The sequence below is a fragment of the Ochotona curzoniae genome, unplaced genomic scaffold, assembly GCF_017591425.1.
Source record: "Ochotona curzoniae isolate NIBS_2020 unplaced genomic scaffold, NIBS_Ocur_1.0 contig_1014, whole genome shotgun sequence".
NCBI classification, from domain to species: domain Eukaryota; kingdom Metazoa; phylum Chordata; class Mammalia; order Lagomorpha; family Ochotonidae; genus Ochotona; species Ochotona curzoniae.
The window spans coordinates 31,966,879-32,024,596 of NW_024464920.1; the positions used below are offsets into that span (position 1 = coordinate 31,966,879).

At 42.9% G+C, this 57,718-nt stretch overlaps 1 protein-coding gene across 2 annotated transcripts; it reads right to left on the reverse strand.

Annotated features, from left to right (window-relative positions):
• Positions 1 to 566: 566 nt before the first annotated feature.
• Positions 567 to 37,669, reverse strand: TBC1D30 (TBC1 domain family member 30). 2 transcript variants are annotated; one of them, XM_040982402.1, is made up of 12 exons: positions 37,268 to 37,669; positions 34,244 to 34,305; positions 33,738 to 33,803; positions 31,870 to 31,995; positions 28,151 to 28,336; positions 23,763 to 23,931; positions 21,640 to 21,808; positions 18,823 to 18,928; positions 11,703 to 11,815; positions 8,663 to 8,802; positions 7,904 to 8,110; positions 567 to 4,048 (listed from the first exon to the last, which is right to left on the reverse strand). In XM_040982402.1, the coding sequence occupies exons 1-12, from the start codon at positions 37,425 to 37,427 to the stop codon at positions 3,234 to 3,236; spliced, it is 2,319 nt and encodes a 772-aa protein (XP_040838336.1). In that variant the 5' UTR covers positions 37,428 to 37,669; the 3' UTR covers positions 567 to 3,233. The 2 variants fall into 2 exon arrangements, with proteins under 2 accessions (XP_040838336.1, XP_040838345.1); XM_040982411.1 differs by having other exon boundaries at positions 567 to 3,976; positions 37,268 to 37,427.
• Positions 37,670 to 57,718: the final 20,049 nt, after the last annotated feature.

A 57,718-nucleotide genomic window follows, 5' to 3' on the forward strand; every position in this document is an offset into this window, starting at 1 on the left:
ATCCTTTAAGTAGGTTAACAATGCGCGCGCACACACACACACACACATACACACACAGGAAAGAAACACATCAGATTGTCATTGACTCTTTGGGCTCTGTGTTTTCCATTTTCTACAACACGCACCGATTTTCTAGTTAAGGGACATAATGTTAAAATGCTGCCTCAAGTGATGGCTGTAGTTTAGAAACCATGTGAAGAGAGATTTTATGCAGAGATGACAGCAACTGCACGGTTGATCACAGCTCTCAACTCTTCCATAGTTCTCATGATCTGAAAGCTCAGCTGTATTCTACTAAAATGTAGATCCAAAGGTTAATTTGTGTGCCCACACACACACACACATAAACTTTGCTTACTCATCTTCAGGAACCAGTTTTAGGCAGGCCATCAGTCACCTTGCAACTCAGTGATCAGATTGTGGTACATGGAACTTTCGGGCTGTTTTGTTGGTTCATGTGATCAAATAGGGGGTAGAAGAAGGAAGTCAGGAGTGGAGAGGAAAATGAGGCCAATATAACCACAGTGTTTGTGCATACGCTCAAATAGAAAACAGCACCACAGCTATCATGAGAATCTTTATGCATATATCTGTGATCAGAACAACTCTTCAGAACAACAGAGACAAAAAGAGAAAAAGAATACAACATTCCAAACAGTCACAGCCCAGAGGTGGACATTACAAATCAGGGGTAGACTACCTGGAGACCTTTGTGAAAGAGCTGAGGTGCCGGTCCCCTCCCGACAGAAGTGCAGGGAGCGTACCGACATGTCTATGATGAACGGCTACTTGTTAAGTACTTCTGGTGTTTGCATACAGTGTCCAAGACATGGGGAAGAGAGCAAGTCCATTCTGGTCTTGTACATGCTGTCATGGCAGAGGCTACTGTAGATTTCTTTGTTTCCTAAAGTAGGCAAGGCTTGTAAGTTGACCTATTCACATTGTAGTTACTTGCTACAGTGCATGCACATTGTTGGTGGAGTAGTTTCACAGGAATCTGCTGGATATGTAAAATTGTGACCAGGTAATTTGGTCCCTCAAATGACTTTACTCTTTCATCAATAAATATTTTCCCCAAATATGGGTCATTTCATCCATCCCCTCTTCAAGTCCAGGGAGCAGGTGAGATGCTTACAGTGTACAAGGATGCACTTCCAACACTCAATTGCCAGATGGCTCCACCTCATTGCCCATCCCAAACCCAGACTTTCAGAGAGCTAGTGAGCTGACTCAAGGGAGGAAGCAACAATTCTCCAATCAATCAAATATCCTTCCAAGGGAACTGATTACTCTGATGCTTAAGGATGGGGGAGAAGAAAGAAGTATGAGGTGGAAATCGCATCAAGTTTGGGAGGTGTAGGCAGACTATGTCATTTCCTTAATTTTGGAAAACGCAGTGGGTCTCAGCTCTTGCAGGTGGCAAACAAAGTAACCTCAACTGTCCACCTACACCTTTCCCAAGAAACAGGCTGCAGCATGGATGATTTAAAGAAGCTGCAATCTAACTTCATATGACACAAAGCTCAAGGTCAAAACTGCAACAACTTCTTAGACATTATTATCCATCTTCGGTTTCTTTGGGTTTGTAAAAATAACATGAAGGCGACAAAACGGCTTTGCTCACTGTGTATGTGATTCTTGTATTTTCTGTTTTTTAAAAAAAAAAAACTCCTACAACCACATTCTCTATTTTATCATAAAATAAACTCTCACAGTAAATGCTCTCTCTCTAAAGCTGCAGCCTTGGCTTTAGAATGAGCGCCCAGTGACCTCCAATGACATCAACATGCTTCCCGTGAGCATTGCTACAGTCTTCCCAGGACAAAGACATAGATGCTGAGTCCATCCTTCTCATGGTGGTAGTGGAAGGAAACTTTAGTTCAGCCAAATGACAGCAACACACTGTATTTTTAGAAGTAGGTACCTTTCCAAGGTAGGGCAGGAAGAGCTGGCTCTGTGCCATCTGGACAAAAGTGCTTGGAGTCACAAGGGAATGTGGTGAGCAGCTTCCCAGTCTTGGTTTCCATACCCTCTGTAGCAGTGCATCTGTATACAAAGAATGTGGAGCTTGCCTACTGTACTAGAAGAAACGTGGCTAAGTCACATGGAATACCAGGAATATTTACCTTGAGTGACTGAAGTGCTATTTCACCTTTATGTGGCTCAGAGTTCCCAACTGCATAGTGGAGACAAGAGGTGCTATTTCTGACCCTCTGGGACCAGGGGTAGGAGTGAAGAAGGTGAGACAGAGTTAGAAAGCCCTGGGGCCTTCTCTGGAAAAAGGCAGTGTTCAAGTAACAAAATACTCCACAAAGTCCTCCAATCAAAAAAGCACAAAATTCAAGTAACAGAGTCGCAGGTGCTGTGTTCTCGCTTCTGAGCAGAGAGGCCTGGAGTGTCTGCTGTGGCAAGCTGGTGGGTAAATTAGCTACATGGTTGAGGACACAGGACAAGCTCCCTGCTCAATGCATCAGGCTGTCTGCACTAGTGAAGAGCAGTTTTCTTTGCGAGGAGAAAATGAACCCAGGGAAAAGCTTAGTGAATCAGCAAGCAGCCCAGAGTAATTGCTTAATGCACATCCTGTCTGTGTTGTCTGCATATGATCTTTAAATTGATCATCAACCTAAATTTCAACAGATTAAAGACTGTCCTTGTTTCGTAGGTAGAAAGTTAAAGGAAGGCTACGGAGATTTTCCTCCTATGCTTTAGCAGAAGAATGAGAAATAACTTTGACATTCATGATGAGGGAAAACTCAAACATACAAACCCCCAAATACAGCATGAAGAGAAAACTTTTTTTTGCCAACTAACAAATTCAATTTGTTTTGATACTTTCTGTTCTAGAAGCTGGTGTATGCATGCTTAAGGTGTTATAACACCCAGGAAACTGGAAGATTTGGAGCTGCTGTTCCACAGGAACCCCAAGAAGCCCTCAGAGCAGGAGAACAGAAGTGAGGTTAACAGTCTAGAAATAGAGTCTTTCCTAAACAGCTTACAGTGGAAAATTGGGGTACCCCAACTGTTTGTCACAACAATTACTTCACTATCAGTCATCAAGGGGCTGGGGACACATCCTTTTTCTGGCTCCCTTTACAAAACTTGTAGTTCCCATATGGATCAGCTGTGGCCCAGCTCCGAAGTTCTCTGTCTTGGGCAGTAGACAAACAGAACCTTCTGGAGTCATTCAACAGGAACTCTTCCACCAGCAGGCCCAGGTGAGTGTTTTGGAGACATCACCGTTTCTTAGAGCTGCTGCCACTGCCACCACCGCCGCTGCCAATACCACCAGGTCTGCTGAAGCTCCTGCTCATCTGAGGGAAGTGCACAGTTGGGGTTCTTTCCGTGGGGCCATATAACCCCAAATTCCTGGCTGTGGCTGATTTCCGCAGGGGTTTCACACTGGGGAAAGGGCTAAAGATGGGAGTTTTCGAGTTGCTGCCTTGAAGAGGCTTGCTGGTGGCTCTGTTCTCTCCAGGGGTGTCAGACAGCTCTGGGGGCTGCCGCTGACTGGGTGGGAGCACGCGGGGCTCTGCATCGGCCGCAGCATCCCCTGCATCCAGGTTTAAGGATTCCAATTTCACCTGCACTTCAGATGCATCCACCTCAGTGGCATCCCCAAACACGGGCTCTGGAGACTGCCCTTCGATGGTCCTCCCTGGGCCGCCATCGGAGCTGCTGCGTTCTGTGCTGGCAGCTGCTGGGGCATGGCAGGTGGGAAGCTCCTCAGCTGGTCCCAGACTGCTGGGCTTGCAGCCCTCACCCTGCTCTTCAATCAGCCCTATGGTGTCCCCGCAGCTCAGGTGACTCTTGGTCCTAGGCAAGTTCTTTTTGTGGACTCGGATGTGCGTTCGCCACGGGGAGTTGAGCTTCGTCTTAAGGTCTTCATAGGGAACAGGTGATATTTTGCCTCCTGTGTGACCAGGAATGTGAATGACAGCATTCTTGGAGGCCCTGTTGGTCATTTTCATCTTTTTCCCTAAAAGGAGGTGGTTTATAACTGGAGAGTTGTTTACCTGAGATGGGAGAATGCTGGTCACGGGCCCTTTGTCTGAAAGAAATGTTGAAAGGTTGTGTGAAATATACCACAAAGAAACACACCCATCCAGAAGAGAATCACCCAGAGATTCTCCCGGAGCCCTTCCCAAGCACAGACAGAATCATGTGACTGAAGCCAGCAAACTGAATTCCACCCTACAGTCTGCACCACCACTTCCCTCCTCCTCAGAGACAAGACTGTAGGCTGAAGATAAAAGAAAACACAAGAAAACTGCCCCCTCCCCCAACACATACAAACTCAAAAACGGGGGATGGACAAGGTAGGGGGAATTATGTTGCTGCAGATAGCCTACGACAAGCCCAATTTGAATCTCAGCTTCTCCACTTCCAATGCAGCTCCCTGCTAACGGCCTGGGAAATCAATAGGAGATGGCAGAGGTTCTTGGGCTCCTGCCACACAGAGAAGACCTGGATGCAGCTCTGGGCCTCATGGTTTGGGCCTGGCACAGCCATGAGCCAAATAAATAAAACTTTTTAAGCAAGAAAAAAAAAAATCAAAACCCAGAGGCTCTGGCTCCCTATTATTAATTAGAACCTGGAATATATATATAAAATATATATATTTGAAAAGAGAAACCAAGTAAGACAGAGTTTTCATTTGCTATGCATGCCCCGAAATGCCCATAATAGCCAAAATTAAAAATAAGTGGTACCCTTCTCCAGGACACCCTTATCCAGGACACAATGCACAAGATGGCTTCCCATCTAGTACTATGGCCCCCATTTATGATGTAGCATTAAATACAGCATAATTATTAAAGGTACATCAACATACATACATAAAAATACATCATAAGTATTAACAAACCCTGGGATGACAAACACCACCCAGATGTGGGGAGAAGGTTCCCCCATAATTTGATGGATACTTTTCTTTGAAGTCCATGGTACCTAGCTGAACTTCCTCCTGCCCTTCACAGCTATTGTCGCCTTCTCTAGTAATACCTCAGTTTTGACTGAGAACTTGGGCAACTGCCTCTTTTTTGAATCAGGCTGAACAGAAAGTTCCTTTACTGCCTTTATGACTGGCCCACCCAGTACCTATTTTCTTGGCTCTTTAGCCTTCCCAGCTTCATCTTAAACCTTGTTATGCCAATACTGCTTTCTTCAATTCTGAAGCTGTCAGTCTAAAGCAACCTGGTTCTGAGCCATAGAGACTCTGAGTTCCTTGATCTCTCAGTCTCCTTGGGACTTCTCTTTGGCTCACTCACCACCACTCTCCCCCAACCATGTTCCTGCCTCAGCAGTAACTCCACAGTCTAGGCCTACCTATTCCTCTGTCACAGATTCCTTGCAAAACCCAAAGCCTGAATCCACAATTTACAATCTCTTTTCTAAAATCAAGTCCTTCAACCTCATGACTTCTTATCTGGCTGGGCCCTGAAGGTTACAGAACAATCTTATCCAATCCCTCTCCCCTCCCTTTCAATGACTATCCAGCTTGCCATTGCTTTCTATAAGCATGCTTCATTGCTTTTTCTATAAGCTCACATTTACTCTCAAATCCCAACTTATTTCCAACAAAACACATCTCCAATTAAACACTCCACAAAAACAGAAGCTAACAGCTCTGAAGGGCTTCACTTTGTTGTCTTCCCTAACCTGGGAACCTGGTACCACAAACACCATCCTCACCAGCTCCCATTAAGTCTCAGAAGCTGGGGATTTTGCCTCTAGTTCAAGTTCAACATCTCTACTTTTGCTGCTAACCCTATCCTATGCTAAAAACTTTTTCCTTATAATATGATCCAACATCAAAAACTCCTAGAAGCTTGTAAGAAACTCAACACTTCAGTCTGCACGTATACTAAAATCTGACAACTCATGCTCTAGAACAATGCCTTGAAGCAACCACCTCAACAAAATTGAAAAGAACTACATAAGCCATGATCTACTGCAGAGCACAAACCCATTCTGTAAAGGATCGGATTGTAAATAGTTTAATGATTGTAGTGCAAATGTAGCCTTTGATAATACATAAACAAATGAGTGGACTTATATACCAATAAAACTTCATTATTTCTAAAAACAGGTTGTGGGCAGGATTTGACCTGCAAACAAATTTGTTGACTGATGGCTACAGTATAAGTCACCGGACAATTCAGAACCCAAGCAGCAGCTATTCACCACCCCACCAAGACCTGCTCTATGTAGCTGAAAAAGAACTATATGCAATCACAACACCTGGGCTCTAGCCTTGGCCAACCAGTAAATATGGCTGCAGACCAGGCACAATCACTGAGCCATCCTGAACCACCATTTCCATTTAAAGGGAGGTAAGCCCATTTGTGTAAGCCTGCTTCTACTATAGGCCTGCTTCAAGAGCAAAACAAGGAAATGCATGTGAGTATTTGCAACTTAAAAGTGCTGTCATGATCAGTTGCTTTTGTGATACTTCACTTATGATCCAGGTAGAGTAAGAATCTTCAATAAGTCCTAATAAGTGGAAGGTGAGACGGACTGAGTAGAAGGACTGGGCTCCTCCAAACTCATGAAGGCATGTAAGCCCCCAAGTCTTACATTAACAGGTAATGGATTAACGTTAATGGTTGACGGATTTAAGTGGGGGGGGGTCCTTGATCCAGTTACAGCATCTGAACACAGGGCCTTTGGGAAGTGACTGGATTCGTCAAGCTGCTATGGTAGGGCCCACAGAGGGTAGAAGCGTGCTTCCCATGTTTCTCCACTTCCTGGCTCACCACATGATCTTTCAGAACACATTCAGCCATTATCAGCCTCAACCAGATGCCAGGCTAATTAGACTGTCCCAACTTGATATGCGAGCCTCCTAGCTGTCAGACAAAACATCTTTTCCTTCCCAAGAAGTTCCTCTCAAGCATTTTAAAGTAATGAAAATCTAATATAGAATATAAATTCAGTTTTTCTGCAAAATCAGTCACATACTCCAAGCCACTTAATCACACCAAATTTATATTTTGATTTTGAACAGATATCATTTTCATTAGGACATTCACTTTAAACAAGAAAACCCAATTAATTCCCAAATCAGCATATATTAACAATAAGGCAGATTCTTCAGTGAGATAGCTCAACAATCCTTGGAAAAGAGTATTTCCATGTGCATTATCATTGTGTTCTTAGTATAATTCCACCAGTGAAGCACAGCTTATTCAACTTTTGTTTCCATTTTCTCTGGTCACATCTGTTATGTCATCACCTAAATAACTAGTGTTTAGCTTAACTTACTAGAGCACTGATGATGAAACCCTATTTGCAGATGCAAGGAATTTTCAAAATTTCTCAAGTCCAAGGATTGCATGGCTTTGCAACAAAATAATCATTTGCCAAATCCCTCTGCAAGCACACACAGTAAAGACACATTAAATACCACTGAGTGTCTGCTCGTTGAGACCTAAAAAGAAACCATGGTCTTTTTCTTCATTAGAGCCTGACAAAAAAAAAAATTAAGAGTGAGTGAGTTGCTAGGGCCAGCATTGTGGTACAGTTGATGAAGCTTCTTCCTGTGACACCAAAATCTCAAGTGGGTGCCAGTTCAAGTTCTGGCTGCATCCAATTCTGCTACTGTACCTGGAAATGCAATGGAAGACGATCCAAATACTTGGGCCTCTGAATCCATGGGGGAAACCTGGATAGAATTCCTGTTCCTGGCTGTGTCTATGTGTGGGTATGAATGCATGTGTGTGTGTGTCCCTTTCTCTCTGAAATCAATATTTTTTATAAAAAGAGAAAATGAACCACTAAATTATTACTATATCATATCAACTGTGCCTTTGGATGCCGAGTGACCATCTTCCAACATCATCCTCGGGGTTCTTTACTCCACAAGCTGAGACAGAGTTGAAATTGACTCAAAGAAGCACATTACCTGCTCTGATGTACACCTGGTGGACCTGCTGCTGTTGCTTCTTTTTAATTCGAGAATACTGCCGCTTCAATGCATTGATGTCTGTGGTCATGCGTTCCATCATCATACTGTTGAAAGCTGCGTGGTATTCACTGCGACAGGAATTGATTGCACCTGGACTCAGCTCTGCAATGTTATTCGATTTCAGACTTTGCTCCTCATTCGGCTCTAAAGCCACCATAAGAAGAAACCCAAAGACACGGTCAGTGAAAAGGAACAGGATAAAACGGTGATTGATTACATGATAATCCAGTATATCACCCAGCACGACCTATTGCAGCCATCTGGGCTGTGAACCAGTGGATGAAATATTTTTCTGTCTCAGTCTCTTCTCTCCTTGTAACTCTAACTTCCCAATAAAATAAGTAAATCTTAAAAAAAGATTTGAACAGATATCAGATAGAAGAGGACATAGATGTGTTCTTTTGGTTTTTGTTGTTGTTGCTGTTGTCCCAAAGAGAAGAACTACTAGTACAACCGGTAAGTTATCTCTGCAATAAGTCACCGTGATCTAAAGGGAAGAATCCAGCAGAGTGCCTTGTGAAACAAGTTCCTTGTCACTCAAGAAATTTAAGGAGAAGGTATTTTTAACACAGACCTCCATAAGGGTCATTGGTTCACGGAATTACTAAGTTACGCACACACAGAACACAATAATGACACCCTTATTACAAGGAACCAAGACACACTGACCACCTAAATAGAGAACCAACTCTTTACCTTTCATTTGTTTTTGGAACTTCTGTAGTTCAGGGGCAAGGAGCCCACTGAAAGGTCCAAGACACCCCACTGCATTAGCAATAGCATCTTCATCATCTGGGTCATACTCCTCATCACTGTCTCGGGCCTTCCCATGTCGCCTTCACCAACACAAAAGGAAAGAGAAATATTCAAACAGCAGCAGTTTGAAAAAATGAGTACCAGAACCACATGACTTGAATACCATAAATACAACTTATATGCAAGTACTTACGTAACAAAAAGCCTCTCCTTACATCCCTAACAGTTTTTATCCCACCTAATTCCCAGAAATGATCACCACTACCACTTTCACACATTCTTGTTTCTCAAAACATGTTCACATCATCTTCTTCCTCTAAATTTTTTTAGCTTTGATGAACATGTGATGACTGTACACATATCTAAGGGCTCGAGGTGATTATTTTATATCTATCAAGTGTACATTGAACATTTCCATCTTATTACTTTATAGTCAGAAACTTCAATCTGCTTCATTCCAGTTCTTCATAAAATATTTGATTGTGAACTGGTCTCCCCGTTGTAGGATGAAATACCAGAAACTACTCTCTCCAAGTGCATTTTGGTATGCATCCAAACAGTAAAATCATTGCATAAAGAGATATTTGTACTCACGTGTTTACTACAGGACTATTCAAAATAGTCAAGATATAGAATAATTTTGTTCTCTTTCAAAAAACAGAGAGGAAAATCTTCCCACCACTGCCTCATTAGCCAAACGGTTTTAACATCTGTCTGGCCCAGACTGAAGCCAAGAGCCCAGAACTCCATCCAGGTGGGTGACAGGGGCCCAAAGCAACCATTCCCTACTGCTTTCGCAGGGGTAGCATCAGAGAGCTGCATTGGAAGTGGACTGGTCAGGATCCCACTCAGCACTCCTGATGCTGGCAGAGCTAGCAGCAGCTTACATGCAACACACCACCAGCCCAGATTCTCTCCTCCTCTGGTGGAAGAGCAGATGAACTACACTTCCTCTGCGCCTTGCTGCTAGGCTACAAGAAATCATTCTATATCCACACAGAGTTTCTTTTTCCATTATTATAGCCACACTGAATGTACATGTAGCCGATGTTATGCAAACAAGCTATTAACAGTGCTCACTTGAACAGTTTCCAATTACCAACAAGACTGCAATAAATAACCTTGTACAGGTGGTCAGCCCCTCAGGATCAACGGGTTATACGTCTGCTGATTCAGTAACCATAGACTGGAAACATTTTTAATTGTATTTGTATTCAATATTACAGGCTTTTTCCTTGTCATTATTCCCTAAACAATATAACAGACCTTTTCACGACACTTACATTGTATGAGGTACTGTGAGTAGTCTAAAGATGACTTAGAGCATATGGGAGGATATGTGTACGCTCTATGTAAAAACCACAGCACCTATGGATTTGGGTGACTGAGAGAAGTCCTGCAGACAATCCCAACAGTTATTGAAAGATGACTATATGTGCTTTTGCATGTAAATATGTCTGCAGGTCAATTCACAAGCATAGACTTGCTGAATCAAAGGATATAGGTATTAAATTTGTTTTTAATAGAGCTAAATGGTTTACCTCCCATCAGCAAAGTCTAACACCATGTTTCCCTGAACCTTATCAACAGAACACATCACCAAGTTTTGGAACTTCTGCCAATCTGATAGGTTAAAAAAAGAAATCTCAACCTCCAGATCAGAACTGAATGATCTACCATCATTTACTAAAAGTATATCTTTTCATTATTTGATTTGATATGCCAATTGCCCACAAACCAATGAACTGTGTTTGTAATCTGATAGTCTCCTTAGTATATTGAAAATCAGTTCATATGTGCATCTGTGTACCAGCTCTATGATATTTCAATTACTGAGTTTTTCCTCATTTGTTCATTCACTTCCCGAACTCCTGCAACTGCTGCTGGCTGAGGACAAATTTAAGACCAAGAAACTCAATCTAAGTCTCCCACACTGGCAGCAGGAAACCCAATTTGCTAGAACCATCTCCACCTTCTCCAGGGTCTTCATTAGCAGACTATCGTACCATGAGCCAGAGCAGGGACTTGGACAAAGGCAAGCCAAGAGGAACAAAACACCTTAACCAGCATCTTAATCTCCAGCATGAACACATGCTCCTGGTTTTTGACAGTTTCAATATCTGACATCTCTACATAAGTGGTATGGTAGGATTGCTTAAAAAATTCCCTAGTTGGGCCCGGTGGCGTGGCCTAGTGGCTAAAGTCCTCGCCTTGAACGCACCGGGATCCCATTTGGGCACCAGTTCTAATCCCGGCAGCTCCACTTCCCATCCAGCTCCCTGATTGTGGCCTGAGAAAGCAGTCAAGGATGGCCCAAAGCTTTGGGACCCTGCACCCGTGTGGGAGACCCGGAAGAAGTTCCTGGATCCTGGCTTCAGATCGGCATAGCATCGGCCGTTGTGCTCACTTGTGGAGTGAATCATTGGACAGAAGATCTTCCTTTCTGTCTCTCCTCCCCTTTGTATATCTGACTTTCCAATAAATAAATAAATCTTTTTTTAAAAAAATTCCCTACTAGTTTCTTTTCCAAACTTTTTTGGAAAGTATACTTTTAAAAACTTTTATTGGGACAGTGTTGTGATGAGGCACATTAAGCGCCCCCTGAAAATGTCCCATCCTATCAGAGACACCTGATTCAAACCCTAGTTACTCTGCTTCCAAACTCAGCTTTCCGCTGCTGCACACCTTAGAGGCAGCAGGCCATGGCTCAAGCACTTCAGTGCCTTCCACGCAAGTGGGAAATGCAGGTGGAGTACCAGGTTCCTGGCTTAGGCCTGATCCAGCTACCACTGTTTAGGCATTTAGGGAGTAGCCAGAGTACACAAAGATACCTCTCTCATCTTTCTCTCCTTTTCCCTCTTTATTTGCTCTTTCAACTATTTACATACATAAAAGCCTTTGGAAAAGAGACATTCAAATTATAACAACAAATTAAGGTGTTAAGTCCTTCTCCACAGACAACAAAAAGGAAAAACCTTACCCAGAAACTGAGGTGGGCTTGACCGTGGCTGGGAATGGTGTGATGTTGTAGGTGTACTTTTCCCTCAGCTCGGCAAGTTGTGGAAAAGGGAATGGAGCCATAGAATAAACAGTCTGAAAAACAAGAAAGAAATGCATGCCTGAAAGGGTGGCCCTGTCTTGGAAAGACAGTAAAGTTTCATGAAGTGCAGTGGGAAGTGACACAGACTGCTCCTTGCACATCAGGTGGGAGAATCCACCTCAATTTCCACTGAGAAATGAGCATGAGTAACGCTAGTCTGAAAACATGAAATGTAAAATGTGCAAAAACCCACACTTTCGAGCACTTACACAATGTCAAAAGTAGAAAATTCCACACCAATGTAGAGGTCACGGTCAAAAACACAGCAGCACCAAAAATACTGTACAACATTACAGACTACATGGACAACACATACATAAAACAGAAAGGAATTTTATGTTTAAACTGGTGTCTCACCCCTGAGATGTTTCTTTATGTATATACAAATATTCCAAATATGAAATATTTCTGGTCCCAAGCATTAAAAAAAAAAAGGAATACTCAGTCTATACTGACAAACCAAATAGTGATTCTTCAAATCAACCCAGTTGCGGCTGGGCAATCCAACAGGTCAACAATGCTGGGTAAACACAGGGGGCAGCTGACTTCTTTCTGTTGTTTAACTCAAAAATCCACAAGTTCCAGTCACTCTTGCAACAAAATGAAACAAAGAGCCCATAAACAATCTTGATATTTGGTGCTCATTTTTCAAGGCTTCATCTTACAATTACATAGACACTAAATGCCAGTCTTCTGGATAAAATTAAGTGTATGACCTTGTGATCAACTGTTTTCTCCAAAGATAGCACCCTTTCAAATATTTGTGAATAAATTCTACGTGAAAAATTTTAGCTGTTATTCTTAGGGGTTGGAGCAGGGATGAGGGATGGGGTGGAGAGACAAAAAAAAAATGTTAACAGGTGCAAAGCACAAGCTGTTAAAAAGACTATAAACAAAAATGGAGAAAATCATTTGAAATTTACATCAGAATTTCTAAACTATGCCATTCTACCAGCAAGAAAAAAATATCTTGTTGGTTCTCTTATTTCTATTAATAATGTTCCACACATATTTCTTCTATCTTTAATGTTCTTACTCATCAGCAAAAAAAAAAAAAATGTGTATTAATCACACTTTCATGGCTCCAACAATGTCAATCAAATACTCTGATGATGCCTTCTAGGACAACAGCAGGATTTTTTTTATTTCAACAGGACTGCCTTTCTGCCTTTCAGGGTTAGGAGAGGTCTAATATTGTGTGGTGTGGGAAAGGCAGGCTCTGAAAGCAATTAATCCTGCTGCTGTTTCACCCTGTAGTTTGGTAACACTATGTGAGGGTCCTTCACAGTTCTGGCTCTAACCAGCCTGCACACCTCCTGGTAACCCAGGAGGGCTACCTCCAGATTACAGTAAACCACTCACAAATATGGTGGGTTGGATTCATCAGAGATAATCAAGAGTCCTGCTGAGAATAAGATACACTATTTCTCAGGGTCTACGCTCAAAAGCCATCAATTTGAAAAGAACTTAAAATGATCATTGCTAGTAAGAACCGAGTGATGTGAGCTCCAAGTTGGAGAGAGGGAGGATGCAGGCAAATGAGGGTTCTAGTCTATGCTTCTGGGTATGGCATTTAGAAAGGAAAGAAATGGGAAAGGCTCAAAAGAGTCAATTCCTTTATCTCTTTGGCTTGGAAATCGAGATTTTAAATTCAGGCCCCATTTCTCATCTGGAGCCATTCCAAGATTGCTGATAGGTTTATGTTTTACCATAGTCAAAGCAGAGTCATCAGATTACTTTAAAAAATAATAATAAAAAGGTGAATACAGAAAAAAAAACAGTGGCTTGAAATGGCATGCTGCATTCCCTTCCTTAACATTTTGTGATGCCAAGTCTATTTACTGTCTTCACTACCAACATACACTTACGAAAACATTTATATTTAGGCACAGCAGAAAAGGAATTCAATTTCCCTTTTCATTATTGACAAGCCTTACAAGAAACATAAAAGGAGAAGTTGTACAAAATTAGGCTTAGTTCATCTTCACCCACATGCTGCCTTGACAGGAGGCAATGCTACCAGCGTGGAATGTGATCAGTCAACCCACCGCCTGCAGTGCCTCCTCCAGGATTCTCTTAAAAGCAGAGTGAAACAGCGGTTCTTCTCCCTGCTACCTGAGGTTGGAAACCCCTGGAGGACAAAGACAGCATTCAATACACGAGGGGGGGTCTTCAAAAATTTCACAGAAATGTATGTGTTACGAAAAACAATGCTTGGGTCTGGCATGTTAGCTCAATGGTTAAATTCTAGCCTTGCAAGCGCCAGAATCCCATGTGAATGCCAATTCGTGTCCTAACTGCCTCACTTCCCACCCAGCTCCCTGCTTGTGGCCAAGGAAAGCAGAAGATGCCCAAAGGCCTTGGAACCTTGCACCCACATGGGAAACCCAGAAGAAGCTCCTGGCTCCTGGCTCCTGGCTTTGAATTGGCCTAGCTCCAGTTGATGTATCCACTTGGGGAGTGAACCAGTGGCTGAAAAAATCTGTCTTTCTTTCGCTTTGTAAAATCTGATCTGCCTTTCAAACAAGAATAAATTTTTTTAAAAAAATTATGCCCAGATTCCCAAAATTTTTTAGAGAAAAAATTAATCCATGTTTTAACATTTTCATTTATTTTCTCTTTATTTGGAAGACAGAAAAAGAGAGACAAATCTTCCATCCCCTGGTTCATTCCCCAAATGGCCAAAACAGCCATGGTTGAGTACAGCCAAAGCCAGGAGCCCATAACTCAATCTGGCTCTCCTACACGGTGATAAGTGAGTCCTCATTGACTGTCTTCCAGGATGTACATAAGCAGGAAGCTAAGTCAGAGGCCAGAAAACCAGGACTTGACACCATAGGCAACCTACCTATCCCAAGTGACAGCTTAACCACTTTTCTGAATATCTCCCTCCAAACTCAACTTTAAATTGCATTTTCCAATGAACTAACTGTCTGAGGTTCCCTGGTAGCTCTCATTCTTTCTGGTAATGTTTCCAGAGTGAGGAACATCCTATCTATGGGCCAAATAGAACTTATGGAATCTTTTGGTCTGGTCCTGCCAAGGCCAACTGCAGGCAGATTCAAAATTCAGCAATTTGTAACAGGCTAATTTTGACATTTAGTTTCCTCTCTGTAAAGCTAGTTTTAAGACACTATTTAGGGCCCGGCAGCGTGGCCTAGCGGCTAAAGTCCTTGCCTTGAATGCGCCCAGGATCCCATTTGGGCACCGGTTCTAATCCCGGCAGCTCCATTTCCCATCCAGCTCCCTGCTTGTGGCCTGAGAAAGCAGTTGAGGACAGCCCAAAGCCTTGGGACTCTGCACCTGTGTGGGAGACCCAGAAGAAGTTCCTGGATCCTGGCTTTGGATCGGCATAGCATCGGCCATTGCAGTCACTTCAGGAGTGAATCATCAGACAGAAGATCTTCCTCTCTGTCTCTCCTCCTCTCTCTATATCTGCCTTTCCAATAAAAATAAATAAATCTTAAAAAAAAGACACTATTTAAGCATTGTCTAAAGCCCATCCACCTGTGTTAGAATCACCCATAAATCAAATATCTCCATTTTTACTTACTTATTCATTTATTTTCTTGCTTATTTATTTATGTATTCATTCATTCATTCATTTTAAGAGGGAAAGTGAGACAGAGAGATTGCCCTTCTACTGGCACATTGCCCTTATGCACATAATAGCTACAGCTGGGCCAGGCCAGTATCAGGACTAGAACACCGTCCAGGTCTCCCACGTGTGTGGCAAAGGTCCAAGTGCTTGAGTCATTACCTGCTGCTGCCTCCCAGGGTGTACAAGCAGCTGGATTTGCAGGAGGAGCCAGGGCTTGAGTCCATAATTTTCAGTATGGTATGTAGTCATTTCAAAAAACGTTGAAATACTAAGCCAAATGCTTACCCTGAATATATGCATTTTAACACAGTCCTGAGATGCTTCACATACAATCATATTTGAAAATCCCTGCTTTAAAATCTAATATCCTACAATTCTGTGTATTCATTAAACAATTTGTTCTTGGTACTATGCCAGGTGTCATGAAGTGTAACCTATTGTTAAGGCATTCACTACCTCCTCAGGAAAAAAACAGATTAATATACTTGAAAACATTCTATACGATATCAAATAACTACTGGCATTAAATCAATTGTTGGAAATCTTTAGTACCAAAAGAGTGTTGAGGAGGCAGCAACAGTGATAGCTTTCGAAGGCTGGGCAAGGGTAGGAAAGAGGGGATTGAACAGTGCCCAAGTGGGCCAACAGGATTTTTCACAGATGGTGTACCTGGGGGAACCATGGCCCACAGAGGGCCTGGGCAGCACTAGAGCTGGCACCAGTGCAATGACTGCTGTTTGTGAAGAGGCATGTCTACAGGTAGTGTTACAGTCTGAATAGGATTTGGCACCCCCCAACTTACACAAGTGTTTAAGACACAAAGTCTTACGTTAACACTTAATGATTTAACACCAACAACTGACAGAACAGAAGCTTGAATCAATTATGTCTAAAGGTGGGGTCTCTGGGAAAAAGACTGGATTGCATTAGGTTGCTAATTGGCTGAACCACAAGGAAAGGCCAAGGAGGGTAGAGGAGTGTGTGCTCCCTGTGCTTTTCTGCTTCCTGGCTCACCCCCTGCACACCGTCCACCAGACATCACCAGACTAATGGGGATGCCCAGTCGTAGACTGCAAATCTCCAGAACTGTAAGCCAGAAAAAAAATCAACCTTCTGCCTTCCCAAGTGGCACCACTCAGGTATTTTAAGGTAATGAACAGCTGATTAACACAGATGGAGAACAGATAGCCGAAGCACATCCCCAATGTAATCTGCCTCTAATCAAACCCATTCTCCTCCTGCCTCATACTTGCCCTTTCTCCTAAACCAAAAACTTGTCAGCTGTTCTTGTCTGCCCCATTTCTTTCCTCATACCTGTATTCATTTCCCATGGCCAAGCCACACTGACTTCAGCTCTAAGTATTTTTCTGTTCAGTTCTGTCTCTGCCCTTCACTGCCTCCTCCAAGACCTCCCACTGTAAGACCTGACCCTTCTTTCTTCGAAGGGCTGTCCAGGTAGTTAGCATAAAACACAATCAACCAACTTCCACCCTGTTCTTAAAATCACATTCACAGCTCTTCTTGCCTTTCCAAAGGTACATATACAGAATTCCTAGGATGACAATAAGCATCCTTTCACAACTGCCAACCTAAGAGAGTCTGGGCTCTCTGCCATGGGTTGTGGTCTCCCATGCCCCAGTCCCTGACTGGTAAATGCCTTGTGGTTTCTCTCACACACCACACAGTATTTTATCACTATGACTTTGCTCACACCTCTCCCCCAACCACGCACTACCCCTCTGCTCTCCACCACTGCCTCCCACACACACATCCTTACATGTTTATACACCTAGGTATATATACACACATGTAACATACACATACAGCCTAGCCAATGCCAGCTCATCTTCAAAGGTAAAACTAGACATTCATTCTCTCAAGAAAACTTTCCTTGGGCCCAGCGCGGTGGTGCAGTGGTTAAGGTCCTCGCCTAGCACGCCCGGGATCCCATATGGGCGCCGGATCTATCCCGGCAGCCCTGCTTCCCTTCCAGCTCCCTGCCTGTGGCCCGGGAAGGCAGTTGAGGACGGCCCAAGGCTTTGGGACACTGCGCCCGCGTGGGAGACCCAGAAGAGGCTCCTGGCTTGGGATCGGCATAGCACTGGCCATTGCGCTCACTTGGGAAGTGAATCATCGGACGGAAGATCTTCCTCTCTGTCTTTCCTCTCTGTATATCTGCCTTTCCAATAAAAAAAAAATAACAAAAATAAATCTAAAAAAAAAAAAGAAAAAAGAAAACTTTCCTTGACTTCCTCTCCCTTATCTCTTCCATCCCAATCCTTGACTCCAGAACTGCCTTAGGTTGTCTTTTTCACTCAGTCCCTAGCCCCTGTGAACACCTCTCTAGGTGCACTTTCCCACAGACAAGGAGGAGACTACATCTGCATTGTAAGAGACTATAAGCTCCCTCAGAATAGACCCATGTTCTATTTTCTTTTGCATCCTTAGTACTTTCCATGGTGCCAGACATCTAGAGATGCTCAGTAAAATCTTGTAGAAGCTAATTCAAACCTAGTAGATGAGGATGAAACAGTTTATTTACTGGAGGTAGCATGAAGGAAATAGAAGGCTTCAGTGCAGAACAATGAAATGATGAAATGAGGACAACTATTCTAGCAGCGAAATGCTGACTGCATCAGAGCAGAATGAAACTCAACACAAATGTCAAAACTGAAATGAAGAAAAAGGAGAAAGAAATTACAAAGGGAAGAAGCTCCAGGGACAATCTTGGGCATCACCCACAGCTGTTCAGTGGTAGAAGGAACAATAGAAATAGTAAAATCACTGGAAGCGAATGAAGACAAATTATACTGCAGAACCTAGTAAGGGCGAGCATTGATGAATGATGCATCTTTCCCAAACTGTCAAGCTTGATGACTTCTTAAACATGATATTGGGAGACTACTTTGGCCTGCCAAAAAAATAGCCAAGCCCTTCAAGTATTTCATAACAAAGTTTATAGCTTATATGTAACATCCTGAGATGAAAATGTCAACAAAATAAAGTCATTGATTCAGTTCCTCTTTTATTTTGAATAATTCCATTCCCCAAAATAATTATTTCACTCCACTTGTCCTCCTTCAAAAAGGTGAGAAATCTGATTCAGAATAAGGGCCTAGTGAGCGCAATTTACTTTTACTTTTTTTTTCCATTTATTTTTATATCACACCCACTAATGTTTCAGCTACATGGTTTGAATAAAAGCCACAACCAATGCAAGTTAGGCAATTCTTCCTTTCTCTTTTGATATAGATTCTTATCAAATCATATACAGGCTGTTGGTCCCTTGAACAACAACACCTGAAGAGTGGCCAATGGCACTTCTTAAGAAAAAAAAACTGGCTTTTGCTATGGCCATGGGGTTCCCTGAGGCACGGCAAGCCCTCTTTGTCCACTCACCTGCATCAGTTCATGGCTCTGCAGAAGATCATTCTCCAGCATCTCCTGGGTAAGACGCCCCATGGTGCTATAGAACTCGTCTGCTGTTTCACAGCATTCTATCTGCCTGCAGGAAGACAGGACAAACAAAAGGCTTATCTGAGAGTATGTGTGCTGCACAACAGGTGGGTGGTGTATACGCAGAGGATACACTGTCTCTTGCCATCAAATTAATATGATAAAAAAATCAATAAAATAAAAAACAAAAATCCTGGGCTAAACTCATACTGCTGTGTGCAGTGAAAAGATAAAAATTCCAAACAGAACTAATATAGAGGCACTTGCTATAGAATGACTTGCATCTTGTGGCTAGCATTGTAGTACAGCTTGTTAAGCTGCCACCTGCAATGCTGGCAACCCATATGAGTGTTTATTCAAGCCTTGCTTGTTCTATTTCCCATCCCGCTCTCTGGTAATGTATTCGGGAATGCAGAAGACACGCCATGTATGTGGGCCCCTGATATCCACACGGGAAACCAGAATGGAACTAATTCCAGGCTCCTGGCTTGAGTCCAGGCTAGCCCTGGCCATCCCAGCCATTTGGAGAATAAAGTAGTGTATGGAAGAGCTGTCCCTCCCTCCTTCCCTCTCCAACACTTTCAAACAATGACATTAAAAAAAAAAGCCACATCTTTCCCATACAGCTCCATCAGTTACACAGCCACACAGTTACACAGGGAATCTGTCAGTGTTAATCTACAACTAGTTCGTATTAATGGGCAGAAACCAAAGTACAGTAGAAGGGAAAGAATAGCAAGAACTGCAACTCATATTTCATCCTTCTACAGGATGCTTCATAAGCAAAACGTCCTGAATTCTCAGGGCCCTACTCCTTGGTGTAGATTTCATTCTGTTTCTTGTATACAGTTTAGCATGTAAACAATCTTTCTCCTGTACTTTCTGTGGCAGGTTGGTCTTTCTTCTGCAGAAGGGATGGGACGGAGAATATCCATAGCAAACAGCACCAGGTATTTCCATTTCACCTATCATGAAGTTCTTCCTATTGCAGGATTACTCTGTTTGCCCAAAGCCAGAGAACATCTGCTTTTACATACACTGCTGCATAGAGTCAACCAACAAAAACTGAGGTGAAGAAACCCCAAGCTATGGGGTGCATTCAAACCCCATGGCAACATCAAATAAACAAATAAATGAAATAATTATTAAGGAATTATTACAAAGATACAAAATAGCATGTGGGCAATGAAAACTGGCTAAGTTGATGCTGGAGTGGGTTTGCAGCAGGGGGAGAGACAGTGAGGTGAGGAAGAAAAAACAATGTTTGAGATGAAATTTGGAAATATGTTCTTTAAGCTGGTAAGGAACAAAAAGCATCCCAAAGACACAGATCTTTGTGTTTTGTTTGCAAAACTGTTAAAAACACTAAAAGTCTCCCAGGAACAAGTTGTCACAAATAAAGAGGTAATGCAAAGGCTTTCTAAACAAAACATTATCCATAATTTATTAGCTTCCTAACATATCACTCATAGCTCTAATACAGAAATATTTAACCCTCTCTGCTTCTTTTTTTGTAAGATGTATTCATTTTTATTTTGACAAGCAGATTTTAAAAACAGAGAAGGAGAGAGGTCTTCCATCCACTGGTTCACCTCCCCAAATTGTAGCAATAGCCAGAGCTGAACTGATTCAAAGCCAGGAACCAGGAGCTTCTTCCAGGTCTCCCACATGGATGCAAGGGACCAAGACCTTGAACCTTCCTCCACTGCTTTCCCAGGCTAGAAGCAGGGAGCTGGGTCACATGTGGAGTAGCCAAGACACAAACCAACACCTAAATAGGATGCTGGCACCCTAAGTACAGGTTTAGTGTTCTACACCACTGAGCTAGGCCCTCTCTCTAGGGGAATGAACACACCTACAGGTTCATTCCACAAATGCCCCTGACAGCCAGGCTACACCAGGGCTGAAGCCAGGAGCCTAGAACTGAATCCAGGTCTCCCTCATGGGTGACAGAGACAAAATCACTTGAGCAATCACTGCTTCCTTCGCATTAACAGGAAGATGGAGTCAGGGTCAAAGATTAGTATAAAAACCCAGACACTCCAGTGCAGAACTCAGGCATCTCAATGGGGTTTTAACCATGAGACCAAAAGCCTACCCCACTTCTTTCTTACAGTACCCAAAAGATAAAACTTTAATGTAACATTGTATTACAGATGAATGAGAAAGCCTATCTTTTTCACCTCTGCTACTGTTAAAGATGTAAAAAAAAAATATGTGGCAATGTTTTGGCATAAAAGATTTCAATACAGAATTAAGTTGTGGCAAAGTTTCTTATGATCTACTGACTGTGTCCCTAATACCATGCTGGATATCTTAAACAAGTTACCTCATTAATTTTATCACACACCAAAAAAGCAGAACAAAACAAATAACAAAGACTCAAGTATAATCCAAATGGAGATACTAATTATCTCTAGCTCTTCCCCTTTCTCTTCCACATAAGTTCTTCTCCATCATCCCAACAAATGTCCTGAGAGATACAATGAACCAGCCAGGACACAAGCAAGATCTTTAGGGAGGGAGGGTTTAAAGTAGGGGAAGAGAACCCACCAACCTAAGGAAGTCACATCCACACACTGCACCTGTTCTTAAAGTCAAGGATGCACCAGCTGAGACCCCAAAAGGCTAAAGCAACTGAACAAAGATCACAACTTTCTCTCCTACTCCTCTGTAAATTTCACAGCCTTGCAAGTATAGTGCAAAAGTGGTCACCACCACAGAACAGAACAAGGCACAGAGAGCAGGGAAATCACTTACTCTCCCAATTTTGCCCAGATAGCCAGTGCCACCCTTAGGATGATTTCTGATCCTTCAAAGAACACTGAGTCCCAAATCTTTAACACTGTGTGATTAGGGAGGCATGTGGCGAACAGAGTCAGAAACCACTGCATGGTGAAGACGTTCGTAAGTGGCGGCTCGTATCCACCTGAAACAAAGCACACGTGTGAATCCTCAGAATGATGATCTGCTCTGTAAGTAACCCCTTCCATCCAAAGGGGCTACGCTTCCTGACCGATTTCTTCATCTAAGTGCTGGTGCTTTCTGCTTCTGGAAGAACACAAATGCACTGAATAACAATCTCAGTGACATGCATTTCACAGATTCTTTATGGCTCTCTAGAAATCTTAAACTTATTTTGGATTTACCTACTGTAGAATGTTGAAAATTGAAGAGAAAGTTTGCTTCACCAAAGACAGGATTAAGACAAAGTATTAGTGTCTCAAAAGCAAATACCAACCATGTGTGAATCATAAAAGTTTTCATTAAAATAAGGAGTAGCAGTGACTTGAGATACTGAAATCCTGTATCAAAGCACATGGATTCGAGTCACGGCTCACGTCCAATTCAAGAATTTTGTTAACACACACGCTGGGAGGTAGCAGTGATGTTTCTTGTACTTGGGTCCTTGGTACCCATATGGCAGACCTGGATTCCAGGCTTCTGGCTTCACCATGGCTCAACCATGGTTGGCAAAGCATTTGACAAATGAACATGCAGATGGAAGATCTATGGGATGTGTGTATCCCTTTCAAGCAAATTAATTTTTTAAACTAGAAACGTGTAAAAGAAAAACAAAAACTACTAGATTTTCTGAAAATCTTATAAAACCCATTTTACTCAAATACTACTGAAAAGAATATAACTGATCATTATAAATTACCTATTGTTAAATTATACTTAAGCAACAGGCCACAATGGAATTAAAGCAGGAATCACTAATAGACAGATGGAAAACCCTGGAATATTTATAGATTACGAACAACAATTAAGTTTAAAAACGCTTTTAACTAAATCTGCTTAAAGAGCTGGGACTTGACACATTTTGAAATTTCTGATATTTCTAACAAGATAGCACTCACTAACAACATAGCTAAGTTTTAATGAAATTTTTAAATTAGGTAATTGGACTGATCCTCCCTCCAAATTACAGTCAGGGAGACAAATCACCCAAATTTCTTTGCTCAGAGGTTAGATTCTGAGGTTGTTCTCACAGCCAAGCACAAGCTGCTTAAGGAAAACCACCTAGCCCAATGAAGTGTGGCCAGCATGGAACAAGCAAGATTGGTCTTCTTGGAAGAAAGGTCATGAAATCCATTCAGGAGCACTGTTTCCGTGCACACCAGATCAAACAAAAAGATCCTTCAAATGACCAAGAAGGAAATGCTTAGAGACACCTACGTGCAGACTAAATCTTCAAAATGTTTTATACTATGTTTGCAGATTTAACAGTGTGAGGTCAGACTTGGCTGGGAATGCATTTTCTACAAAGGATCTAGTAATCATTTACAGGGAACATAGGAATATTTTAAATTATTTCCCTAATTTATCTGAGAGGGAACAACAGACGAGAAAGCTGCACTTGCTGGTTCACCTCTCAAATGTCCATGGTTGACGGAGATGCTCACTTGGGTGTTGGCTCATCTAGTCATAAGAGGGAAAGCAAAAGCAAACAATGACTCTCGTGCCATGTGAGTGAACCATGACTTTTCAGACTTGGGAAGGGAGCCAGCCAGCTACAGATAGCCTTAACAAGAATCATCTGAATGGTGGGCAGTTGCGTGCATATTGTGTATGTATTACTAGACAGCTATGGTGGCTTAGCTGTCTAGTAAGAGAGTGTCCTATGCAATACATAGAAGACAACATGTCATTTCAACAGTTAATCTGGTAACCTGTGAAAGGTTTAGACTACTGGTTCCATATATGACCCTACATTTTCGCTTTTTGGTTTGGTCTTCTAGAAATCTGAGCATGGAGCTGCACAACATTCTTACCAATAAATACCTGAAAACCTGTATTTAAAGTTTAGGCTCATCCATATGGTGAATGGGAAGGGTGAGACATTTTCAAAGGAGGAATAGCACTGAACCATCACTTACCTCCACTTTCTTTGTTCGCAGTTTTCTGCAGCATATCCAAATGCTGTGACAACTCCGGGAGCTTCAATCTCAAGAGGTCTCTGAAGACGGCCATATCCACAGACAAAGCCTGGAGATTATTGACAAAGTAGCTTTCAGGAAGCACTTTATCAATAAGGTAAATCATGATCTGAAGAAAAAAAAAAACAAAGAAAAAGACAGCTTTGTGTAAACCATGATCCCAACATATCCTAAATAGAAAGAACATATTCAAATAGAGAGAACACAGTCAGCCAAAGCTCATCCTTTACACGTGCTGAAACCAAATGTTTTGGATTTTAAGGTTCATCTACACCCCAAGTGCAGAATAAGCAGCAGCATCATGTAACTCACTCAGACCCACAGTCTGCTGCTCTCTGGAATTCAGACGACCTGAGCCCACCTCATGCGGCTCTGGGTGCAAAGCATTCAGCAGCCGGCAAGTCTCCATGCTCCCTCCTTGAGATCAGCAGTTTGACCATCTCAGCACAGAAACCAAAAGCTAACCCCCACACACAACAGCCGAGGCAGGCCTCCAAATCACTTCCATCAACATGGGTAAACAGAACAACTGGTACTAGCCTTTCACTCACCTTTCCTTTCTTGGGAAAATGCAACTATGTTTTGTTTGAACAAATGGCCCTTTTTCAATACTTATGTTTCTTTCATATGATTGTCACATAAGACTTTCAAATTGCTATTTTAATTTTATTCTTCTATTTATGTTACCTTTTCTCAAATGTCAAGAACCACAAAAATGACCCAGGAAAATACAAACAACCTTCTGGATGTCAATCCCTGTTCGTTGCTCTGTGAACATGCATGCTACATCTATAACCAGCTCTGGAAAGAATTAGCTCACTCCACAGAGCACCAGAAAAACAAAATTAAGGAACAAATCATATCTATCTGGATATGCTGAAAAAACAACAGCCTACACCTCTCCCTGCATCCTGTAGAGGTGTCAGTGTCCCACTGCTTCCACCTGCTGCTGATGGCCTAGGAAAGCAGTGCAGATGGCCCAAGTCCTTGGGACCCTACACCCACATGGGAGAACCAGAAGCAGCTGCTGCCTTTGGATCAGTTCTGGCTGTTCCAGCCATTTGCAGAGTGATCCAATGGATAGCAGACCTCTCTCTGTCTCTCCTCTCTGAATAACTCTGCCTTTCCACTATAAATAAATAAATACGTCTTTTTTTAAAAAATCATTGTCTCCTGTTTTTGATTCTTAGGATACTTTAAAGTTCTATTTGAAAAAAAGTCTCCCAGTCTTGTTGAGGAACCATTCATGGGCAAGTCCAAGGAGCCTTACTTAATCTTCTGTTGTTAAGATGGAATTTTCCAGGGAGGTCCAGCCACTGCACTTCTGGTGTTGCAGATGCCCACAACTCTTATGAGAGCATGTTACTCCAGTGGCTGCCTCTGGCTTCCTGCTAATTCAGATCCTAAGGAACAAGGGATGCCTCCAGTAACTGGCCCATGTCACCTCCCTGGGGGACAAGATTGCATTCCTGGCTATGGCTCCCAACTTTGGCATCAGGCCAGTCCTAGCCATCGTGGAAGTTAATGAGTGGATGGGAGCTTTGAAAGCACAAACTCAGCAACAGGAAAAGAAACATGGCAAGTTCTTCAAAAACTTCTTGGAAAATGTGTGCTATGAAAAAGACTACACTTGGACACTATGCACTAACATTAATTTATCTTTTAACTCCACTGGTCCACAAACTTTTGGGGGAATTTTTATTTAGTCTGTGTGGAGGGAGGGGTGTGGCAGAGCAGGGGTTGGGGAGGTAGCAGGGGTGGGGTGCCCTGATGAAGACCTACCACTCCACGGTCAAGACAAGAGGGATTTTCAGGAACATTAAGACAAATTTAAGAAAACAATCTGTCATTTATCGTACTCTGCATCTAAAAACAAGTTATACAGTACCCAAAAGTCAATGTCTTTATTAAGAACTTACAATTTCTCAAAATTACATTTAAAAAAAAAAACACAAAAAGTTATCCTTGTATTTTTTGTGACACAACGAAATTTTGTCTGTTGTCATCTCAAAATCCGATGTCAGCTCACTCGTTCCACCCACTCACGAATTTCAAAGGTCAAATATTATTCCTTTTTTTAAAAGACAAAAAGATTTACATTTTAATGTTAGTTGCTAAGAATGTTAGTTGCTAAAAAAAAAAAAAGGCAGTAAGTGCTGTGAAGTAATGAAAATGGCTCACTTACCCCTAAAAGTTATATATGAACTAGTAATTATGACTTACAGAGACCAAAAGAGCTGAAAAAACACTGGGACCCATATTTTACTTAGCTTAAGAACAGTTTCATTATGAACCTGACCTTCTTCTACATATTAAACGCCTAACCACAAGATCTACACTTTCTCAAATGAGGATGATGTCATCTCATTGCATAGGGTTCATTTTCTTGGAGCAGAAATAAAAATAACCTCAGCTTTACCTAATATCTCCTTAAGAGAAGTTTTCGTTTCCTAAATTGCTGTGCTCTTTCACAATTTGATTGACATGTACATTTTCTTCTCCAAACTTCCCTAACCCACCCCTTAATCTGAACCACTTATTCCAACTATTCAATAGAACATGTTCTATTTTATAGTCAGGCAAGTCACAGCTGAGGGGCAGTGGGGGGAGTGGTAACTAGGGCTGGTGGATTGAATAAACCAAAGTGTTTAACAAAGTCATGTATTTGTCACTCCCCCTTATTTGATGAGCAAGGAACTTAAAAATAGTTTCCTCAAACACATGAATGAAAAAAGTGAAAAGGTAATTGCAGATTTAGATCATGTCAGGCTGGTTATTAACTAGGTCCACAACAGAGAGCATAATGCCAAGAGGAGCACCTGTTTATTCTTCCAGGCCATATTAGTCAGTGATTGAGAACAGCACTATTCAGTCACAGAGTTGGGCAAGGAAAGGTCTTGAACATAAAGGCTTAATATGCACCTCATCTATCATAAGCACTGCAATCAACAACAGTTTAAAGCCTCAGATATGAATTGGGAACCTCACAGTGTGCTCAGTAAATAGAGCAAGGGCCACCCTCCTCGTTTACAAGCTTCCAAGCTTCTATTTCTGGTGACTTACTGAGTTACATTCAGACAACTAAGCTTAAATAGGTATCAACCCACCTCAAAGTGTGAGAATTTTTAACAGGGATCCAAGCCATCCAAGGGTAAAACATTATAACTCATTTCCAACACTTTTTTCCATGCAAACACCTTCCACATACACTCTCAGCCTTCTTCCTCTACACTTTGTATCAAAGATATGGCCAATCAGACAATGCAACCAGAATTAAGTTCAACTGCTATAGTGAATGATTTCTCACAAGACCCCTGGGACTCCCACCCCATGGTAGTCACATCTCTGTGTAATCCTTTCCTCTTGAAAAGGAACCAGACTTGATGGCTGATGTCAAACAACAAGACACAAATCTGTAACTTACATGCTTTGCCTTGGTTGGTCTCTTCTACTCTCACTCTCTCAGGGATGGAAGCCACCAGGCCGTGATGGAAGAGCCCACACATCAAGTCATCAAAGAGGCCTGAGCCCAGTGCAATGGCTCAACTGGGGAAACCTCCACCTCCAATCACCTGGATCCCATATGGGCACTGGTTTGTGTCTCGGTTGTTTGACTTCCTATCCAGCTCTCTGCTTGTGGCCTGAGAAAGCAGCAGAGGGTGGCCCAAAGCCTTGGAACCCTGCACCCACAAGGAAGACCCAAAAGTTCCTGGTTCCTGGCTTCAGATCAGCTCAGTTCCAACCATTTTAGGAAATGAAACATGGAAGATCTTTCTCTCTGCCTTTCCAATAAAAATACATAATTTTTTTAAAAAAAGAAGACCTCCAGGAAACAGCACTCCAAAAGGAGCAGCCACTTCATTCCAACAACCTGTGAGGAATTCAATCTTGTCATTAGTCAACAGTCAGAAAAACAATCCCGACAACAAAGCCTCCCTTGTCTGAAGTACAACCTTCAGATGAGACCACACCCCAGCCAACAACTCCAAGGCTGCAGTGATTGGACCTAGAGTCAGCAGACTCAAACACTGTGAGAATACACAGGTTTGCTCTTTTGAGCAGCAAATTTGCTACAGAGCAATGAATAATTAATGCAACTAACATCTAACTTAAAATATGTCTTGTCTTAGAATAAAAACATATCTCCTCCCAGTTGGCAGCTCCATGAGTCTGTCACTTGCTTTGACCGTAACTTGGGAGAAATACTATCACGGGTAGCTACAAAGGTGTAACAGACATGGTGGAATGGGCTGGGGCACCCAGGAGCAGAAAAGGGTCTCTGACTTCCAGAAGAACTTCTGTTACCTTGGCAACGGCCTGATACTCACTTTCAGTGCGTCGCCTTCATTGCCTTCCATGACCTCCAGAATTAACGCAGCCAGGATGTTAAAGCCTTGGCAGTACCCAACATTTTTGTTCCACCGGGCATAGGCTAGCAGCACTCGCTTCAACACAACCCTGTCCTGCTCTGCCTCCTGGCCACAGTAAGAGCTACAGCCTGTACGATGAAGATCCTGCAGTGGAAAAAAACAAAACTTACACACAGGATTTCAAATACTCTCTCCCAAAAAAAATAGTGTTAGATATTTCTCTGCCTCACCACGAAATAGAGCAAAATTATCCACATGCACTAAGTGTTTAAACGATGTTTTCTTATATTCTTAGAATTATATCCAGAAAATTTGTGAAATCTAATCTCTTTGTATTAATAGGTTTTTAAAGTATTTCAGTAAAAAGTTTTTCATTAATTTTAACCTTTTCTTTCAGTTTTCTTTTTCCTAATGTTTTCAAAATATGCTTTCTTAAAGAGATGGTCAAGGAGATTCTCGGGTAAGTTTTCCATGAAAACAGTTCCAGGATGCATGATGTGGTTTAAGCAGCATGTTCACTCATGCAGCTCCCATGGTTGAACTGTGGTGGCTCTATAGGAAATGACAGATACAGACACACAGATGCAGACAGTTAAGGGCCCTTCCCATTTCTGCCAAGAGCTGCTCCGCGCCACCTTGGGACCCTGCGAGTGAGAAAGGCATCAACCACAGGCTGACTCCGTAGAGCCCACTGGATCTTCAATAGTGTGCCTCCAGATCCATGAGCCAAAACAAACCTCAATTCATTAAAAGTCATGCTGCCTCAAGAATTTCATTACATTATTACTAAGGTGATTCAATTACAAAAAAAAAAAAAAACAATTTGGAATTGCTTGAATGTTTCAATCAAAGTCCTTTCAACACATGGATAAGAATCTAACATTATTCCCTTCTCTAAAACACAACTTAGCCAGCAGAACCTTAAATAATAAAACCAAAATACCAAAAACAAAATACAATTTGTACTTCTCACATAAAAATCATTTGTCTAAGACAAAAACAAAACCTATTCAAATTGTTTTACAAATTAGTGTGAGAAGGACAAAAGTAAGGGCAGACTTTCACCAAACTGAAAGGATGCCACTCAGGAGATGCTTGGATCCCCCAGCAGAGCACCAGAGTTCAAGTCTTGGTTCTCCTTCCAGTTCCAGCTTCCTATTAATGAATACACCGAGAGGCCATAGGGGATGGTGCAAGCACCTGCCAAGCCAGCAGGAGACTCAGCTGGAGTCTCAGGCTCTTACTTCAGCTTGAGCCACCTCCATGTACTGCTGCTACTGCAGGAGTCACCCAGAGAATGGGAGCTCTCCCTACACAGCTATCTCTCCATCTGCCTTTCAAATAAAGAATGACAAAAATCTTTGCTGTATCTTCATATACAATCAAGGTAATAGCTACAACTTAATTACAGAGGAGACACTATGGTCTTCATGAGCTAGAGCCATTTCACTGACAAAGCACTCACTACAATTAGAAAATTACTTTAACATGATTGCTATAAAAATGTATATTGCCTCAATTTGCAAGTCAAACAAAACGTTTCACATACGAAATACTTCATCTCTGTGAAACATCCCACAATTCCCCATGAATAGCTGAAACATGGACAGTGCAAAAGCTTTTTAGCGTTCAACATAAATGCTCAAAATTCAGCAGCTGTCCGAAACAAAAGTTAGATGAGAAAGTGGCTCATTTTATTTAGCACTCTCACCTTTAAAAAGTCTTCAAACGTGCCCTTTTCAATAAAATCGCCATTTTGTGATGGCCAAAATTTGGATGAAACAACTTTACTTTTAAAATTCCGTCTGGTATGGGTACAGCATGGTAACTTAGTGGCTAAAGTCCTCTGGGATCCCATATGGGTGCCAGTTCTAATTCTGGCAGCACTACTGCCCTTCCAGCTCCCTGCTTGTGGCCTGGGAAAGCAATCGAGGATGGTCCAAAGCCTTGGGACCTTGCACCCACATGAGACCCAGAAGAGGCTCCTGGCTCAGCTCCAGCCATTGCGGCCACTTGGAGAGTGAATCAATGGACAGAAGACCTTCCTCTGTCTCTCCTCCTCACTGTATATCTGACTTTCCAACAAAAATAAAATAAATCTTTTTTAATTCCATCTGGTAAAACTGCTGGATGTATCTTGGCAATAGGATGCTGGACTGTCTGCTATTGTCTGTACCTGCAATGTCAAGATACACTTCAATAGCAGAATGATGGATTTATGACTACTTATGAAGATCTATACCATTGTAATAATATAGGGGAAATAAGTTGAGGAGAGGGAATCTGAGAAAGGAGTAAGGGAAATCCCAAAGCCTATGGAAATGTATCATAAAATTAAAAATAAAATAGAAGGGAAATAAAATAAAATTCCATTTGGGAATGGGTGTTTCACCTAGCCATTGAGATTTCTTCATTCCACACAGGAGTTCTGAGGTCAATTCCCAGCTCTAACTTGTCACCAACACAGACCCTGGGAGGCAGTATCAAAAGCTCATTCACATGGACCTGGACCCAGGCCAGCCTCGGCCACTGCAGGCACCTTGGCAGTACCCATGCTCACCTGCACACTTCTTGCTCGGGTGTCTCTCTCTCTCCCCACCCCCCACCCTCATTTTCCTTTTTCTGCATCTCAAATAAAACTAGCTTAGCACTACACTTCAATGTATTTATATAAAACCATGTTCTAGAGCTGTACATAAGAAGCCAATACTGGGATTTAGTGGAATTAGCATCCCCTTTAGCACTAGGATCTAAACAACTGTGATATTCCAGGCAGGTGAACCACAGCTGCCTCCACAGCTGGATTGATCCATTTGGCTTACAGCAGATTCATCAGTCAACTTAAATGCCATTAAAAATGGATAGTTAAGAAATGATCAAAGACTCTAATAAGAGTCAAATGATTCTAGTACAAAGTATAGTTAACTTTGACTGTCTTGGTGACTTTTATGTCAAAATCCAGCTGGCAGCATCGACCCAACCAAAGGAGAAAAGAGGAATCTCCTATCATATGAAGAAGATAAACTGAATATGAGGGGAAACTCACTCACATTTTCAACTTGTTGGCAACATTTAAGATGAAGAGGAATTCATAGTCAAGGTTTCCCAAAAAAAAAACCCCATTAATAGGGCTGGCATAGTAGTCACAGTGGGTTAAGAGCTGTAATGCCAACAATTCATATGAATAACACAGACATTGCATAATGCCAGTTCAACTTATCCACTTTCAATTCAAGTCCTTGATAATGTGCCTAGAAAAGCAGTAAAAGATGGCCCAGTGCTTGAGTCCCAGCCATCACCAAGCTCCTAGGGTCTACCCTAGCCCTTGCCACTGCAGCCATTTAAGGAATAAACCAGTGGATGAAAAAATTCATTCTCTCTCTCTCTTTCTCTGTGTGTGTATGTGTGTGTGTGTGTGTGTGTGTGTGTGTGTGTGTGTGTGTGTGTGTATGTTGCATGTCTGTCTCTCCCTTCTCTCTCTGTAACTCTATCTTACACATAAATAAAATAAATCTTTTTTAAAAGCTGTCAACCAATAACTACAGCAAAAACACACACACAAAAAGTTAACATTCATACCATAATGTAGAAATCACTTGATCCTCTGCTCAGGAAACACACAGCTCTTAGCCTGGTCCTTCCATGTTAGGAACTTGGGCTAAGTTTAGGGACATTACCTTGACTATCTGAATTCCCATCGAGTCATCGTCAGGATTACTCCTCTCATTGAAAGTGAAGCGCATGGTTTTGTCCCAATCAATGGATATACTGTGCAAATATTGATCTGCCAAGGTCAGCCAAACCTAAAATATCACAGAAAGAAAAAATCTTAAAGTAGAACCCATAATTCACTTTTATTATAAAATATTGTATCCAACATTAAAATGAGAATAGCTGTTTGACCATATATATCTCATACATAGAATCTACAAATTTGTGCTTTACTAAACTGCACCACTCAGGGTCTTTTACTTATTCTTAAAATATGCATTTGCTAATTATTGCTACTATGTACCAAGCAACAATCTAGGCATTATGAATACATTATGAAACACACCAACAGGATTTTCAAATTTTACCCAAGTTCATTGAATTAACTATGTAATTTCACAAGTGCATTTTACTTAACTCTGAACTGCTCTCCTTGTTTGGTCAAGAGCCACCAGTGACTCAAAGCACAGCTCCTTTTCCGTCATGGAGCCAGCCTTCGAGTCGAGCCTTTCTTACACACTCTTACAGAGCTAACAGATGGGTTCCCATAATGAATAAGTTCTTAAAAAAGAGTCACTGGATACTTTTATTCATTTGATAATCTTAATCAGAAGCATTTAAGTATGCCATTCTAATACATGCCTTGAGCAATTCTCCAGGTTAAATTGCCAAAAGAATTAAGACTGGTTATACAAATTAATATGTTAACAATGTTTTTCAGGCTTTGGTATTTGAATATAATGTAGCAGAAACAACATGGATTAATATCTCCTGACAGACTTCTCTCCTAGGCATCAGAATCATCTCTTTAAATATTTTGATATCATCAAAGTAGACACTTAACAAGCACATCAATCTAATCAGATCCAAACCTAATCACCTAATCCACCACCACCCCAACTAGATACACATAGGAACATGCAAACATATGCACTTGCTCTGCCCACGTGAGCAAGCAGTAACTCTACCCTTCTTGCTACCCAGGCCAACATCTTGAAGTCATTCTTGGCACCCCTCTTGTACTTTGTATTCAATCCGATGGAACATCATATCAGTTAAGCCTTGAAAACATATCTAGAATCTGACCGCTTCCCTCTATTTCCACTCTCGTAATCTTGACCCATATCTTGCCTGAGTTATTCCTAGTCTACTACTGGTCTATCTGTTTCTGCATTGTCTCACATTAAGTCAGTGGCCAGAGCAGTCTGCAGGAAATGTAAGTCAGATCATGTCACTCCCAGCTCAAACTGCCCAATGCCTCCCACCAAGTCCCATTACAGTCCACAAGGACCTACCAAGCTTCCACTTGCCAACCTCCCACATTTCCTCTATGACTTCATGTCCTATTACTTCCCCTTGTTCATTGTGCTCCCGCTCCCCTGGCACCTTGATTTTGTCTGAATAGGGCACTGGCCCCTGCTATGTCCTCTGTCTGCCATGTCTCCCCCCGAGCAGTTGCACAGTTGACATGTCAGCCTCTTCAGGGCACTAAACAAATGTTACCATGCTGTTCCACTCCTGTTTCACGCCCACATAATTATCATTACTTTTCTTCTCTGCTTTATTTCTACCTCTGATGCTTATCACCATCAGACATACTTTATATTTTATGCATTGTAATTTCCATGAAGGCAAAATGATTGATTGGTTTGCTTTTTTCCCCCAGGACAGGATCTGGTAGAGCAGATATGAGCAATGAATACCTACTGCATGAACAAGTAATGAAGAGACAGGTTTCTAATTACTAAATATAAAATATACTTTTTGACATTACAGATCCTTTAAAGAAACACTGATAATCATTTTATATTCTGGCCCTAGGAATCCCCCTTACCTTTCTCCTCCATTCCTTGGGTATTCCAGTGGATAGCCTGGCAACTGCCTTGAGGGCATCATACCACTAGGAACAAAGAAGGTCATCAGGGATGGACAACAGGAACCAAGCTAAGCCCTTTTCAATGTTCTTCCCAGCCTGACACCATAGAGGACAATTTGTTTAGCACACAGGGACAGTCAAATCTTTCAGCCACAGTGATGATCCTTTCAGCACCATGCCTGTCCTTCAGCACCCCATCACAGCTGTGACCTATTTTCAGCACACATACAATGGTTGAGAAGCTCTGGTTCAGAAACACAGGCATTTGTTTTTCAGATCTGTTCACACTTGCATCATTAGTAGAAAGGGCAAAATTCTGCATTGCAAGCATAAACCCAGAACAATTTTAGCTTTTAAGTATCTGAGACTGGGAAGATGAAAAGCACAATACATCTTGAAAATCTATCAATCACACTATTGGTACTCCAAAAAGGTACTACTTTCAAAATAAAAAACAAAGTTACCTGCTGAAAACCATTTTTACCTAGAGATGGCTCAAGTGTGAACTTCAGCTTCGTATCAACCCCTGAAAGAAAAATATATAAATAGTTATTTTTGGAGACTGTATCAAGTTACGGTAAAAATAACATTCTACAAAATTTTTAAAACATATTCACATTATAGTTTAATAAATTTTGTTCAAAGCCAAAGTAATTATATTGATAGGTAAACAGCCTTACAGCAACAGAATTGGAACTTCTCATAGGACAGAATGTTTCACAGCTGCCTGGAGGAGTGAAAAGGCAAAAACAAAACAAAATTCTCTCTCTCTCTCTCTCTCTCTTGGAGTCATACTGTCCTCCATTTAACTTGGGTTCCTAAACTTGAACGATTTAACTTTACAATGAGGACAACTGTATCCATCTCAGAGGGTTGTTGTGATTAAAACTGTAAATCACTGAACATAGTGTAATTAATATTTGTGAAATTTAGGAAGATAATTCCCTGCTCACAAGGTTCATTTTTCTAGGACACTTGCATGAACCAAGACTACTAAGCAAACTTCATCACCACACCAAAAGCTAAAAAATAGTATCATTGTCTTCAATCATATGGAATGACCTATCATAATGCCATGTAGAGACTTTTCTACATATTATATATATTACTATATATATCATACATATGATATATATATTCCTTGAAGATGAAACAGTGTGTCATAAAATTACAGATCAAAAGCCAGAAATAAAACAACTCTAATCCCAAACAATCTAAAACTTTAAACTTCTCTGACTCAAACCAAATCTATGTACTAAAATAATAGGAAAATGTCTAGACTCTGAGTTTAACGTTTTAAATTGGGCTTTTATTCAGAATTTCAGATTTATGTGCTATTACTGAAGTAAACTAAATGACATTATTGCCATTCAAATTCCACAAAAACATAGTTGGATTTGAAGTTGCTATATATTGCTCCTCTAGACTTTCAAAATCAATGAGAAACTTAAAATTCACTTAAAAAAACAGGGCTCAAGAGTTCAAGAACCAAGAGAGATTCAATATTACCAATAATATTGTTTCACACATCACAAAAGTCAAATGATGATATGTTCGCTTCTAAAATATAACAGCCAATTAGGCATATCGTAAACCTCACCACAAGTTCCACTGGGGACTTGGTATGAGAAGGAAAAACTTTGAGAATTTGTAAAATAATAACAATATTAATGAGTCTTTGTAATGACACATATAGTTACAGATATAACACAGAGACAGTCAAGAAGCTTGAAAGCCATGCATCTAATCTGCCCCAACCATGGCAACATACAGATGCCCTTCTCGGAGCCCGGGAGAAGTGCTGTAAATGCATTCAGAGTCCTAGATGTCGTAAATCAAGCTGTGGGAGATGATCTCAGGCATCTAATCAATGCCTTGATAACTCTTTTCAAAGCTTCAAGGTCAAAACCACACTCCGCCTGGAGACCCATAGATCAGGTTTTCTTCTCTGAAGGAATATTAAGGAACCCCCACGTATTTCTATCTCTCAGAGCAGGTTTAAATCAAGTCCTGACCCAGTGCAGAGGGGATTACTACAGGGCCTCCAGCTCCAGCCGGTGATTTCACTTCATGAAACAACCTTGGGAGGCTGCTGTCCATTCTCGGGGTGCTGAATGCGGGAGAGCCCGTGACGTTTAATAGGTGGTAACAAAGAACCGAATATTTGGCCCTGTAATGATTGACTCTTGCCGCCCTCTATAGAAGCCCTGGTTTCCTCGTATGTGTGACTAAACACACCCTTTTGACATTTTCAAAGCACCTGCTGGGCATCTGGCTGATTGCCTGCCTGTCTGCCTACCCGTGCCGGGCTTAGTTAGCCAAAAGCACAACTGTCTTCTCACGACCATAATGAGTCAGAGGATTTAACTGGAATTGATCATTCTCCGCCTGCTGCAACAGCTTAAATCAGGTCATTTTCAACCCTCCTCCTCCCCCCCCCCCTTCTAATTGAAAGGGGAAGCAGAGGGTTTAGGTTTCATCTGATAATCACAGCTGTTCGGGCTTCAGAAATACAAATCACCCACTCTGAACGTGGGAAAGAGATTTTTCTTAAAAGAGGGCAAAGGAAGACGGTGAATAAATACAACAGTCTCTGAAACCAGACACTTCCGTGGGGAGAAAAACAAAGAAACCACGAGGTTGGAAAATGTGCCGACGCGTTCCACGCGGAGGGGCCGGTTCGCCAAGCGAATTTCCCGCAGCTCCCGACAGTAATTCCCTGAAGACGCCGAGACGCCGGAGGTGGGGAGGGCAAGCCTGCCTTGGAGCCCAGCTGGTGCCACTCCTGGGACAACTGAACGCAAAGCGCCGGTGCGGGGACCGCCAGCTAGCTCCTCGGCAGCCACTCCTTGCCTGAAGCCTCCGCGCCCAGGGGCCAGGCCCGCGCTCCTGGACGCCCAGCTGGACGCGGCGGGGAGGGGCTGACGCGGAGTTGTGCAGCTCAAAGAAACAGGGCGTTGTAAACATCGGCTGACGGTACCTGAGCCGAGCCCAGCGCAGCCACATGCGCTCTGGAACCTCACCTAGAGAAAAAGGGTCTACAAGCTCCCTAAGCCGCGCGAGGCCAGCTGTCCTCCAGAACCACGGTGCAGGGACCTTCAGAAAACACACCCTATTATTCTTCGCAGCAGTGGCCTTCCCTCTCCGACCTCTAGGATCAAACCTGTGCCTTTCTTCGCCCTATACTTTTCAAGGTCTGGCTGCCTCCTGGAAACCCAGAGCATAGTAAGTGGCGCAGCCTCTGACTTCCCCACCACCCAGAGAAGGCCGGGCGCAAAGGCTGAGAACAGAGACTGGGTTTTCGCCGGCGGCTGGCGGGAGCCGCGCGTATCCCAAGCCCCGACCCAGGCCCTCGTCCGAGCTCCGCCTTCCCAGGCCGACCGAGCCGCTCCAGGGTTCCGAGGACGCTGCGCGGCCGCGGAGTACGGCGGAGGGAGAGGCCGGTACCGAGCTGGTCCAGCGCGTTCGCCGCTGCCGCGGGTCCTCACCCGGCTCCAGGGTGCAGAGCAGCCGGGGCGCCGTCCGGGAGATGCAGCTGCGCTTCTTGAGCACATTGCTCAGGATGGTGCCCACGCCACCGCCGCCGCCCTGCCGCTTCAGGCATTTTCCCCCGCGCCTCAGGGAGCTGCTCAGCTTGTCCTGTCGCATCCGAGAGCGCCCTGGGCTCCTGCGCAGCCACCGTCCGCCTTCCGCCCCACCGCCCCGCCGGTGCAGCGACTTCGCGCGCGAGGCCCGGTGAGTCGGCGCTGGTGAGGGTCCCCCGGGAACCGCGAGAGCGCGCGGTTGGCGCCCTGATACCGAGGGGACTTGCGGGACAGCGAGGGAAGCCGCCCAGCACTGAGCAGCCAACGGGTATCTGCAGTGCGGAGCCAGCCCGGTGGAGGCAGGAGAGGGCTTGGGGCGGGGAGGAGGGCGGGAGCGAGCGAGGGAGCGAGCGCTCGGGAGACGGAGGCGGCGCTCCTTCCCGCCCCCCATCTCTTCCTAGGCGCGCGAAGGCGGAGCGGCCTACGCTCCCCGGCCTCGGCCTCGCAACCAGGGGCAGGTAGAGACCTGCAGCGATTTCCGCGCCTCTCTCGGGAGAGGTGCCCAAGAGAGCAGGCCCGGGCTCTGAAAGCCAACCAGCAGATGCGCAGCGAACCCTGGCAGCCAGCCGCAGAGCGGCGGGCCCGAGAGCCAATCTGGCAGCTCGGCATAAAAGCTGGCCGACTGTAAAGAGCAAAGCTTCATCCCAAATTGCCCTGAAGTCTGACAGCTGAGAGGCTTGGAACGATGGGGGGTGGGCAGGACGGGGAAAGGTTGTTTCCCTTGGAAAAAATGGGCTTGGAGAAAAATGTTTTCATTATATAAAAGCATATTTTAAAGGAACTGTTTCCTCGCCTCTGCAACCCGAGACTTCACTGACCATCGTTACTATAGATATAGATATATAGATACAAAATTGTTGAGATGTGTATTTGGCACAGTGGGGTGCAAAGTTGTCGCCTGGGAAGTCTGCACTTCAAGTCCCTGATGCTAGCTCCAAATCCTCCACTACCGGGCCAGCTTCGCACACCCTGAGAAGCAGCAGGTGGTGGTGGCTCAACTTCTTCAGTTCCTGCCACTCACTGGGCAGACCCTGGTGAAGTTCCTGGCTCCTGGCTTTGGCCCAGCCCAGCCCGGCCCAGCCCCGATTGTTGCCAGGGCAATAAACCAACAGACCAGAAGATGAAAGATAGGAAGATATTTCTCTTTCTCTCTCTCTAGTCCCTCAGTGACTCCTACCCCTCCCCCCCCGCCGCCTTTCAAAGAAAAAAACGGGGATGGGACGTTAAAAACTTAAGAGTTCAGAGACATATAGACATTTGTATCTGTTGTTGATCTTTAACAAAAAGAAACACGAGATAAACCAAAGCCTGATCAAATATATAGAAGAGTGGAGACAGCAATGGAAGACTGAGACTTTGTACATTACAGTCATATAATTCTGAATGAGAAATAATGTGCCATGTTAATAAATTTTTAAGTTTTTAAAGAAAATCCTAAAAAACAAAATGCATGGAAACAAATGAATCTACCCAAATACTTAACATTAGACCACAGGAAAAAACAATTAAATTAACTTAAAGCACAAAGTTATGGCTGTGTATCAACCACAGCTTATATGAGATCTCCAAAAAGCTCTATGCATTATGAAAAAGCCATGCATGGGTCTGTTTTCTGCACCAAAATAATTTTTTTCAAACATTTATTTTTATTGGAAAGTCAGATTTACAGAGACAAATATCCTTCATCCGCTGGTTCAATCCCCAAGTGGCCACAACAGCCACAGCTGAGCCAGACCAGAGCAAGGTGCCTGAAGCTTCTTCTGGGTCTCCCATGTGGGTGTAGGATCCCAAGGCTTTGGGCTGTCCTCAACTGCTTTCCCAGGCAATAAGTAGGGAGCTAGTTGGAAAGTGGAGCAGCTGGGACATGAACCAGCACCCATATGGCATGCTGTTATATCCAAGGCAAGGACTCTAACCACTAGGTTACCACACCAGGCCTACCAAAATGATTTTAATTCCAATTTTCCCATCAGCTTTTTGAAGTACTCCTGTATATTACAAAGTCACATAAAGTTACAAAGACAGCTTAAATTATATTTGCTAATAGTTATTAATAACATTGGTATTATGTCAAAGAAACCAAGATGTTTTTAGTGTAACATAATATACTATAATTAAGACAATTAACTTTTATTTAACATTCTGTATTTAAATTATAAACACTACTATGAACTCATCTTTTATTTAAAAAAAAAAAAGAAAGAAAAGATCCTGAATAGGATAGGAAGTTAAGAAAAACCCAGCAATAATGAATACCACCCACACCACTAGAACCCATTCCTTTCCTTTGAGTAGTGACTGATTCCAGAGCTGGGGCAGAAATGGTAGCCAAGCCTGAAACATCATGTCTGTGACCTCAGAAAGCCTTGCCAAAGGGACACAGCATGTGACCAGGTCAAAGATGAAACTATCTGAACGGCTGCTATTGATTATAAAAAAAGAAAAAAAAACTCACTATTTGCTAAATTGTGTTTCGGACAAGCCAGAAAAGAAATGGTCATTCCTGTAACTCTGGAGTATTTATGTTATAATATATTCAGAGCTTTAGGAAGCACACTTAGAAAGAAAGGACAATGGCAGACATGGTACAACTTTAACAATAATATGTATGAAAAACCCATTAAAATGAGATTAGCCATCTGCAAAAGTAAACAAAGCTAATAAGGGATGTGTATGAACTCGCTTCAGCTGCTTGGCTAGGGTAAAGATAAAGGTATCACGTCAAAAGACAAAAGCAGGGGCCAGCACAATGGCATCCTCCACCTGTGGCACTAACAACCCATATGGGCACCAGTTTGAGTCCCAGCTGCTCCACTTCTGATCTAGTGCCCTGCTTTCACATGGGAAAGCAGCAGAGGACAACTCAAGTCCTTCAGTCCTTGCATCCATGTGGGAAACCTCCCCAAAAAAACTCCAGGCTCTGCCTTCAGATTGGCTCAGCTCCAGCCTTTGCAACCATGTGGGGAGTAAACCAGCAGATGTAAGAAATCTTTTATCTCTCCATCTCTGCAGAAAGCTGCTGACAAAGGCACTGTTTAACCTGGCCATGATGGAGGATTTGGTGAAGATCACATGTTTTGCAGCAGCTTATGTACAAGACTCTATCCCTCATGTGCCAATGCTTGTACAATAACTGCACATGTGTCTCATGCTTTAGCACCACCTCCCTCTGGGGCTACAGATGTGGTGAACACCCAAAGTCAAAGGGAGAGGCATGGCAAGGAGAAGGGGAACAAGCTGCTATGTACATGCACAGTCTCGTCTTCACAGCTTTCATCTCAAATCATAAAGGGCTTTGTGTTCCCTTTAACAAGAGGCCATTCATCCTGTTTCTAGCTGAGTAAGAGGCGAGACTGTCCAGCCAGCCGAGAGGCTGAGCAGTGGGTGCCCCACAGCACTGTCCCTGCAGAGAGGAATCCATCAGTTCCCCAAGACACTGAGATACATGCCACCCAGGCTGAGCAGCCCCTTTCGCTCTGATGTCACGCTCCCCAAGCAAACCTGCAGCTGTTGCTTGGCTTCCCCAACAGCCCGCGCTGCAGGAAGAGAAAATCTACCAGCCAGTGAAAGCAGTCAGTGCCCCCGAGTCCACACACCCCTCAGTGAGCTGAAGCCAGCACGTTTCTGGACTGCCAAGGCTGCCAACTAGGCCCTGAATGGTTGGCACCCCCACCACACACACGCACAGATGTTTCACAGCACACACAAAAAAAGACCTCTGTAATTCTTTATCAGTTAACTGCTGCTGACAAGAGCTTGTTCATTTTCAAAGTGAACATTGAATTTTGGCTCCTTTAAACTGCCACCCAAGACATGACACTCATGTGGGAAGCATGATGCCCCGTTTCTGATCCAGCTCCCTGCTAATGTGCCTGGGAAAGCAGTAAAAGATGACCCAAGTGCTTCAACCCTGACACCCACAAGAAACACATGGGTGGAGCTCCCGGCTCCCAGCTTCCAACCACAGCCATTATGGCTATTTGGAGAACCAGCAGATGAAAGTACCTGCTCTCACTCATGGTCTCCTCCCCTCTTCTTTGTAACTCCTCTGGCTTTCAATTAAAAACAGTATTTTTTAGTTACAAGGAAAGCCTGATTATTTAAAAAAAAAAAAAAGAAGAAGAAGAAGAAGAAAGAAAGGACATTTCCCTGAAAACTTCCCATTCTAAAACTACATAGAAATTGAAACCAGCCAAAAAAAATTAAAGTTTCCACTATTATGGCAATAAACCGTGATGGGATTAAACAGTATCATTTTGTTTACATTGGAGAGGAAAGCCAGGACTGCCAACTTTTACAGCAAACAGATAATTAAATGAATACTAGGATACAATACTCTAACAGCAGCCATGGTACAAGCATAGCATTCTATTTATTGGATGACTCACAGTTTATTTCATGTCTGGGATACTGTTTTTCAAAAGCAAAGGATGTCATCTGAAGTCAACTTAGGAAAACAGCTTGTGGAGTGTTCTCCTGAGGACTCTGGCAGCCAGGCCCTTAGCCCACTGGGTGAACTTCACTCATCAGACAGTGTCAGTGAACTCACAGATGGACAGACCATGCCCTTGGCACAATCCAGAAACAGCTGGGAGCAAATTTTAATTGGGCAGGGGAGGGAGGAGGAAGACCCAATATAAACCTCACATTGCCTGAGAAATTGTTATGTGAATTGCTCAAGAACACAAGGGCCTTGAAGAAATGAATCCCGAGTGGCTGAGACTCCAATATCCAGGGACGTTTGCTACCCTCCCGCCCCCGCGACGCCAACACCCCTCGTCCCCCCAGATGCAAAGCACCACCCAACCTTCTGTCTGTCTTCAGGCTTCTCTGAGAGTGAGTGTGCCCTTTAGTGAGACCAGGGAAAGGAGGTCAAAAGGAAAAAGAAAACCCGACCCAGGGGGTAAAAGCCAAGTCTCAGTGGGCTTCCAGAAGGGATTCAGAACGGAGACTTATCCTGGTGCTGCTATTTTGGTTCAACAGTAAAAGCTTAAAATAAAAAGGGCCTACGTGCTCTTGTGCAGGGGATGTGCAGGACTCCTGATGGCCCCAGAAGGCTGCTGTGGGGCTGGCTCCTCGGGGGCTAGCCTGCTGTGGGGCTGGCTCCTCCTCCGGGGCTAGCCTGCTGTGGGGCTGGCTCCTCGGGGGCTAGCCTGCTGCTGTGGGGCTGGCTCCTCCGGGGCTAGCCTGCTGTGGGGTTGGCTCCTCGGGGGCTAGCCTGCTGTGGGGCTGGCTCCTCCGGGGCTAAGTAGCCAAGCACACAAGTCTCTGAGCATCTGAGGAGATCTTGGCACAACCCACATCCACAGCTCTCTCCCCTTGAGCAGGAGATGGCCACATTTTTCACTTGCTCATTAAAAAGGTGCAGTCCAGGCAAGGCAGCAGTGGTAAGATTCTTGCCATCCTTATGGGAGATCTGGATTGAATTCCTGCCTCCTGACATTGGCCCAGCTCAGCCCAGGATTTGCAGGCATTTGCGGAATTAACCAGCTGGTGGGAGCTTGCGTGCTCTCATTCTAACACTAAATAATATCAAAAGGATGGGGGTGTGGTGGCATAAATACTGCCATGTCCGGGGCAGACAATCAAGGCACCACTTCAGATGCTGATGTCTCATATTATGCTACAGTGTTCAAGTCCCAGCTCGGATCCTAACTTCAGCTTCTAGCAAACACTGACACACAGCGGCAGGAGGACTCTTTCTGGGTCCCTGCCACCCACGTGGGAGACCTGGCCAAGTCCACGCTTCTCGTTTTGTCATCAGCCTGAGTTCTGGGGGAGTGAAGCCCCAAACAGGAGCATATTCTCTCTTGTTCTCTACCTCATAAAGAATGTTTCATAATGTTGCTATTTCCTTCTCTGCTCACAATTTTTGAAAGTTTGTGAACAATTCCAGGATAGCAAATCTGCCAAAAGGCTAGGTGGGCCCTGTGGCTAGTTCCATAAGTTAACATTCCCCTAGACCTACATAAAAATAAGGCCTTAATAAGTAGTTCGTGCAAGTCATGATCCAGGACGGCGCCCACACACGATGAGTTCATGGTCACGAGCTCAGTAAGCACTTTCCACTCACAGAGATGATACCGCGGCAGGGCAGCAGGAAGAAAACTCTTTGTAATTATCAGACACATCGCATCATGGGCATGGAACATTTTCGTCTCTTCCTCTATGATTTTCTCCTCTTAGTCATAAAAATAATTTCTCTGTGTAAATCTGGACATCTGATAATTAGATGCTTTTATATTCTGTCCAGCATGGAACAGACAAGCTTTGAAATTCCAATTCCAAATTCCACTGAGATTCACTCTTTTATTTCTAAGTGTTCCTGTTTATGCTTTCTCAATAATGTTGCTTTTTTAAAAAAAGATTTGTTTAAAATCAGAATTACAGAGATAGAAGAGAGACGAAGGGAGAGATCTTCCATCCATTGGTTCACTCCCCAAACAGCCACAATAGACAGGGCTGGACCAAGCCAAAGCCAGAAGCCAGGAGTTTCTTCTGGATCTGCGACATGGGTGCAGGGGCCCAAGTACTTGGGCCATCCTCCGTTGTTTTCCTAGGCACATGTGCAGGGAGCTGGATCAAAAGTAGAGCAGCTGGACCTCAAACGGGCATCATATTGAATGCCAGCACTTCAGGCAGCGACTTAACCCACTACACCACAGCACCAACCTCAGGGCAATTGCTTTTAATGAGCTATTTCCAAAAACAAAACCACTTCAATATGTACACTCAGGCACACTCAGATATTCTGGATAAAACATTTTAGGGATAAAAAAAAATCCATTGATATCCAAAGGACAGAAACTTCAAAATTAAAAATCTTATCTGACATTAAAATGTACTGTACAGCTAGAGAGGAAACCCCACTTCAGGGAGGCAAAGTAGGAACATGCTTCAGGGCTCCACAGCCAGATCCAGGTAAGCTCAGCCCAGCAGCTACACAACCCAGGTTCTTGTTCTTGACCTGTTATTTGCCGTGCATGATTCCTACACTTCAAAATCACTGAGATTGGAGCTAGCACTATGGTGAGGCTGCCGCCTAGAACACCAGTGTACTAGGTCACTGGACTTCTCACTGTTCCACTTCCAGTGCAGCACCATGCTAATGTGCCTGGGACAGCAGCAGATGGCCCAGGTGCCTAGGCCCTTCCATCCATGTGAAGATCCAGATGGAGGTCCTGGCTTCATCCTGGTCCAGCCATTGTGGCCATTTGGAGCGTGAACCAGCAGGTGCAAGATCTCTGTCTATCTTTATTTCTGTAACTATACCTCTCAAGTAATTAAATATTTCTTTAAAATTACTGAACTCGGCCGCTAACTCTGCCAGCACTGGTGAGAGCCAAGAATGGATGCAGGTCTGACAAGGAGAACTCAGGAGCAGATGCAGTGGGCCTCCCCAGGTGCTACTGTGACCCTGGGTTGATATCTGGTGGCAGCACTTCTCCATCCTCGGGTACTGGGATGGTTGGAAAGCCGAGTACGGCCTATCCCCCTATCTGCCTGCTCCCTCCACAAATGGGAAGAAGAAATAGAAAGCCAGGAAACAATGATCACACCCCCTTCTCCCTAACACTAGATCCTTCCCACCCTGACTATGTACACATCATCTAAAATTGAAAAAAAGTCAGTCCCACTCTTAACAGCAACAATCAATAAAATATTCCTTGCTTGTGCATTGATAGAATTAATATTATCAAAATGTCCATGCTACCAAAATCAATTTACAGATTCAATAAAATCCCAATCAAAGTACCTATAACATTCTTCTCAGATGTTAAAAAAAAGTTACTAAAATTCATATGGAAAAACAAAAATATTCATGTGAAAATACAAAAGACCCTGAATAGCCAAAACAATCTTAAACAACAACAAAGCTGGAGGAGGTGTGGAGAATCAAGATGGCGGAATAGGGTAAGGACACGTTTAAACAAATGGAGAAACATTATCCAGTATGAAGCACAGAGGGCACATTCCAGGAAATAGGAGAGGACAGAACAACAGCAGAGGGGTACCTGGACACGGGAAAGCAACAAAATCAAGTATGGTAATGCAGTGACTGATACCCCAGCGACATTCAGGGAACTGCCATCTGAATTGCACAGGCAGTCGGAACTCCAACGGCAACCAGGTGGGATGGGACTTTCACTGGGAGCTCGGGAAGTGAACCCAAACCCAAACTGCCCGTCCTGCTGCTCTGTTTGAATTGACCAGGAGCAGAGACAGAGCTGCAGATCCCAGACGGGCAGTGCAGGCACAGGGTGGATTTCACAGCCCAATCCACCTCCTAGAGTCGAATCCGGTGCCATTTTGTGCAAGGAGGAAAAGGCAAGGGAAAGGACTACACATGCACTGAGCTGGGAGTGAACTTATTTCTGATTCAGCGAACTGCAACACTGTGGCATCCTACAAGTTCCACCCAAGACAGTTATGGGTAGCCCTCAGACCTGAGGCCAGCAGATCAAGAACTCTAGTAGTGGCATGTCGGGTGCCATTTTGTACAATGAGGCAAAAGTTTAGGACTTCAGGGACAACAGTGAGCTGTGCATGTGCTGAGCTCGTGAGAATTCACTGAGCTCAGTGCATTGCACTGGCCCCTCAGGAAAATAATGTCAACTATGGCATCATACAGGTCAAAATAGGTCCATGCAGCCCTCAGACCTAACAGCCAACAGAATTCTAAATGGCTTAAGCGCAATCAAACATCATAGATTAGTAGGCTGGATTAAAAAACAAAACCCATCTATTTGTTGCCTACAGGAGACATATTGCACCAACAAAAATCAGTGGAAATTATATCTCAAGGATTTTGATTTTTTGTTGTTGTTAGTTTCATCTCTTCAAAACACTTTCTTCTGATTAAATTTTTCAGTAACTCATAGATCATACATTAGCATTTTCTTCAAGAAGGTTCTTGATTTTCATTTCTTCAGCAACACATTAGTAATTGAGTAGCATGTTATTTAACTTCATGGTGTTTTTAATTTCTTTTTACTTCCTGTTTTAGATTTTGTTTTGTGGCTTTTCATTTAAGGGGCTGTATAATAGCTGTGTAATGGAGACTCTCATATCTAGTAACGTATTATTTAACTTCATGGCATTGTAAATTTTTATTTTTCTTTCTATTGTTGATTTTGTATTGTGGCTTTTCATTTAAGAGGATGTACAGTAACTGTGAAATGGAGACTAACATATCTAGATGTGAGGACACAATGCAGTATGCATCTCTACTTCCAGACTAAAGATGGACTCCCGCTGAAACCGTGTATGAAGAACTATACTTCAGTAATGATATAGGGGAACTTGGTGGGTGGGTTGGGACGGACTGGGTGGGGGTAAGGGAAATCCCAAGGCCTATGGAACTGTATCATAAAATGAGAAATCTTACATCACCCAAGAAGGTGTGAGGAAGACGGGAAGTATAACCTATCAGGATCATAACTGGTAACTCATAGACAACAGACTCAAATCAGCATTAGATAATAGCAAAACTATGAAGGCATATGGGGGGGATCAGGAGCAATCCCAACAACCTCTTAACAGGAGGTCATATGCACAGAGCAGGGGGGTACCCCAGAGTGGAGCAGGCACACAGGAAGAGGAATGTATCCCAACCCTGAAGAATCCTAGATCCTCACCAAGGACTATCAGTACGAGCTCTGAGGACTACATCCCAACCACACCAGGAGACCACGGGGAATTGGAGTGCCTTTGGAGGCCAAGAACTCTGAGGTCACCCATCTCCATTTGGATCTCCCACATGGGATGGAAGAAGCCCATACCCCACCTTGCAGGATCCAAGGTCATCGGAACAACAACCAGGAGCACTAAGCAGTCCGCAGAAACAAAACAGTAATTCCATTTGTTTGTTTTTGCTTTAATTGCCTGTCCTATTATGATGGTGATGATGATAATAATAATAATAATAAGATTTTTAAAATAAAAAAAGCTGGAGGCATCAAATATCAGACTTCAAGACGTACTACTACAGAGTAACTGTAATTAAAACATCTTGGTACTGGCACAAAAATAGACATACAAATCAACAGAACAGAAGAAAAATACAGAAATCAAGCCACATATCAATAGCCAACCAATTTTTATCAAGCAAACTTAATTCACAGAGATAGGATAACCTCTTGAAGAAATGATGTTGGAAAAATGGATATACAGGTGCAGAATTAAGAAACAAGTTCTCTATCTTACATCTAATGCAAAAATCAACTCTAAATAGATCAATAATCTAAATATAAAACTAAATACCATTTAATTAATGCAGAAAATCTCTAGAAGACACGGGCATAGGCAGGACATCTTGGAAAAGATCCTAATACAACAGGCAATTAAAGCAAAAACAAACAAATGGAATTACCTTAAGCTAAGAAGCTTACGTTTTGCAAAGGAAACTATCAACAAAGCAACCAACCAGCAGAATGGGAGGAAATACTTGTAAATTATATAACTTGAAGAGGATTGATATCCAGAATCTAAAATGAGCTCAAGAAACTCAACACCATACCAGTCCAGTTAAGAAACAGGCAAAGAACATGAACATGCAATTTTCAAAGGATGAAATACAAATGGCCACCAGAGATGTTAAAAATACTCAAGATCTCTAGCCATCAGGAAATGCAAAATATATATATATTTTTTAAATGAAGGTTCACTCACCCCTATTGGTAGGGCTATCATTTGAAAATCAGAAATAATAAATATTGGCAAGGATTTTGGAGAAAACATACCCTAATACACTGTTGGTGGGAATTAAACTAGTACAATTGTTATGAAAGACAGCATAGAGATTCCTCAGAGATCTGAAAATATATCCACCACATGTCCCAGTCATTCCATTCCTGGGAATGTGTTCAATGAAAATTAAAGCAGCATATGAAAGTTATTTGTACACCTGTGTTTATTTCAGCTGAGTTCCCAAGAGCTAAAATATGGAATCAAATGGTCCATCACAGATGCCTGGATAAAGAAAATGTGATATCTATATATACTGTGGAATACTACTCAGCCATAAAAAAAGAATGGAATCCTGTGTTGCTACTAAATGGATGCAACTGTAAATCACTGTGCTCAGTGAAATAAGACAGCTTCAAGAGACAGATATCGTATGTTTTCTCTGATCTGTGGTGGCTAATACAGAGTACAAAGATACAATCTATATTGAGTGAGGCTGACATTTGGGGAGTTGACTGACTTTTACAGCCTTTGTCTATACTCTTGAAGGACAGTGGAGTGTTTTTTTTTTCCACTTGCTATTTGAATTCTTTGCCTAATGCAGTGTCAAGCCGGTGACCATGAAGTGAATGGAAGATATGCCATTATCATATTTAAAGAAGAAAAACAAAAGAAGGAAGAGAGTGGTTGGGGAGTGTGGGCAGCAGGGCGGAGACAGTGAGAAGTACCTCTGTGCTCCTAAATCTATGTTGTGAAATGCATGTAATCTGCTCACCTTGCATCAAAAAAATAATTTAAAATATATGTGGTACAATGAATGAAATCATCCCTTGAGATGCCAATTTCCTGTATCAGAATGCCAGTTAAAGTCCCAGCTGCTCTGCTCCCTACCCAGCTCCCTGTTAATGCACTTGGGAAAGCAGCGGGCTCCTGCACCCACATGGGAGAACTGGAGGGAACGTGTGGCTCTTGGCTGTGGCCTGTCCAGGAAGGCCCTGACCGCTGTGACCCTCAGGGGAGTGAACAAGAAGACCAGAAGGTGTCTTTCTCGGTCTCTCCCTAGCAGTCTCACTTTCAAATAAATAAATCTTTAAAAAGAAATACACTTTGCAAATGTATTTCTGCATAACTTATTTGCACGTATGTTTTGGATCCAGCAGGGTGACACAGTGGGCTAAGCTGGCACCTGTGGTGTCAGCATTCTGTAGGATCATATGAGAACCAATCCGAGTTCCAGCTGCTCAACCCAGCTTCCTGCGGATGTGCTTAGGAAAGCAGTGGGAGCTGGCCCAAGTGCGTGGAAAGGACAGTTCCAGAGTCCAGGCTCCTGACATCAGTTCCTGATTTGAGCTCCTGCCACTGCGGCCATTTGAAGCGAGAATCACTAGGTGAAACATCTCTCCTTCTCCCCCCAACTCTGCCTTATAAATAAACTTTTTTTAAAAAGAAAAGCAGTAAATTCCCTGTAAATATTTTATGAATATATCCTTGTCCTTTTTCTCTGGCTACAAATTCACTGAATTCCAAGTCCATGGATTACTGTTATAATCATCTTACTTTCAAATCAATTTAAACTTTAACTAAGAAAAAAGTGATTCATAGAAAAACTTCTCTTTGGAAAAAAGTTTCTTTCAATAGTTAAACTCCATAAATCCTGCTTCCACCTGTATAATTTTTCTGTAACTATGTTATCTAGAAACACAATAAAACAGCTGAGAACTTTAATTCTTAAAAAAAAAAAAAAGCTGAATTTTCCAAGGCAATTCAGAGAACTAAGAAAAAAAATCAATCAGAGAGATATACTAAGCCATGATTACGCCCCAAAATATAACCTGGACCAATGTAAAAATAATTTGCATTCTATTTCAGAAGTTAGTATTGAAAGACTGACTCATAGGGACATTAACAGAAAGGTTCATCTTTCCTTACTATGTTTTAAGACAGAATGATTAATGCCATTCGGATGTGGGTGAATCACAGTGGGAAAATCTAACAAATCATGTTAGAAACCATACTAAAAGGAAGGTGTTGGAGCAGGCTTTTGCTCTAATGGTTAAACCACCACTTGGGATGGCTGCATCGCCTGGCAGAGGGCCTAAGCAGAGTCCATCACAGCTTCCTGCTAAAATGCACCCCGGAAAGTGTCAGGTGGTGGTTCACGGACTTGAGTCATAGCCTCCCATGTGGAAGAACTGGATTGAGCTCCAGGTTCCTGGTTCCTGACTCCAGCCTGACCCAATTCATTACAGGCACATGGGGATAGAACCAGAGATGGTAGATGTCTCTCACTCGCTCTCTAAATAGATACTTGGGGCGGGGGGTGGGGGGAAGGAAGATAAGAGTTTCACAATAAGTCAGTCAGTTCTGGCCTCAGCATTTCACAGTGCAGCTCTGTCGTGATTTACATTCCTTTTCTCTTTCCCACCAGAAGAACACGGGTACTCACCAGGGAATCCTTGGAAATGGCCAAATTCATGTTCTCATTTTCTCAAGTTGTAGTAACAGAGGGAAAACGTCTAAGGCATCAGACAGCTCCTAGTAAAAGCACTCCAGGAGCAGGACCAGTATGGGCAACAATACTCACATTTAACAGAGCAGCACTGGCACCTTTAATTATCACTGTCTTGCCTCCCCACATAAACGCACTTACAACAGTCTTTTGGATGAATGTCAGTCTGGCTCAATACCAACATCAATCAGCTCCCAGGGAGGGAATAGGCTGTGTCTGAAATAATTGCCTCTGGTTTCTTCCAACCTTCCTGATACTTAAAAACTTGCAATGGGCTGGATATCCTTTATCTGAAAGGTTTAGGATCTGAAGATTTGGGATTTTTTTAAGGGTGTTTTGTGGGTTTTTTTTTTAATTTTTTTTTTTCCTGTGGCTAGGGCAAGGAGGGGGGATTGTTTTTTGTTTTTAGAGTTTTGGAATGTTTACATATACTTAAGGAGATGTTTTGGGAGTAGGACCCAATTCTAAATAGGAAATTCATTTGTGCTTCATAGATCTTCCATACACAGCCTAAAGAGGTTTTCCATAATATTTTGAACAGTTTTGTACATGAAACAAAGGTTCACCATGTAGAATTTTCCACCTGTGGCAATCATCAGTGCTCAGAAAGCTTCGGATTCAGGGGCATTTCAGATCTCAGGGTTTTGGATAGGGGATGCTCAACATGGACCAAAGTGTATTTTTAGAAATTTCAAAATAATTTTCTAGTGCAGGGACTGAAACATACAAGGCACTACGGTAAATATTTTTATTATTATTATTTTATCCATGGCACACCAAGAATGTCATATTGGGAACCCGCTGAGTTGATATTCTAAAGTGGTACCTGCCTTAACTCCTGTATCTCTTGGGAATGTACCATATGCTCCCCACCCGCACACCTCATGCTCCCATGCTCTTGTATATTTATAGACAGACTTCCTCTTCTCCATGGACCATGAGCTCCTTTGTACAGAGACACACTTGCTCATTGTTGCCTTTCTCTCCCCTGCCTGCAGCTCCCCGAGGGTGCTGTACACATTTGGCACTCAGTATATGAAAGCCAAAGAGAAATAAAGCATAAGCTCCTCACGTCAAGAAGAAAGCCAGATCTTCCTACTCATTTAAAAGGGATTTTTAAAAATTCAACTACAAGAGAAACAGGCAGATGAGTTTACAACAAGTTGTTTTGATTAACATTTGTGCAATCTACAAAAAAAAAATCCACAAACATTATTTTTAGTCTCCTTGGCTAGTTTCCAAATTATGTGATGCTAAGTATCACAGATTGTTTCTGCTCATCAGGGGAAAGCACCCTTGCAACTCTAGCTGTAAAAGCAACCAACTTAGGAGAGTGGGTAAAAAGAAGAAACTCTAGAACAAGCTGCCTGAGTCTGAAACCCACCATTCTGACAATTCATTTGCTTGTATCAATCAACGATGTCAGTTTTCTCAATGGGACCAATCAAGTTCTAATTTCACAGGGGGATATTCTGAGGAACAAATGATACAGGTAAAACATTTACTCTCAGGGCTGGTGTTGTGGTGCAGTGTATGAAGCAGCTATCCCATATGAGTCCCATTTGAGTCCCAGTTCCAGTTGCCTGCTAGTGTGCTGGGAACGCAGTGGAGCCTGGCCCAAATGCTTGGGCCCTGCATTATATGGGAGATGCAGCTGAAGCTCCTGGCTTCAGTCTGACCCAGCGCAGGCCATTGTATCCAACTGGGGAGTGAACGAGCAAGTGAAAGATTTTGCTGTGCATTCTCATGCTCGCTCTCTGAGTTTCAAATAAACTGAATAAATTTTTCAAAATTTACCCTCATGCCTAGCTCACAGAAAACTCTCTCTGTAACTATTACCTATTTTATAATTAATGTGAGGGCACTTCCAAAAACTTCATAGAAAAATGAAATGCAAAGACTAGTTTGTGTAAAAACAATGCAAAAGCAATGCAGAATTCTTCATAATATATATTTTCCATCAGTTTTTGAAAACCCTTCATATGTAGGGAGGGTCACATTTTTAAACAACAACAAAATAAATGTATCTTTTCATTTAATTTCATTTTATATAAACCTTTTGAAATTCCTCCTATTAATATAAAGCAGTTAGCATTTTTTAAATAATATTTGTTTGACAGGCACTGAGAATAAGATACACACAGAAAACTCCCATCCACGGGTTGACTCCTCAAATGCCTGCACAGGCCAAGTCAAAGTCAGGAGTCGGAAACCCAGTGTGGTTCTCCCGTATGAGTGGCAGGGACCCAAAAACATGAGCCACCACCTGCTGCCTCCCATGGCAGAAGGGAAGCCGGGACTTGAGTCCCAGGACTCCAAAACGGGATGCAGGCATTCCAAATGGTGTCTTTGCCACGGTACCAGATGTCTGAGCCCAGAATATTTTTTAAAAGCGCTCTAAACTTGACACACTGTCGTGGATAGCAGTAGTGTTCTGGGTCACTGGAGCTTCTTCACCATTTAATAATCTAACCACCTAATAGAACCTGGAGATTTAATACAAAACCACTCCAAGCAGTCCATAAAGGAATATTCATTTACATTGATCAATTGTTTACATTTTGCATTATCTTGATTTTTCTTCACATGTGACTTGAAGAAACATGCCACAAGACGGACCAACCGATACTTTCCTGATCTTCATAAATTGGCAAAACCCACGAATGAACCACCCAACAGCCATTGGCTCTGCAAGATCACCGCAAGTGAGAAATCAATCTTTCCTAGCAGGGCTTAAGTGAGCCATTTTCTCCTCAGACTTTCTTTCCTTCATGTTTATAGCTTTTTAAATAATGCATGCCATTTTCTAAAACTTGATTCAACCATTTATTTTTTTAAAAAAGCTTATCAACAGCTCAGTCAATCGTGTAGTAGAAGGTTCTGGTCTCTGAATACATTTTCATTATCTGCCATATAAATGAGTTTCACGGTGCATTCTATATTCATATATGTATTAACACAAGTTTCTTGAGTTGGGGGTTGCAAATATATTCTAGGATGAAAAACAGCTTGCTAAAACTAATGGGATTGATTGATGGATGGATTTGAAAGGCACCGAGGGATGAAGATTTCCATTCACTGGTTCACTTCCCAAATGCCTGCAAAAAGAAAAGGCTGGGCCAGGATGCAGCTAGCAGCCTGGGTCTCCCATGTGGGTGACAGAGATCCACGTATTTGAAGTATCATCTTTTGCCTCCAAGGGGGCATATTAGCAGGAAGTTGAATGGCAAGTGGCTTAACTGGAACTCAAACCAGACACTCCGAAATGTGATATGAGCTTCTCAGGTGGTAACTTAACTGCTACACCAAACCCTTGAGCCCCTCCAAAATGTTTATAGGAATACTTGAGGAAGTCAGGTAAAGGAACTGCCAATGGCATTGCAACATCTGGCTTAAGCATGATCCTGGTATTCCAGGATTACCTCAGACAGCAGAGAGAACAGGTCTGCATAATGAAGAACTTGGACCATGTAGGACAATGGGCCTGCTGAGCACATGCTCCTGAGTTCTCCAAGATGATAAACACAACACCCAATCTCATGGAGACGTGTCTTCACAAGCTCATGACCTAGTAGTCACATTGTGTCCTCCCAGACTTGCTTAAATTTCAACTCTGCCACTGCAGATCCCCCCACAGAGATTCCATAAGAGTGCTCATCTGTAAGCCACACAGCCATGCTATTTAGAATCCAGTCTCATGGGGTCACCATGATGGCTCAACTGGCTAGTCATGCACCTCCAAGCACCAAGATCCCAGGCACCAGTTTGTGTCCCAGCTGTTCCACTTCCCATCCAGCTCCCTGTATATGGCCTGGGAAAGCAGTAGAGGATGACCCAGGGCCTTGGAACCCTGAACCCAAATTGGAAAAGCTCCTAGCCTCTTGCTTTGGATCAGCTCAACTCTAGCCACTGCAGCCATTTAAGGAGTGAACCAGTAAATGGAAGATCTTTCTCTTTCTGTCTCTCCTTCCCTCTAAATATACGTTTCAAATAAAAATAAATCCTAAAAAAATCCAGTCTCATACTTGCTTTGATCACTCACAGTGGCATCCCCCTTAAAAGGAACAACTTTAACTCTTTTTTCATATTTTGAATTTTTGCCAAGTTAAGGCTAAAATTATTCAAAAGATAAAACAGAATCAGGGCCTGGCATGGTAGCCTAATGACTAAAGTCCTTGCCTTACACGCACAAGGTTCCCATATGGTCGCAGGTTCTGATCCTGGCCACCCTGCTTCCCATCCAGCTCCCTGCCTGTGGCCTTGGAAAGCTGTTGAGTATGGCCCAAAGTCTTGGGACCCTGTACCCGTGAGGGAGACCCGGAAGAAGCTCCTGGCTCCTGGCTTCAGATCAGCTCAGCTCTAACAGTTGCAGTCACTTGGGGAGTGAATCATTGGATGGAAGATCTTTTTCTCTGTCTCTCCTCTCTGTATATCTGACTTTCCAATAAGTAAACCTTTTTAAAATAAAACAGACTCAATATTGAGCACAGTGTGTAAAGCTACCACCTACAATGGCAGCATCTTGTAGGGATGCTGGTTCCTTTCTCAGCTACCCCACTTCCAATGTAGCTCTATTCTAATGACCTAGGAAAAGCAGTGCAAGATGGCCCAAGTGCATGGGAGACCTGGATAAGGCTCCTGGACCAATCCTGGCCATTCGAGGAATGAACCAGAAGATGGAATAACTTTCTTTGTCTCACACTCTCTCCATGTAATTCTGACTTCCAAATACATTTTTTTTTAAAAAAGTAAGCACAATTTTTATGAATTTATCATTTACCAGGACTGTATCTCTTAATGCAGGTGCACAAATTTTTAAAAAGCACAGAGAAGAATAACGAGTAACAACTTCCACTTCCCAACTGTTTACAATGGACCAGATACTGGACTAAATACTCCACTTATTTAGCCAGTCTAACCCAACAATATAGATCTCATTTCCCAAGAAAGGAAGAGTAAAAGGAGAGGGTATGCATATCTTACTGGGTAATTTTTAAAATTTATTTCATTTATTTGAAAGGTAAGAAAGATAAAAATATATATATATTCTGTCTTCTTGTTCACTACTCAAATCTTGCAACAAATAGCCAGGGCAAAGTCAGAAGCCTGAGGTGCAGTCTGGGTCTCCCACGTGTGTGGCATGGACCAAGTAGTTGAGCCATCACCTGCTGCTTCCCAAGGTGCATACTGGCAGGAAGCTAGATTAGAATTAGAGCCGGGACTCTGAAATGGGATCTGAGCATCCAGAGCAGCATATACCCACCCCGATTTCCCTTCAATCTCAGAGGCCGACTCACAGCCCGAGATCTCTCATCTGTTAGTTCATGCCCCAGATGCCTAGAGTGGTTGGGTCTGGGCCAAGGCCAAAGCTGGGAATCAGTAACTCAATCCACGTCTCCCACAGAGGTAGCAAAAACCCAAACACTGAACCATCCCTGCCGTCTCCCAAGTCCACCTTAGCAAGAAGCTGGAGTTGGGAGCTAGAGCCAGGTGTCAAACTCAGACACTTAAATGAGGAACACGGTTATTTTAACTATGAAGCCAAATGGCTGCTTACAGGCATAATGTTTTTTCATGCAAATATACATATATTAATTATTATATTTTTCTTTGACTTGTTTTTAATTGTAAAAGGAAAGATGCATGAAAAGAAAGAGTGAACCAACCAATGAATGGATTAAATAACTTCCCCAAAACCATACAACTAATAAGTGACAAAGCTGGGATTTGAATTAGTCTCACTCTAAAATCACACTCTATCCAGCAAGTCAGTAAAATCGAGTTAACCAAGAGTTCTCATCTGAGTATCAAAACATTTGGGGCGCTGATGCAGTGACAAAACAGACCAATGCACATGGGCACCAGTTCAAGTCCCAGCTGTTCCACTTCCAATCCAGCTGCTTGCCAATGGCCTGGGAAAGCAGCAGAGGATGGCATTTAAAGCATTTTGGAAGTTCACAGCCCTGTGTATATTTCACCAACTAAATGAAATGTCCATCATTGATGCAAACTTCCCAGTTCATTATTTACCAAGATATGAGCGGAAATAACAAAGCAGCAGGTTTCACAAGGTCAATTAGTGCTGCCGATTCATCAAAACAAAAATTTCCAGGATTCCCGAGTAAAGGAGGGGAAGCTCTTGGGTGAGGATACAAACGACTTCCTGTGTGTGCTCTGGGACAATGAGCAGTGCCCATCAGGACACACAACAAGAAGGGGCCGTGCAGGCACCATCAACCCACTCTACAGCTCAGCCAGGACAAACACGGGCCACGTGGGTGTTCCCACAAGAACCTACGGAAAGGACTCAGCTCTAGAAATAGTTTGCCAAATGTGAGGAGGGCAAGAGGAAAGCGGTTAGTCAGCTGAGAAAGCAACAGCCTGAAGACCTCAGCGGAGAGAAAATGTCAGATGATGCAGACTTGGAATCAGTTGCTGCCGGGTTCCTTCTCAGGCAGGGAGCAGCTGTCGTAATCACCATCTCAGAGCTAACAGAATGTTCAAACCAAACTGCCAGCGTTTTTTAAGAGCTCTTAAAAATGCTTACACCACAAAACACTCACTAGAAAAAAAAAATCAACCACTCGCTTAGGCTGAGACTTTGACACAGTGAGTCACAACACTTCAGATCTTCTCTTAGCACGTGTCTGACACTCGTAGTTCAAGATCAGATGTAACAAGTGATTCCAAATGAACTTTGGCCACAGGATGTTTGGAATGCATCCACTAATGGAACTACACAAAAAGATCTATAGGCAGCAAAACAGTCTATGACTGACTCCACCATGTGGGATAATACAGGCTTAGTGTCTTGGCGCCACAGCCTACAGCTCTCCTGTTTTCTCCTTTGTTGAACGTAGCTGGCTTCCAGGTTACCCTGAAGCCTTTAGTCAAGTGTGTTACACAGCCTCCTGTCAGTAAAGTGTGTTACACAGCCTCCTGTCAGCGGTGTTTGGAAAGTAAAAGACGAGGTGCAGGTCTGAAGTGCAAAGATGAGGGAAAAAGATGGTGTTGCTTAGAAAAGCAGCAGCAGAACACGGGACTGGAGAAGTAGGAGGGCCCAATCCAGAGACTACTCCATCCAAACCCACCACTGTGGGCTCGCACAAGGGGAGCCCAGGTTTCATTTCAGCCCCATCCATTACAGGAAGTCACCTTCC

Coding starts and splice junctions, on each gene's coding strand:
- TBC1D30 (XM_040982402.1), bottom strand. CDS start 37,427: ATGCGACAGGACAAGCTGAGCAGCTCCCTGAGGCGCGGGGGAAAATGC. Junction 23,932..28,150: donor ATGAAGGCGACGCACTGAAA/GTGAGTATCAGG, acceptor TTTTTTCTTCAG/ATCATGATTTACCTTATTGA. Junction 8,803..11,702: donor AAGCCCACCTCAGTTTCTGG/GTAAGGTTTTTC, acceptor GTGTTGGTGAAG/GCGACATGGGAAGGCCCGAG.